This window comes from Nycticebus coucang, chromosome 17 (genome assembly GCF_027406575.1).
Source record: "Nycticebus coucang isolate mNycCou1 chromosome 17, mNycCou1.pri, whole genome shotgun sequence".
NCBI classification, from domain to species: domain Eukaryota; kingdom Metazoa; phylum Chordata; class Mammalia; order Primates; family Lorisidae; genus Nycticebus; species Nycticebus coucang.
In genome coordinates, this window is record NC_069796.1 from 53,137,144 (window position 1) to 53,209,232 (window position 72,089).

Genomic DNA, 72,089 nt, shown 5'->3' on the forward strand with positions numbered 1-72,089 from the left:
AGTAGGGGCTCTCAGCTCTCAGTGGGGAAGCTAGAGTCTTATTCAGTCTTGTGCCCCGTAATGTTGCCCGGGGAGGGTTGCTACACTCCACCGCAGGGAAGTGCCGCGAGACGTGACACCCCCTCAGCCCGGTGCCCTCTCCTCAGTCGCGCGCCTCAGAGTCAATGCTGACCAGTCGCAACTCGGGGACTGTCCACTCCCCTTAAGAAATCACCCAAGGATCTGAACTCCTGGGGGACAGGCCTCCAGACCTCAGTGGGCGGGAGGGGAGCGCCGGGAGGGTTGCCGGCGAAGGATTCCCAAAGTTTTATTCAGTTTTATGCCTGGCAGGAGAACGCCACGACACCCCAGTAGGGGTGGTAGGTCCAGTTTTTAGGTCTCTCCCATGGAGTGTAGTGGGAGGGCCTTTAATTTCTGCCCGCTTGTTTAATTGTGGGGCTCTTGAGCTGGTCTCATGGGGGAGGGGGACTCCCATCCGCTTGGTGGTGGATTTTGTACCTTTTGTTTGCGTCCTTGTGATCACAACTTGCCTCAGCGGTGTTGATGTGCGTTCTTCAACCTTCTCTCTTGGTGAGGCTCAAGTCCACCAGGATACTTACTAAATTCCTGTCCCTTAACTCTCCCTCTGGACGGGAGCCTCTGTTGAAAGCTGGCTTCAGTCCGCCATCTTCGGAAGTCTTCCTTTCGATTGAAAACTTAGTGGACATTACAGGGTTATTTATTGGCCTAATGTTAATATTATTGTGACTCAGGGAATGGGGAGACCTGAGGGGGGGGAGATGAAGGAAGACAGGGAAGCAGCTAGTGAGCAGAGCAGTTGGAACAGACGATGACATTTATATACTAGGTTTGCACCTTATATGGGTATTACATGGATGTGGTTCATTTTGCCATCAAACAATTACGATAGTTACAGCAAAGATCACTGATTACAGATCAACATAACAGATCTCATAACAATAGTAATGATGAATAAGTTTGGAAGTTTTAGAATTGCCAAAATGGACATGGAGACATGAAGTGACCACATGCTGCTGGAAAAAACGGTGTCAATACAATTGTCCCACAATTGGCACAAGCCAATCAATTCTTTAAATGTGTAATGGCTGCAAAGTACAATAAAGGGAAGCACAATAAAATGAGCCGTGTCTGCAGATTTCTGTGGAGGGACACTGATAAGGGATTCTCAAATCATATAAAGTATTATAGAACAGTATCTACATGTCTTCCCTCTATGGCTTACAGTGACCTTTAGTTGTAGGACCAATTGAGTGTAGATGACTCAGAAAAGAAACATTCCCAATAGCAAAGATTGCCCCAGTTTCCATGCTTTGCCAGTTATGTTCAAGGACCAGTGAAGGGGCATGAAAGGGGAAAGTGGAAAGATAGCTGATTATCAGATCATTCTGAGGTTTAGACCCTAAATCTCAGTTTTCATGTATATTAAAAAATAGCTAGAAATTGGTACATGAGTACTAAGAGCCATTTACCACCCTACCATCAGATGACAAGGGATAGATTATGGACTAACTCCACCTGCAGTTCTGAGGCACAGAAGAAAGTCCACTCTGAAGGAATCCAAGTGCTTTGAAGGTAGAACCTTCATAGTTGCTTCACGGTACCTGCTCAGTACAGAGGGCTGTGGAGAGGGGAGAGATATGAAGGGACAACTGACAAGGGAACTGGGGACTTGTATATTCAGTCAGCTCCACAAGGTGGCATTCTGTCAGGAAGATGTTCCTCTGGGCAGGTGGTCTCTGCGTGTGATGCTGGGATTGCCACTTGCAGCAAAGAGGGACCACACTCCGGAATGCCGCCCGGATGTGATGAGACCGTAGGTTGTAGATAATGGGGTTGACAGCTGAGCTGAAGAAGACACCTGGAATGCAACAAATTAAAACCAAGGCAGAGACATGAAGGGAGAAGTATAAATATTTTCAAATGCGCAGAATCCTGTCATTGCCTCTTTTGGAAGTGATAATGTATACAAGGCTCTAATTGAAATACAAGATGCACTGAACACATTTTCCACCTGTCTGCTTAGGAATCAAACACAGAAAGATTAAAGAATCTTGGAAAAATTTAGGCTGACCTAGACTCTCTTTAAGATGTTTAATAACTTCCTTTGATCCCTACTTGTTTAATTAAATAACATATTCCTAGAGCGTTAACAAGAGATGCTTAATATCAGAGGACAGAGAGATATTTCTAGCTCATTGGAATTTTGCTTAAATCTATAATGAAACTGCAAGTAATGGAGGAATGATAAATAAGTCAAACCTTAGTTCCACTGAGATTCCTTGTAATGCTAGACGTCTCTTCAAAGAAATATTCCCCAACTCCTTTCCCTAACTACGCTTTTCCTTCAAAGGCTCCACCATATCATTGAATAGTCATGTTTTACCATTTATTTTCTTCAGCAGACACCTTGCACATTGGCATTTTCCTGTTTAGTATACACTCTTCCTTTGTTGCCATATTCCATTTCTTCCCAAGGCCCCAAATGAGCCTGAGGTTGGGATTCAGAAGACCTAGTTTATGATCTAGGCTCTGGCTTATATTATGACCTTAGACAAACTCTGACACTTCAGTTTCTTTCTCTGTAAAATGGGAATGGAAATTCCAGCCTAATCCATCTCCCTAGATTATTGTGATGATGAAGTTAAGATATCATCATAGAAAGGCTAAGAATGGGTAAGAACATTAAACAAATGATAGGTACTATTTTCAACATGTTCCTTGTGGTCCTTATTTATATATTTCAGGACCTTCAGAGTGCTACTTGGCTGGTGTAAAGATTGGGCAGGGAAGAATATCAAAGGAGAAAATTTATATATACTGTTATTTCATTTAAAAAATGAATGCTAAAGGAACTCTTATTCTGTGCTAGGAGCATCAAGGCACATTAGAAAGTGATGAATTTAGACTTTGTTCTCCAAGGCCCTATAAAGTTATTGCAGAAGTCAGAGCTATGACTAAATTGAATGATTATCAATACAACACCATCAAAAAGTATCTGTTAAGGAGAAAATATGAAATACTAACAATTGTGTTATGCAATTCACATAATGGGATAAACATAAGGACTGTTACGTTCATGAAAGATTTAGTGCGAAGTGATTGGACTGTAGCCAGCCCTTGAAGTGGAATGGAGAGAATTAAGGGTAGGAGAGGGTGTTGCAGGTAGAAGCCGTACTGTGCACAAATCTGCAAAGGCAGGGATGGTTATGTTGTATAGAAACAATGTGCTGAACTCTCTAATATATCAGTTTGAGAAGTTTATGGTCTATGGATGCAAATACTATAAATTGGAGGGTATAAAGAGAAGTTGGAGGCATTTTTTTTGTAGGGCTTAGGCAGTTTAGAGTTCACCTAGATTGTAATGTAAGGAAAGTAGAGATGGTATTTTAGCAGAATAATGTCATTATTATAGCCATAATTCTGGAATTTTAAACTGATTGCTTTAATATATCTGGACAGGTATAGTCAAAAAGTCAAGTCTTATTTGAACTTGTAGTATTTTCTAAGTTATTTAAACAGTCCATTTTTTTATCAGATAAACCATAAGGATAAACTAAGAGGCAGAAATATTTTTAAGATTTGGCTCTGAAGGGTAAATGCATGGACTCAGAAATACTAATATTGAAGTATAAGCTATACATAAGGCTTGCTGAGTACAAAAAAAGATTATAACAAAAAATAGATAATGCACATGGTATTCAGTACACATATAAATGCTATTGTTTTTGCTCTATGAACATCTGTAACTTAATTTGCAAAACCTAAACTTATTTTTCTTTTCTGGTAATATCTTTGATAACTTAAAGAACCCATGGAATCATCTTGTGCCTAGCAGGAGTTGGGGAATGGAAGAGGTCTGAACCTGAGGCTATCAGTCACGGTGACTAACAGACAGACCTTGGAGGGCATCCTCTGCTCTAGTTTAGAGGAAAGAATACTTAATATTTAACTAGATGTTAGATGACTTGGGCATGAGCCCTGTTTTTGCTATTTACCAGCTAAGTGCCTTCGGGCAAATTCTTTCTTCTGGTGGAACTGTTTCTTCGACTATAAAATGTTGATGATACTCTCTATTTCACCTTGTTGTGATGATTACAGATAAACATACAGAATTTTATAGCTTAAAAAACTCTTTAATATCTATTCATGTATAATTGCATTTTCTTCCTGCCATTAGTCCATGGTTTGCATGGAGCAGACATTATTACCATTTTACAACTGAGGAAATTTTAGCTGGTAGGAAACCATCTACTCTAGATCACTCAGAATATCAGTGGTGGAACTGAGGTGCAAAGCTATGTCCTCTGACTGTGTGACATTTCCATCACTGTTTCCAATATGTTCAGTCTTATCTTTGACAAACAGAGTCAAAGAAGGATCACTTTTGTTAGCTTTCATGAGGACAGAGCACTTGCTAAAAGCAATAGAGTGGGGGAACATGGATACTGTCCTGGTTACTAAACAAGAACCAGTTCAATTGCGTGGCCATTGGCAAGAAAACCAAAAGAATAATTTCTTGAGCAATCTCTTGTCATAATCTTGCCAACTTAGAGTTGAGATTGTCTATAAAGTAGCTGATTAAAATAGGGACCTGATACATGTATTTTTGGACTAGTAACATACCTAAATCAAATCTTTGACTAAAATATAAACCAAGTGTCTTGCTTATTATATAGAAAGTCCCTAGATAAATCAGTATATGAAGGCATCTAAACAAGATGAAGAAGAAGCAATTACCTGGTCTCTTGGTGTACAAACAAATCAGCTAAGCTTTACCTGACGCCACATGGTTGAACACAGCAGCCAGGGATTTGGTCCACTCCTCCACAAAGCTGAAGAAGAGTCAATCAATGTGGAATGGAGCCTAACAGATAGCAAATACTAAGACCAAAACAACTGGAAAAGGATGAAAAATGGGAAAGCAAAAGGCAGTTGGTGCTAGGATAGTATTCAATGCTTACTCTGACTTATCCATTCCTTCTAGGAGTTTTCTCTTCTACCTTTGTTAAGTTTATAACTATTTCAGGTAAACTAGATCCTAAAGATCCTTATAAGGAATATTTAAAATAGTAATGAATTATATAAAATCTAAGATCAGTTTTCCATATGATCGTACAACGTTTCTTATATAATGTTAGTTTCCTTTAGATTATTTAAAACAGGGTGGTGCCTGTGGCTCAAAGGAGTAGGGTGCTGGCCCCATATACTGGAGGTGGTGGGTTCAAACCCAACCCAAGCCAAAAACTTCAAAAAAAAAAAAAAACATTTAAAACAGTATTTAACTTACTTCAAAGTTCCAAAAACATTTTTTATTAAATCATAACTGTGTACATTAATGCATTTATGAGAACCAAGAGATGAAACCAGCCACTTATCATCATTTGATCTTTGATAAGTCTATCAAAAACATAAATTAGGGGAAAGATTCTCTATTTAACAAATGGTGAATTGGCTGGTGACTTGTAGAAGACTGAAACTGATCCCTCGCCTTTCACCATTAACAAAAATTGATTCTTACTGTATAAAAGATTTAAACTTAAAATGTGAAATTATAAAGATACTTGGAGAGAGTGCAGGGAAAACACTTGCATAAATTGGCCTGGGAGAATATTTTATGAAAAGGACCCTCCCCTCACCCAGGCAATTGAAGCAACACCAAAAATATATTACTGGGATCTGATCAAACTAAAAAGCTGAGGATGATTATTAGAGTTGAAAAGACTGACTTCAAGGGCGGCGCCTATAGCTCAAGGAGTAGGGCGCCGGTCCCATATGCTGGAGGTGGCGGTTTCAAACCTAGCCCAGGCCAAAAAACCAAAAAAAAAAAAAAAAAAAAAAAAGACTAACTTCAGTGACTTCACAATTTTTTATTCAGAAATACCACATAGTGAATGTTTCATATGCATCATAGCCATGAGGATTCCTTTCTTTCAAACCTTAGGTTTTTATTTGGAAAGTATATTATAAATGTCCTTTCTCTTATCAGTTGCTTTCAGGGACGAGTGCTGGATCATATATTTTTATAACATTCTTTTAGGAGAATGTGGGGCAGTACTTGGATATATTTTTTTAGTATCTTATTTATAAGCATACTGTTTGATATAGTTATATGAGATCATAAGTAAAATGACAACTCAGAGGTACTCTTGGCCAAATGTTGTTAATCTGGACTTAAAAGAGAAACTCATGGGGTGGCACATGTGACTCAAGGAGTAGGGTGCTGGCCCCATACACTGGACGTGGCAGGTTCAAACCTGGCCCAGGCCAAAAACTGCAAAAAAAAAAAAAAAAAAAGAAAGAAAGAAAGAAAAGAACTCATGGAGTTGGTAGGTGGGCATTAGGGGGTTACAATCCTGAAATGGATTGTTATCTTATGTATGCACACTTGTATATTTTCAGGGTGGAGAGTCCACAGCTTTTATATCATATATTTAAAGAAATCTACAATATAAATAGATTTAAAAACACCTGTTCCTTTTTTCTCTTTTTTTTTTCAGTTTTGGCTGGGGCTGGGTTTGAACCCACCACTTCTGGCATGTGGGCCTGACACCCTACTCCTTTGAGCCACAGGTGCTGCCCCAACCTGTTCATTTTTTAGAAGGGGAAGAAAGTGGTGCTCAAAGGCTCAGAGAGTGCATACAATTTACCAAACACTACACAGAGTGTATTACAATGGATGAAATTTAGAGTATTGTTTTATGGGTTCAAAATAAAAAATTAAACAAAACATATAAGTCATAAGAGCTCGAATAAACCAAGAAAGATAGTCCACCTCGTACCATGTATCTACCTAGATAGACCAGTGATTTTCAACTGATGTGCTAGGAAAACTTTTTAATATCATTAATTATATTATTTTTTAAAGAAGTTCAAAGCACAGTAAGTATATTCCTTTTTTTTTTGTAGAGACAGAGTCTCACTGTACTGCCCTCAGGTAGAGTGCCATGGCGTCACACGGCTCACAGCAACCTCTAACTCTTGGGCTTACGCAATTCTCTTGCCTCAGCCTCCTGACAGCTGGGACTACAGGCGCCCGCCACAAAGCCCAGCTATTTTTTTGTTGCAGTATGGCCGGGGCTGGGTTTGAACCCGCCACCCTCGGGATATGGGGCCGGCGCCCTCCTCACTGAGCCACAGGCGCCACCCCCCTTTTTTTTTTTTACTTTTTTTCATCAACATAGTTTAAGTGTGCCATGGAAGTTTAACTATAGGTTCAAGTGTGCCATGAGAGAAAATAAGATTAAAAACATTGATTTACACCATTACCTACCTACTCTCTTGGGTTTCTCTTAATCTTAATCTACCCTCATAAATATATTTCAGTATAACTTTGGATCTGACCCCCTTACCAAATGCAACTATGTGACTTCTTTGCTCTTTTAAACAAAACCAAAGAAAATAAAGGACTCACACAGCATCTTGGTGACTGACTTTCTAGAGGGTCTTTGAATATTTGCAGTCACTTCATTGGCCTCAAGGGATTTGTTTTTCTTCAGCTGGAAAGGAAGTAGAAAGAGATGGTTAGAAAGGGAAGCAAAAATTTTTTTTCTTCCTTAATGATCTGAGAGGCATAACTAACACTCATTTTGAAGACAACTGGCACTTAGAGAAATGTAAGAAAATGTCCAATGTTTAGAGTAAGTTAGAGATAGAATTGGATTCCAGGTCACCTAGCCAATTCCATATATGATTGTGGCCAAGTTGCAGTGCAACCATTTTTCATATGCAATTCTGTAGAAACCAAGAAATATAGCATGTTAGTAGGTATTCCATGAAAAATATAAAATTCTGAAGTAAAAAAAAAAAAAAAAACCTAGTCGGATTGACTCTTTGAGTCATTTATTCATTTAGTAATGTTAGACTTCTAATATAGTGAAATAGGTAGGCAATATAAAACCAAAGCAGGTATTATTCCTGCCTCATGAAAGGTCAGTATTCATGGTGAGTCTTCTCAGAACCTTTAATATGCTAATGCATATTATGAATATTCAAGAAGGGCAGTGCATCATTAGTCCTAACCACTCCCCTACTTTTACAATCCCATCTCCTCCCCTCCTCCCAGTCAAAAGGGGAATAGTGTTTTCTAACACTTCTCAGTGGATTACCTTGTACCATCTTCACATGCTACTGTACTAATAAAAGTGTATGTCTTTCTGGATATAGATGTTAAAATATATTCATCCTAGTTTGAAGTTGTGTTGATCCTTGATGTAACATCTGAAAATCTGAAATATCAATACTTCTGTGTGTACCAGCTACCTTATTCAGCTCAAGCCCCACCTAGGCCTGAAGTATCCACTTTAGTTCATTGCCCTCTCCTTCCTCTGAACTCCCAAAGCACTGAAGATCTACCTCATTCATAGAACAAAATTTTTTCCCTTTAATTTATATATTTTTTAGTTGGAGGGCGGGGGATGGAGTGTTCATCCAGGTAAAGGAAGCTTTAAGGACTCATGATAAACTACCATCAAATATCTAGATGTTAGTAAAGTACAGTATATAGTTAGTATATATTTACACACTGGTCCTCAAGCATTTATTCTTTTCTTATCTTACCAATAGCACCCTGATTTTCTCTTAGGGAGTCTAGTCCTTCCCTATTCTTAGTCATGAATTTGGATGAGAATGACCCCCGGGTCCAGCTCTAGTCATAGTCTCTAAATAACTTAGCCAAGCAACATGTCTTAATCTCCTAGTCATAGTGATTGCATACTTGGGACCAATAGTGCTTCAGGTATTGTACTTCTGGCAATCAAAATTTTGCTTCTTTTTTTAAAAATCAGTACTGACAGAGGGAGCCCTTTTCTGTATTGAAGGTCTGGCATAACAGAAATAACAAAAGATTTTTTTTTTTTTCCTCTACCATGAGGAAGGTGATCCTCACCAAGAGCCCGCTCTACTTCTGAGCTTGTCAGGTCCACGCCCCTCTTCATGTTTTTTTTTGCCAGATGGAGCTGGGGTTCCCTCATTGGCAATGTAAAAAGTTCCGAATGATTGACTGAGGCCATCAAGTGGAAGAAAAATTTAACTTATTTTATGTAGTCTCAGGGGTAGAGTAGGAGGTAGATATTGAATTATAAGGAGATAGATTCCAACCTGAGGTAAGGAAGAAATTAATATGATTAGGTGTGTGCAACAATGGAACAAACCACCCTAAGAAACAGTAAGCTTCCTGGACTAGATGGCATTTGAAGGGAATATTTTAGAGAAGGTATTTAAAATTAAATAAGACTCAAAAGGGTGGATCATTCAGGATTGCCTTTAGAGATCAACAGGCATATCCTATTTCCCAGACAAACATATCAGGAGGCTCTCAGGACCACAGGGGCCCTGAAGTACTCACTTGGATGAACAGTAAACCAGGCCCTGTGTGTCCTGGACATAGTGGTGCCCTCTATACGCGTCTTCATAAGGTGAGGAATTAAAGGTCTTGTGAGATTTGACCCTTTAGAGCAGGCGTCCTCAAACTTTTTAAACAGTGGGCCAATTCACTGTCCCTCAGACCGTTGGAGGGCCAGACTATAGTTTAAAAAATATATATATGAACAAATTCCTATGCACACTGCACATATCTTATTTTGAAGTAAAGAACAAATACAATTCACACCGCTTCATGCAGCCGGGGGATGCAGTTTGAGGATGCCTGCTTTAGAGTCACCTAGAACTCGAAAAGAAATAGAAGAATAATTGTACAGTAATTAAAGACTAGGTGGGAGAAAACTGAAGATGGTAAGATATTATTCATATTAAAAGAAAAACAAAATAATGCAAATAGAGTGTTTTCTCAGTGTCTCACGTGCGATACTCAGCATGTTATGTATTATTATTATTACTGTGATTCTGATTATTGTCCCGTGTCTATTCAAAAGAAATAATAAAAACTGGTTTAACAATTCTTACAGTAATTTCTCCACCCTAAGGAATACTTTGTTTAAAATAAGACATCAAATAGTTCACACAATTCTTTTATGGACAAGGTTCCTGTACAAACATAGTTTGCATTGAAAAGAAAATCCATGTTGATCAACCGTCGCTTACTTTTCAACTTTCTTAGGTTACAGTGAACAGCTAATTAGAGGAAGAGTAAAAATTGAATATTTATGCATGTTGTACATTGTTCCAGCAGAATTTGGAGTAATTCAAACAATTTCTCTAGCCAATATTAAATGCTGCTTTATTTCTGAAGAATACCATTTCCCTTCAGATGTTTAACAAAGTAGATATTCAACCATAAATTACTCTTACCTATTCCCAGCTCTTCTTGTATTTTTATTTTACCTTATTTTATTTCATTATTTTTATTTTGAGATAGGTTCTCAAATGATCCTGCCTCAGACTCCTGAGTAACTGGGACTACAGATGTGTGTTATTATGCCCGACTAATTTTTTAATTTTTTTTTTTAATTTTTTCATAAGGATAGGGTCTCCCTATGTTTTTCAGGTGGGTCTCAAACTCCTGGGTTCAAGTGATCCTCCTGATTTGGCCTCCCAAAGTGCTAGGATTATAAATAAAGCTTTAATTTTTATTTTAAAACTCAGGTTACAATAATAGGAGTGAAAAATTGTGGTTACTATATAGGAAGTTCAGAGGGCTTCCTACCCTACCCTCTTTAGCTATGGTAGATCAAAGCAAGAGAAAGGTCATGGGGTTGATTACCATTCAGGAGGATATATTATTTGATTAATTATTTACACTGATTGAAATTACTCTACCAGCTGTTCATGTTCATTTAAGAAGTTTGTGGATATTTGGTTCCAGAATACTAGGATTATAATAATTGATTTTATGTAAACATCTCTACATTTTAAACATAATGTATTTACCAAAAAAAAAAAAAAAATCAGTATAACTTTGTGTTGGCATGGTTGGATTCTGCCGCAATTCATATATTCATTCCTATCAACTCAAGCTTTAAGACCACTAGCTTAGACTTTCATCAGAGCTTCCTCTCAAATTCCCTGGAATTGTTTATTTACATTTCCATAATGTTTAATCCCTGGAGAGCAGCTTGCTGGAGACTGTGTCCTGGAATAATGCATCAGGACAGAAAGTTTAGCTTTGAGCATGCATATGGCTTCCTTTCTTCCCTCATCCTATGATTACATCAGTCTGAGTTTGCTGCCTTCCCAAGACAGTGGGTGCCAGGGTCAGTCTCCCGTTTAGAACTTCCAGGAGAGTCAATAACTTAACAATCAGTAGGGTTGCTTGGATCCCTTTAAATCTCTTGGATCCAAAAGGCCCTTAGAAATAATATTTTTAGTCTTTTATTTTAAAGATAGAAAAACTCAGCAATAAGGGAAGCAATTTAGTCTCATTCATTAACTGAGTTTACTATCTAGTTAGGTAGAAAGAAATTAATTAAAGAATCTACAGGTATAGAATTATAAATTACAATTAAGGAATATCACTGGGATATTGGAACACTTACAGGAACCAGGTGTATCTAGGGAATCCAGGGGAGCTTGCCTGAGGAAATGTGATTGAAATGCAACACAAAGGCTAAAGGAAAGTAGGAAAGGCAAAAAGGATTGTGGTAGTGGGCAGTAGAAGCATTTCAGGCAAAAGCATGTACCAAGGGCATGAGGTCAATGTCACAGAATAGGACCTACTTTTCCTGACTTTCAATACAGAGATTTTAAAATTCTTCTAAGGGTTTTTTTTAAGCAGATAGTTCCTCTCCTGCTGTCCTCTGGTAACCTGGATAACCCCTCGTTCATCCTGAGAACAAGCTCTCATAAGTTGCATTAAAGCAGAGCAAATCAGGGTGGTTTCTAAGCTATTTTCTGAGCTTTTACTTAGCTTCTGATACAAGGTAGCTGTAGATTCATGCCAATAAAGCTAAGCTGAATTCAACTAAGTCTAATAGGTCAGGGGAGAAATATGTTTCCTTCTAAAATGACTCCAGATAAGTGATTGTTTGGCATTGGTAGGTTTAGGGTGGGGATTTCTCACTGGACTCTATTTGGAGTTATGTAGAAGTTTTTTTCTCTTCAGTGAGATGCACAAGGCATTCTTAAGACATGTCTGTGAGATAATCTGGGGTGACATGCATGTCTTGGAATAGAGGGGCCACTTTTTCAGGAGGAGACTGGCACAACTCTCTACCTGATTCGATTTATTTTGTCCCTAAACATCTGTAGCACAGAATTTGTTCTTCCTACTTGACCCTTAACATTCACCTTAAGGACAATAGTTATTCAAGAGGGCCACCTATGGGGCACGAATTTCTGACAATCGTCTTTCTCAGAGATGGACTGAGATGGGAATATACTAGTTGTCACATACTGTATGGGGTCAGAGCCACCTTGAAGCATATAATGTGAGTACGACGTCTGTTTTAGTCTTCTTTCATTTATAACTTATATTACCCTGGCTCACAGAGGATTCCCCTCTCCCCTTTTTATTTATTTATTTTTATTAAATCATAGCTGTGTACATTAATGTGATTATAGGGCACCATACACTAGTTTCATAGACCGTTTGACACATTTTCATCACACTGGTTAACATGGCCTTCCTGGCATTTTCTTAGTTATTGTGCTAAGACATTTACATTCCACATTTACTAAGTTTCACATATACCCTTGTAAGATGCACCGCAGGTGTAATCCAACCAATCCCCCTCCCTCTTCCTCCCCTCCCCTTTTAAAAGGAATCAGAAGAAGCTTTAGATATGCTCTGATGTGACTTTTACATTTTATAAGGAAAAACTACATGCGGGAGAACTATGTCGTTTTCCTAAGAGCATATTATGTGTGACCTGTGAACATAACTATTTACTACCCAAGCTTTCTCCTTAAATGGGTATAAAGGTGTCACAGTCAAGAACTTTCACCACCATGAATTTGAATACAGAGTATGTCAGTAGGGGAATTATAGAGACTTACTCTTACTCTTATCAAAAATAGTTTACTCAGCTAATTTAGACCCCTCCCCAGACAGAAATCAGTTTACCATGACGATCAAAGGAAAAGAACCTCTAATTTCAAAATATATTGCTAAAAATTGATACCTTTCTCTTAATTCCACATATCTCTTATTCACACTTCCTTTTACACTATTTGATGTGCTCTGTTCACCTCCCCATCCCTTAATATCCACCTGCTTAATAGGAGTCCAAGCTGATCTCACTCAGATCATAATTTGAAAAAGATTTAACCTGATATTTCAACCAAAGGGTCAAGCAACCATTAAGAAGTCTTGGACTATAACATAGGCAGGTGTTATACCTTAGACCAAGTTGGTACAAAGGAAAATTTCAATGTAGGCAGTGGGTGGGGCAGGAGACAGCAGGATGTGGCAGAGTCTCTCAAAGTGTGGCCACATAACCCCAGATCATCTGATGTGCTCTCTTATTCAGACCTACTGAACGGGATTTTCCCAGGAGTGGGGCATACCTATTTGGAGCCATAGCAAGTTTTCTAGGTGATTTTTAGGAAGACTTAGATATGAGAACTACAAGAACAAAGAGGGAAAATAATGGAATATGCACTAAAGGAAATGATAAATAGAGTTATTATTTGTCTAATTTGAGGCAAGTCCTTTAACTTCTCAGTTTCCCAACTGAGCTCATTCTATTTTTCTCTGTTTCTTTCTGATTCTAAATGTTTCCACTTCTAAGTTTTCCTCCGAACCTCAGGCCAGCCAGCTTGCATACTCACTCTGAGCCCCATGAGGTAATAGCGGACGCCGATGACCGTCATGGGAGGATATAGAAGAGGAGGGAGGAGACCTGCATGATGAAGTTGTAGATCCACAAGGGCTTGGTGACTGTGCAGGTGGCAGAGCCCGGCACCAAGGACCCACTGGGGAAGTAGTGGAGCTTGATGCCATGGATGCTGGTGTTGGGCAGAGAGAAGAGGACGGAGGAGGCCCAGATAGCGCCGAGGATTCGGAGCGCCCGCCGCCGGGTGCTCTCCAGCTTGGCCCCGAACGGGTGCAGGATGGCCACCCAGCGCTCCGCGCTGACCGTGGTGACGCTGAGGATGGAGGCGAAGCACAGGCTCTCAAAGAGGACTGTTAAGTAGCAACCCACCGGCCCGAACAGGAAGGGTAGTTGCGCCACATTTCGTAGACTTCCAGGGGCATTCCGAGGAGCAGGACCAGAAGGTCAGAGACGGCCAAGCTGAAGAGGTAGTAGTCAGTGGGTGTCTTCATAGCCTGGTGCCGCAGAATGACCAGGCACACCAGGAGATTGCCAACGATGCCCACCGCAAAAATCAGCGCGTACACGACAGACACGGGGAGGAAGAGGTGGCAGCGCTGAGGTCCGCAGAGAAAGGTCAGATAGTCCTCAGTGCTGTTCAGGTATTTCTGGAGTGGATCTTCCAGCTCCTGCTGGTAGGTCCAGGAAACATTCTCAAGTTTTTCCATTACTGACGTTAAAAGCCTGAAAGACCTGAGGCTCCTCTGGTCTGAGGCTCTGTCTCAAGCTGAGCCAGAGAGGAAAAAGACAGCAGTCAGGAAAGCACAGGCTGGGGGAAGAAGGCTGCAGGGAGTTTCAGCTGCAAGCTGCAAGGTTGGGCTGCTCAGACCCTGATCTCTTTTGAAGAGCCCCTGAGACACAAGCCCCTCCCTCGAAGGTCTGTGGGCCAATGAGTGCGTGTCAGGCTGCACAGGGAGAGAGGACAGCAGGAAATGCTGGCCCTGTTTCAGGGAGCAGGGGAGGAGGGAGAGAACTTTCTTTGAATTGGAAGGAGCTGGGAAGGCAGAGCTCACTAACTAAAATAAGGGGTGTATGCTAAGAGGAACGCATGCTATAAAGTTGTGGGAACCTGGATGGAAATACAAATTAAAGTTGCTGAGTCCTGGGTAGAAAAGTGCAAATTTCCATTGATCCTTGTCACCTCCACGGCATTACAAAAATGGGAGATCAATAGAATTCTCAAGTTACCTCGTTCCATTGGAAATTCAGGGCTGTCTGGAAAAAGCATGATCAATGTGACTTTCTAGTTTTGATTGCATCAACAATAAAATCTAAAGCCTGAAAAGGCACTTGCCCACCGTCTAGTCTGTCAGCAATCCTGACTCCTTAGTCTCATTCCATAGTGCCTTGCTGTAGCAAAAGCAGGTGAGTTTCAGAATCAGACACACCCATAGAAATTAAGGAAAATTAGGAAAATTACTCAGACTCTTGGAGGCTTATTTCCTTATCTGTCTCATTAATTCTATTGTGTTCAACAAATACTTCTTCAGGATTAACTAGGAGCTGGACAACATTCTAGGGTTTGTAGAAACATCAGTGAACAAGCAAGACAAGGTATCTGCCCTCATGGAGCTTTTCCCATAGCAGGGAATTCTGAAAACATACAAGGAGACAAGTGAATGAAGATGATTTCAGAAAATAATTGGCAGGTATTTACAAGAGTAGTCAAAGAAGGCTTATCTCAGGAAGTGCCACTTGAGCCGACATCTCAATGATGACTTTAGTTATGAAAGAGCTAAAGGAAGTGGGTATGTTCCTAGCAAAAGTGATTGTAAGTGCAAAGGTCCTGAGGCAGAAACAAACTTGATATGTTTTAAAAAGACCAGGAACATCAATATCACTGGAACTTAACAAGTGGTCAGGAGAGTATGAAGGATTAGATTGAAGGGGCTAGTGGGTACCAGTTCATGTAAACTCTTATAGGATATGATAAATAGTTTGGATCTGACTCCAACTGCAGGGAAAAATTGTTGGAGGGTTTTGAGCAGGAGAATTAAGGAGGGTGAAGTTTTAAGGAGAGGTAGGTAAAAGGCTAGTGAGAGTTAGCTTGGATTTCTGCGATAGTAGTAGAGACAAGAGATTTCTTTGAATTTAGGAATATTTTTACAAAGATGATACTTTTAATGTTACTAAATTAGATTAAATATAATGAAACAACTTACACTTAAGAGATGTTCACTCAATATTAATTTTTCTTGCCCTTTTATTAAATCAGATGATGAAATTAAAGGTAAAAGAAATAGAGTGACTTATCTAAGATTTGCAAATATGTGGATATGGCATATTTTGTTCTGCTATACCAAATGATCACCGTATGTTGGTGGTTTAAAACAATAAAGGTTTAGTTTCCCTACACTACAAATGTGTCATATGTCAGCTAGAGAGCCTATCCCATGTTCTGCTCATTCAAACTCAGATAAAGCAGGTACTATCTGGAACTTTGCCAATAATTGTGGCAGAGGGAAAGAGAGTTCTAGAATGTCTGAAGTATGTGATTAAAAGCTCTACCCAAAAGTAACACATGTCACTTTTGCTCACAGTTCATTTACCGAGGATAGTCATATGTATCCACTCACCCACAGGAGGGGCAGAAAGTGCTATCCTAACATGTGCACAGAAGATGGTGAACTGGGAAAAACTGGTGAATAGTATTAGCAAGGTCCACAGACATACAAAAGTTATTCCAGACCCAGAATTGGAGCCCTCTCATTAGTAGTAAGCTTTGATGTTAAAATCACTACTCATAAACTCTGACATATAGGCTGGGCATGGTGGCTCATGCCTGTAATCCTAGCACTCTGGGAGGCCGAAGTGAGAGGATCACTTGAGCTTAGGAGTTTAAGGCCAGCCTGAGCAAGAGTCAGACCCTGTCTCTACCTAACAATTAGCCAGCTGTTATAAGGGCACCTGTGGTTCCAGCTACTCAGGAGGCTAAGGCCAAGATTTTGAGGTTGCTGTGAGCTAGGTTGACACCATGGGACGTTAGCCTGAGTAGCAGAGTGAGACTCTCTCAAACACGCAAAAAAACCAATACCCAAACTTTGATATAATTTCTCATTAAATAGGAAAATAGTTCAAATATTAAAAGAAGATATTTCACTGAAGATATAAGGGTCTTTAAAATGATAAAGGTGAATAATAGTATATTCTAAACTTGGGGTGGAGGAAAGTACTTTTTAATGCTTAAAAAGTAAGAAGAATTACTTACTTCAAGAAGAATTACTTACTCAAGAAATTAATGAGTAACAAGTCAAAGACATCATGTGACAGAGTAGGTCTCATCAAATAGAATGATGTCTGATACAGGATGGAGTAATGGGCTCAACACAGTGAGATGCTATGGATGTGATGAAGACATGGCTGCTTCTGTAGGTTTGGGGTTCAGATCCTCACCTGGCTTCCTGCTAGCTGTGTGATCATAAGGAACATGTTTAGTCTCTGTCAGTCTGTTACCCTATCAGCAAAATGAGTAAAATAACAGCATTGCCTTATAAGATTAGTAGGAGGATTAATTCAGTCCTCGTAAAATAGTCAATATAAATTATTTAACATAATATAATATCTTAAATAAGATATGCAACAGAATAGTTGTAATAAGAATCTAATAATGAGAAAGTCTTTATTTTGGGGGGGGGTCAGAAGATTTAATGTGAAAAGTACTTCTCAGTTTTCATTAGTATTTAGTACGGTAGAATAAGTCAGAATAGATGTTGAGAAAGTATGTGGATATCTTGGCCCCAGGTCACCACTTTTTAGCGGCCTGGAGACAGTGACAATGGTGAGAGGCTCATTATCCCGCAAGCAGTGTTGGATGCCAGTGGAGATCTTTTGCCTAAAGAAGCCTCAGAGGAGTGAAAGAGGGTATGAAAGTCACTTTCAAATATTGGACAATATATTTAAGTGATACCCAACGACGTAGGGAAAACGAATGTGCAGAAACCTAAGAGAGCAACAATGGGGACTCAATTCCACTGGGTTTCCTGGTGAGTGACCAGAGAAGAAATGAATATTTATTCACCAATTTCTGTCCCCTATTGTCTGAGGGTTGCTCTCAGGGGAAATAACTACCTGTATTTCTGCTCTTGTTCCTGGGTTATACCAGCTTCCTTGTGTCAGAAAGATTATGGATTAGAAAAATAGAAATGCAGCATGAACTTAAGGTGCAAACTTATCAGCATAGGTAAGTCTGAGCTTGTACAGGGCCACCCTTTGTAGCTGTGGCTAAAATCTAGTGGGCTACTGAGATGTGATATGAGGGTACCAGTAGCATCTACTAAAATCTATTTAAAAAAAATAATCATACTAATATCTACTGAGCACTTAATCCTTCCAGCCACTATCATAGCATTGTTACCTGTATCAGCATGTGCAATCATTACCATAATACGTATGATCCCGGCCATGATAGGGACACAGGAATACGGCAAGTGTTGACACTCACACAGTGTGTTACTCATGTGGTCAGATTGTATTCCAGTAACAAAAATTTCCAAATTTGAGTTCATTAAAGTAAATAAAGTTTTCTTTCTTTCTTTTTTTAAATTTCAGATTAATATGAGAGTACAGATGTTTAGGTTACATTGTTTTCATTTCTAAGGTAAAGTTCAAGTTGTAGTTGAGCCCTTCACCCAGGGTGAAGTTTTGCCTCTTGCTGATTTTACATGTCCAACCAGGGTTTTCTGGCTGAATTCTTCTTACATTGGAATACTGGTTCCAAACGGTGTTTTCATAGTTCCCAAAGGAAGATTCCTGGTTTTTAAATATTCAGCCTGGAAATGACTGACACCACTTTCATTCACATTTCAGGGCTGAATCAAGTTCCATGGCCACTGCTAACCCCAAAGAAGGAAAGAGGAAACACCTCATCAAGTGCTTCTAAAGAGAAAGCCAAAAACATTTAGTAAACAGAATTAATGACTATGCATTGTTCTCCTCTGGATACCAGGATTTAGTTTTTTTTGTTTTTTTTTTTCTTGCAGACAACATATTATTTTCCCACTTCCATTGGAGATAACCAAACATTCCTACCTACTTAAAGCTTCAAGTTAAAAGTGCAGGATCTCTGGGTGGTGCAAAGTATCCTCTATATTAGAGAACAGAGGTATATTCTCTCCATCAGATGTGGCTCCTTTTGCCTCAGAAATCTATACACTAAAACAACAAGTTATGAGCTCCTCACATGGATATTTTCAGTTTCTAATAAGATTTTTCTCATTGCTCTCCAACTGGTCCCTAGAAAAATGTCAAATATTTTAGAGTTCTTGTTATAGAAATACTCTACATTCATACCCAGTTCTCAATTAGAAAATTGGGCTAGTTTATACTGAGGTAACAACCAAAAACTCTCAGTAAACTCAAAAGCTTTTTTCTTTTCTTTACTTTTCTTATTTTCTGTGTCACTTGTGACTGGAAGACAAAAGTTTTATAATATACTATCACTATCTAGGATAAGATGAAAAATTCTACCACCTGAATCATGGTCATAAAACTGCTGGAAATATATGACTATGCGGGGTATCAGTTTCTCAGTCTCATTTTTCTGGGGGACTTCTTCTTATTCCTAGTACTATTCCAGGCAATGAGGATTCATTTAGTGAAATGGCCAAAAATACAGAGGCATTGTGACAACTAAGACTAGCTAGAAAGCAACCACATTTGTCAAAGGAATAATCAGGGAAATTCTTACCATCTCGTAAGAAAGTACTTATAGATACTAACAATTGGAACAGTTTTCCAACAGTATTTGGTATCACTTCACCACATTCTCCGAACTCTTGTTGTGTCTTATTTAGGATGGCATTACCTTTCTAACGTTAAGGGAGAAATGACATCTTTACAATATTTGCCTTTCTATTTCATTAGGTCTCCTTTCAGGCTCAAAAGTAGAATTTAAAATATAAATTACACACCATTAAAGGATGGTGACAATGATACACTGGTAATCAGAGTTCAGATATCTCCTCGTGCATTCATATATTGTATAGTCTATGTATTTCATTTTACCAAAATGGAATCACATGGGACATGCTGTTTTGAAAACCACCTTTCTGCCCCAACATTTCTACAATCTTACATAGAGATCTGCAACAAGGATTGGCAGGGCTTTTTTGTTAAAGAGCCACATACTAAGTATTTTAGTCTTTGTGGAACAGGAGATATTACAAAGATGTTTGATAAGCATTCAAAATGCAAAAACACCTTCTTAGTTTTTCAGTCTGCAAAATAACAAGTGACTAACCAGAGTTGGCCAAGCAGCTGCAATTTGCAAACATCTAATTTAAAATCATCTTTTAAAAAACCATGTACTCAGGTCGTCTTCTATTAACATACATACATGTAGCTTCCATTAATTTGCTACTATAAATAGTGTGGGAATGAACATCCTTATCAGCAAATCTTTCTACACTTAGCTATTTATCCCTAAGAGTAAAGTCCTAGAAATAGTATTATTGGAGTCCAAGCATTTGATAGTTTACTCGTTGATTCATATTGTCAAATATATATATTTATATGCTCATCAATTTTGCACAACAGAGCCTGCTTCACCATATCTTTATCAACACTGGACATTATAAATTTTTGTCATTTGCAGTTCAATAAATGAGAAAAAAAGATGTTCATATGCTTATTTATTTATTTACTCTAGCTTTGATGTTCATATGCTTATTTATTTATTTACTCTGTTACTGTCTTTGGCATGTTAGAGTAAATTAATTGCATATGGATGCCCATTTTTTTGGTAATTTTTTTCAGTTATTGTTCCGGGGCCTCTTGTTTGGGTTTGAGAGCGTGCAGGTGAGTATTCTGAGTTCCCTCTTGGAAATGTTGATCATGAGAAGCCTATGGACAGCCAGATAGAAGTGCCCAGAAGATAGTTTAGTAAATCAGTGTGGAATCAGAAGGGAGAAGTAAGATGTGAACATTCAGAAGTCATAGGCATAGCAGAGAAATCTGAATCATGGAAGTTGTTGGGCTTGCCCTGAGAATGCAGGGAAAAGATCCCGCAGTGAAAAGATAGCTGAAGACAATACCTAAGAGAATATTGGCATTTATGAAGTGGTCAAGGCAGGGCACAGTGGCTCATGCCTATAATTGTAACACTCTGGGATGCCATGATGGGAGGATCCTTTGAGCCCAAGGAGTTCAAGACTAGCCTGGGCAAGAGTGAGACTGTGTCTCTACTAAAAATAGAAAAATTAACAACACGTTGTGTCAGGTGCCTGCAGTCCCAGCTATGAGGGAGGCTGAAGCAGGAGGATTGCTTGAGCCCAGGAGTCTGAGGTTGGTGTGAGCTAGGCAGATGCCATGGCACTCTAGCCTGGGCAACAGAGAGAGAGAGAGAAAGAGACGGTGAAAGAGAGGGAGGGAGGGGAGAAGGAAGGGGGAAGGAGAGGATGAAGGGAAGGGAGAAGGGAAGGAGGAAAGGAAGGAAGGGAAGACATGGTCAAAGAAGAATTCACAAAGAGACTAGCCAAGAGGTTCTGACCTTAGGAAGGGGCCCTGGCAAGAATGAGATCACAAGACAAAGAAAGTAGAGAAAATATAACAATGATGAGGAGGTGAACATTTATCAGAAAGTGCTGGTTCTGGCCTCCAGAATGGCCTCCATTCTTGGCCTCCTTTGCATCCATTCCTCACACTGCTGTGAGGTTGAACATCTGATCATCTGTTAAACTTACTTCCCTGCTGTAAGGTATGTTAGGAGTTCCCATTTCTTGGAGTCCAAACTTTAACCGGACATTCAAGACCTTGCCTGCTCAGCCTTCCTTTCTGCTAGTTACATACACATACACAATTTCAATGAGCAAAGGACTTAAAAGTGTGCATTGAGTTCAGCAATTTGAAAATTCAAGGGACATTAATGAGACGAGGTTTGTGGAGCTTTCAAAAAGAAGTCAGTGAAAAATGAGATGGTGATGAGGAGTAAGAATTCTTGCAGAAGCTGAACTGTGAACGGTGGAGAAATGGGTGGTTGCTGGAGGAGCAGAAAAGATTGTCCCCTATGCCAGCAGGAATGCAGGCCTGCTCACATGCCTAGGGTTAGAGAAGGGTGGAAGATAAAGCAGTGTGGAAAACTAACAGAATGAAAAGTTTGAAGAAATCTGAAGGGAATAGTTTTGAGCCTTGAACGAAAAAGCTTGATCCTTTTTACTCTGTAATAAAAGGCAAGGATGGTGGTGTGGATGTAAGAATGGGTATAGGAAATTAGGAGTTCTTACTTAATGGTCTATAATGGCTTCAGGACTACGTAAGGCCTGATCATGCCTGAGGAAAGTGATAAAGATTTCGGGTAGCCCTTGAGAAAACGGGCAAGGGAGTTGACCACAGACATTTGTTAGAATTTTGAGAAAAAAATCTTCAATGCTAATCAATAGGAACTAGTTGCAGTGATTTCTTGTTTTTATTCAGAAAATAATCAGAGAATATAAACTCCCAAATGCACAAATAGAAATATATTTCTAAGGAATCTCAAAGAAAAGAGATTAAAAATAACAGTGGTTTCTTAAGCCATCCTTAGACAAAGGAGTTGAGACTTAGTCATAAAGGAAAACTTTCATTTAAAAAAAAATTTAGCATCCTGTACTTCTGTGCTTCTCACTTCTTTTCTTATAGAAGCTTATTAATTTTGTGTATCTCATAATTTTTGAACATTAATATGAGTTAATCTTTTACCAGTCAAAAAAAAAAAAAAATCAGAGCCCTGCAAACACTCCTTGAAGCATCCTTTGACCACACCTCCAGTCTTACCAGCACCCATCCTCACAAGGTGTCACCACTATTTTAAGTTTGGTGAGTACTTTTACAGCCCTTAACAGATACTATCAAAATTGTTCTGAACATTTTTATTACATTTAACAAAAACAAAACTGAAAACAAATAAATGACTTTCTTGATAGGCCATTTTGTGATAAAGTCCATGCACACGGTGGCTTGGTTTTCTGAAACGTCTCTGGTTCTAACATCCTCTATTGCTTTGAAAGGCCTTTCAGCATCACACTCCTGTGCTCTTGCCAGGAGGCATTGGCAAAGGTGTATTTGTGGGCAACACCTCTGCAACAGCATTTAACAGAAGGTTCTGAGCCCCAGGAGTTTTAAGTCCATCTGCATTAATTAGAGACGCGACTGTGGAGCAAGCATTGCCAAATGTTCTTGGGAATATGGATGCTGGGGTGAGTTTTAAACCTTGTGCTGCATTTTTAGGTAGTTTGTTCTTTCCTGGTGAATCTAGCGCCTTCTTACCGTGAGAAGAAAGCCTTGCTAGCCGAGTTGGTGAATGAGATTCTGCTTCCGAAAAAGAAGTATTCAGCACAGATTGCTGATTAGGCCTCACAGGTGTGGTGGGAACACTGTTTGATCTTCCTGCAAGCCACCCAGTTATCCAACTGGTGACAGCACCTTGATCATTCTTCTTCCACAACTGCTCCATTTCCTCCCGTTCAATACCCGGGGTGCTTCCAATTAGTCGTAGTACCTCGTGTTGTTCCCGCCATGGTGTTTGAAAATATGCAACGAAGATGTTTCTCAGGAGGACTTTTCCTTCCATCCTGCTTTGTAAGTCTGTCCATTTCTGTCGCACCACCTGCAGCTCCTCCTGTTACACCTTAGTTTGAGATTTCAGTTTTTCCATTTGTTCTTCCTTCTGCTCCAAGACCGCCTCGGCTTTAGCAAATTGTTCCTGCCACCACACAAGTTTCCCTTGTAGATGTGCGGCCGTTTGTCTCCATTCAGCCAATGCTAGAGCCCTCTGCTTTTCCTGTCCCTTATACACAGAAAGCTGCAATGCCATTTCCTCTTTCTGCCTGGAGAGCGTATTTAATTTCTCATGCACTTTCTCCACCTGCAGGCTAGCTTCCTGGCCTACCTTGTCCATTTCCTCTGCAGAGGAAAGTAAGTTTTCCTCCAAGATTGTGACTTTTTCGGTGAGTTTACCCATTCTATCTTTTGCAGCCCCAATTTCATGACTATAAGAATCTTCTGATTGTAATAGTCGCGTGTGCAATCTCTGTAGCTCCTGGTTTAAGTGGAGCTGTCTGTCATGGAAACATTGAACCTCATCCTGTAGGGATTGGTTTTCTATCTGTCTCTGCTGCAGGGCCAACATGGCTTGATCTCTCTCCTGCTGAAGCAGGACTGCTTTCTCCTGCAGTGACTTAAGCGTATGTAAAAGCTGCTGTAATTCTCCACTTTTGCCTTCTTTTTTCTTCAATGTTGCTCAAGTTCCTTGGCCTCCTTCTTCATCGTGTGACACTCGGACTCTTTTTGACGTAGTAGCAGGGCGTACTTCATGTTGGTCTCCTGCAATGCCAGATACTCTGTTTCTTTTTCCCTGGATGTTTCTGCCATTTTTTCGTTTTGGTGTTTCAGTTGACACATGTCCATTTCTAAAACTGAGATTCTCTCCTTCAAGTTTCTGACTGCCTGCCTCAAAATCTCATTTTCCTCCTTTTTGTTAGCGAGATTTTCCCTGACAGAACATAACTGACCATTTTGGGCTTTGATACAAAGAGTTTTCCCCTTAAGTAACTTGCATAGAATATTTTCTTTCTCCTTTAGCTGTGTAATTTCTGACTCCATTTGTTCGTGTGCTTTTCTTTCTAGCGCCGAGGCAGCATCAATGGAATCAGACAATCTCTGATTATCCTCCTGGAGGGTTTGAATGCTTGCCTCTTTTTCTAGCACTGAGTTTTGTAGTTGGTCGATTTCTTCTTGGAGCAACTTAGAAGGCTCAGGAGATTCGGCTGCCTGTGGCCAGATTGATGGTTCCATACAGAGCTGGGATAGAATCTCAAGTTGCCCTAAAAGACTGAGCTTCCTATTGCAAAGCTGCCCAGTGCTGTGCTGAATGCATGTTTCTGGAAGCTGGGCTGCCTCCTGCTGAATGTTTTGTACCGCGCTCACTACCTGCTGTTGCCACACTTGCATTTTCTGAACCTGGTGCTTGAATGTCTCACGTTCCTCTAGAAGTTCCTCAATCTGATTACTATCGATGCCTTTTATCTCATTACTAGTGCCGGATGATCGCAGAATGGTGACTAGAGATTGACACTTCTGAGTTAACGTGTCTAGCTCCAGGTCTTTATCTCTAATTAGCAGTGCTAAATGCTGAATGGTGTCTCTAAATATCTCATCGTGAATGCTACTTTCCAGGCTATTGGACAGTTTTTTATTTTCCTCTTGGAGCTTGCTGATGGCTGCTTCTTTGACAACAATGATATCCATCATCTGGTGGTTCTCTCTTTTGAGATAGCTGTTTTCCTCAGTTTTTGCGTTCCAGACAGCTAACATTTGCGCTTTCTCCCATGCGGATGCTTGTAGTTGCTGCTGAAGGTAAGCAACTTCGTGGGTGTAAGAAGGTGAAAATATTCTAGGGTAAGGACCATTGGTCTCCAAACCTTCCTGCTGGAAAATCTCAGTTGGTTTAGCGACCTCATCACGGGACGGCTCGCCGGTCTTTTGAGTTAAAGACATATTCTTTTCATGCCCAAGTTTCATGTCCAATTCTTGTTCTTTCGTCTCTTTCATTGATCTTTGTTCTCTTGTGTTTTCCAAAATCTTAGTTTCTCCAGCACAGGCTGAAAAAGGCTGAGTGTGTGTGTGTCCTCCACCTTCATGAGCAGAAATCAACTTTTCATTTTCCATTTTCAGATCAAAAGTAACTCCATTGAAATTTTCATTGCGCTGTTTCATTTCTGGAAGCTTTGCTTCAAGTTTTTCACTTCAGCTTCCCTTTCTTTAAGTAAGTTATCCTGAAAATTACTGTTAGGGTCTTGGCTGAGAGCGGGTCATTGCTGACTCTAGAAAGTGTCCCCTGCTCACTTTCTCTCACAGGACCCTTAAGTTCCAAGTCCACGAAAGTGGCCACATGGCTGCCCACTTGCCCCAGGAAGTGGCCTAAGCCCGAGCCAAGGCCACCCAACCAGGATGACATCCCTCTGGGTCATAAAACCGACCTGCTCTGCTATGAGGAAAGCCTCCAGCTCAGTCCACGGGATCCAACTCCAGTGTGAGAACCCGGGGAGGCTCAGTTGCTACAATAAAGTACAACCTGGCGCACGCGATGCACCGTTTCTAGGCAACGCTGAGACCTGCCCTGGGCCCTTCTAAGGCGCGTGTCCGAGACTGGCCTCCTGCGCTGTGCTCACCCTGGGGGAGGCCGCTTCTCCCTCCACTTCCCCAGCGCCACGCGCCCCTCCTGCCACCCCGATGCTGACTGGGGACCCCGCTCCCGGAGGGCAGCCCCCAACTGCCTTTCCCCTAGTGAGCAAACGCACAGCTGCTTTCTGCCTTCGCAGCCCTCAGGGACAGTCAGTATCCCTTTGTTGTGCAGCTGCTGATGTTCACGTCCAGTTCTTTTTTAAATGGAGGTACAATTTCCGTAGGGAAATGCATCTATTTTTGCGTCTAAAGAGCACAAAGCAGGGGGCTATGATAAATATCTACACCCAGACATAGCTTCTACCCTCAGGGAGCTATGATTCCCATCCTCCAGAAGAGGTCTTCCAGCCCTGTGCGGTTCACCCTCCTCTCCCGCCCCAGCAAGCCAGGTTCTGGTATCTGTTCCCAGGGACGAGTTGTGTCTGGTCCTGCCCGTCACATAACTGGGGCACCACGTTTACCCTCTCAGCGTCCGGCTTCTTCCCTCCAGTGTGTAAATTCCCATCAGGATAGTGGGTTGTAATTCCCAACCCATGGTTCTATCGATCTATCGATCAGTTTCTGGCAGATTGCCAGGCACAGAACAGGTGCCCAAGAGGCGGAGTTTTAAGCGTTGAAACTAACTAGGGGTGGTCAGGCAGTGTTGGGCAAGAACTTGTCAGGAATGGCTGTTCTCTCTGGGCTCTCCTAGGCCCTGTGCACAGGTGGCACCCATTAAAATTACAGAAAAATTGCTATGCAGACATGGCACTTATGTATTTTCGCAGTCAACTATTTTTATAGACGAATCTTTGGGCTTTCTGAGAAAGAAACCTAAGAGCTATATAAGATCTTCTAGATGAATTTTATGTCTTTCTTATATTTTCTTCCCAATTATCCATTGTTTGTCTTTTTGTTTTTGAGTTTGAGAAATGTTTTCCATTTCATCTTTCAATCTTCTGTTATTTCTCTTATCAAATCTTTAACTTCAAAGCATCTTTTCATGCTTTGTAATTATATCATTAGTAGCATCATATTTTTACTTCATGGATATAATATCTATTCTCCTCTCACTGTGGATATAAATGAGTTTTTGTGGGTTTTGTGAGATTTTTGTCTTTCTGCATCATATTAATTTCACCAACTTGCTTTTTGTCCTATGTGCTGTCTTGGTGTCTGTTGTCTATTTTATAGCTTTTTCTCAGCCTTCTAGTCATCTTTGGCCATCTTTCCATATTTATGGTGGAAACAAAAAAGAAAATGGAAGCTGTCTGTGTGTGTATGTTGGGATTTTAAGGTTATTATGTTAAGCTATTTTATGAGAGAAGTCCCAATGTTGGCTTCTTTAAGTCTTTTATCCTTGGGCTGGTTAGGTTCTTCAGATAATATTTTTCTATTTTCTTGTCAGTATTATATGGCTAGCATGGTTTTAGTAGTCCAATTAGAGAGAAAAAAGCTATAAATCTTGGGTGGCACCTGTGGCTCAAAGGAGTAGGGCGTTGGCCCCATATACCAGAGGTAGTGGGTTCAAACCCTGCCCCAGCCAAAATCTGCAAAAGAAAAAAAAAAAAAAAACGCTGTATATCTCAGCATTCAGGTTGCAGCTATTTACTTAGGATCTTTGTTTTGTGTATAATACTTACCCCTACATTCTTTCTGATACCTACATATTTAGAGAAACTGGTTTATTCATTCTTCAGAATAAACTTCTAGTTTTCTGTCAAGCTTGGTTAGATTGCTCAGCTATATGATTGGGGAGGACAACATGGGCCTTTGTTAAAGAAAAGTGTTCCTTATAAAAAGTTTCACACGTACACCAAAATAGGAAGAAGAATGTAATGAATTTTCATCTTCCTAATGCCCAACTAAAGTACTTAACAGTATTTTGCCAATTGTTACTGTTTCTTAAATTTACTTGCAACTTGCTTTCCTGTGCTCAGCCTTGCCTTTGCCTGCTTCTGAGGTCCTGGTAGTGTCAGTCTCTGAGCCTTTTGATGTTTCTTCAGTATAAACTGGGCTGCTCATTCCTTCCTTCCTTCATTCCCCTACAGTCACTTTAGGATTCTTCTTTTTTAGTCCCCAAAAATGGACTTGCCACTTTTCTTTTAGCTTTGCAGCTTCCAGGTTTTTATTATTATTATTTTCTTTATCAGTTTCTTTGCCTCATTAATTTTGTTTTCCCACAGATTATATCCTTTCTAACATACCTGAGATTTTAAATATCCTCTATCAGGAGCTTTATTTTCCCTGATCTTTGTTTGTTTATTTATTTATTTATTTTCCCTTATCTTCGATGGGCTGATCCTTCATGTCCCTTTTTACGCCTCACATTCTCCTAGAAACCCTTCCTGACCACCAAATTATGAGTTCTGAGCCCCTCCTTGACCTCTCCTTTTATGCCTTACTTTACTCCACCACAGCACCTATCTCACGGTAGTGTAATTGCTGTCTCTCTCATTAGAGAGGGAGATCTGGGAGAACAGGTATACATTCCAGCACAAATTGGACATACAGAAAAGTGATATTAGTTATATATCATGTGCCAGAAATAATAGATTTTCATATACCGAATTATTTAAGCCTCAGAGTAATTCTGGGACATAGGCTCTATTATTATTCCTAATTTATATGAGAGAAAACTGAGGCACTGTTATTTAGTAAGTTGTCCAAGTTCACATCACTGGTAAGCAGAGGAGGAACTGGGAATGGAGCCCAAATTGCCTGCTTCCAGAGAGTGGGTAAGTGTTCCAGATCCAGTTGTAGGATAAATGAACACACAGGCATGAAGAAATGGACCGAGCAGGCCCAGTGCACCGAGGTTAGGAAACCCCCTCGGACCACTTCACAGAGAGCATGTCAATCTTCGGTCCATTTCAAGTTTGTGATAAAAGGCAGAAGGTCCTTGCAGTTCATTACTGCAGATGTGCATCTGTTGCCTGCCCTCAGGGCACCTAGAGAAGATACCTTCAGAATTAAAAGACAGTGGTCTCAGAGAATCTGCTTAAATGCAGGGTCCAAGTTTAATTCTTGTCTGAACTCTATCCTTTCAGAATCTAGCAAGTACCTGAAATTTCAGTAATGTCAGGGGGTTGCAATAAATTAGTCAACAAGTCAGACCAATGTCTTTTATCACTAAGTGATAAAGTTAGAAGGCATTTTAGTTCCCCTTATACCTGGGGTCTCAGCATTCAAAAATTATAAGATCAGACTTTGTCTTTACCTTCCCCTTCTCTTTTAGTATCTATTCCTCCGTATTCTGGCACCAGTCTCAAATGTCTACTGTCCGATTGCCATTGGTCTGTGTGCCATGCCCATTTCCCTGAGACCTCCCACCTGAGGGTCTGCTCTGCATCCCAGCCACTCAGTATTTATATTTCCAAAATGTCTACTCAATGCAGGGAGTTTTGTGATAGGAACAAAGAGCTGTGGTCAGGTCCTTGCATTCCTGTTGTATACTTTGTCCTGGACTTTGCTTTGCAAGAGATAGAAAAAGGTGGGATAATAGTTCTTCTGGGAACTAGCATTCTGGTTGGGCAAGTAGAATAAATGCACAAAAATATTAGAACATGGAAACTATACAGTGAGAGACTTTGCATAATGCAGCGGGTTTTCTGAGAAGGGAAATAGCAGTGAGAATTAGGGTTAGGCACATACTGTAGGAATATGTCCACAGACTAAGAACAAGGAATCAAACACTAGAAGTTCCTTTACAACTGCCCTACTTTTCCACTAAAATTTCAAGACCTCGCTTACCTTGGCCACCTTGTATCCTCAGTGTTAAGAACAATGCTGGATGGAACACAATTATAAGAGGAACTTTACCTAACAAATGCAATCAATGTCACCTGGTTTTTTGTACCCTCAATGAATCCCCAATAATAAAAAAAAAAAAAAGAGAACAATGCTCAATAAATAGCTGTTGAATGGATGAATAAGCACATTGGGGGAGGTGAAGCTGAAGGTAGATGAGTACCAGGGGTCCTCAAACTTTTTAAACAGGGGGCCAGTTCACTGTCCCTCAGACTATTGGAGGGCCGGATTATAGTTAAAAAAAAACAAAACTATAAACAAATCTCTATGCACACTGCACATATCTTATTTTGAAGTAAAATACAAATCAGGAACAAATACTATGACACCACCTCATGTGACCCGCGGGCCATAGTTTGAGGACCCCTGAGCTTGGCATGGACTGTACTTTTCTCCCCTGAGGATACGTGTTCTTTTTTGTTTGTTTGTTTTGTTTTGTGTTTGAGGTAGAGTCTCACTCTGTCACTCTGGGAAGAGTGCCTTGGTGTCATAGCTCAAACTCCTGGGTTCGAGCTATCCTCTTGCCTCAGCCTCCCAAGTAGCTGGGACTATAGACACCTGCCACAAGGCTCAGCTAGTTTTCTATTTCTTCAGTAGAGATGGGATATCACTCTTGCTCAGGCTGTTCTCGAACTCCTGAGCTCAAGCAATCCACCTGCTTCCACTTCCCAGAGTGTGAGGATTACAGGTATGAGCTGCCTGGCCCTGGCAGGATATGTGTTCTGATGCCCCAGGTATTAATAAATTATCTCAAAAACTAATCTAAAAAAAAAAAATCTCTTCCTGTCCTGACAAGCCTCTGGTTCTGTGATTCTAATCACTCTAAAAGTGCTAACAGTTGATAATGGATTAATGTTGGATTCTTCCTAGAGCAATCTGCATTTTAACGCTGGAATCTCAAAGATGCTGGCAACCCTAACCAGTGGGATTAGAGAAACTGTGGCAGAACCAAAGAGGGAGAGATCTGTGGGCTGCAAGGAGGGCCCCCTGTGTGTGAGCTCCCATGGCTTTCTGTACTTGGTCTGCTCAAAGGGTGACCAGGAAGAGTGATTTTGGCAGTCCTGCTTTTACCCAAGGAAAGTAAGAATTTTGGAGTTTCTCTGTTTCCTTCCCTCTCCAGTCCCCTCTCATTCCTTTATCTATAAGTCAGTGGTTCTCAACCTTCCTAATGCTGCAATGTATTTTCATTGTCGAAAAGGGGTCGCAATCCATAGGTTGAGAACCACTGCTGTAAGTCAACCAATGTCCATCTCATACAGTTGACCTGTGTGGCCCCTAAGTTATGTTCTTGCAAATTGTCTGCCAGGGCTTATTTCCAGAAGTGATGGGCTTCTAAGACTGTATCATAACTCCTGGCTGCCAAGCAAGTGCCCAGGTTTGTAAGAGAACAATTGGGTAGGTCATCCTTTGTGAGTGAGTGCAGGAAAGAGCGAGCCCACGCAAGTAGGTGGAATGGGGCGGAGAGAGAAACAAGGAAGGAGGGGTGGGTTGTGAGAAATAGTGGCTATCAAAGAAGATTCAAAATGTTTGCAACACAAAGAAATGATAAATGTTTAAGCTGATGGATATCCTAAATGTTCTGACTTGATTATTATATATTCTATGTATGTGCAAAATATCAAATGTGCAAATATTATGTGTTGATAAATAAATGGATAAGTAGATTTATTAGTTAATTGAGTTATGGATAGGGCAGGGCCTTGGACTCTGTTGTCTTAGTAATCATTAATGTTTAGGGTGACTTTCCAGGCCTCACTGGAGGCACTGTTTCCTTCCCATTGGATCTTCCCATGTTTCTTTTTATCATAGTCTATGAATCATGCACCATGTTTCTGAAATATGATGCACTGTTTCCTTCACATTGGATCTTCCCATGTATCCTTTTATCATAGACCATGAATGGTGCACCACTTTTCCTGCCTTTAAAATTTTTCTTTTTCTTTTTCTTATTTTTATTGTTGGGGATTCATTGAGGGTACAATAAGCCAGGTTACACTGATTGCAATTGTTAGGGAAAGTCCCTCTTGCAATCATGTCTTGCCCCCAGAAAGTGTGACACACACCAAGGCCCCACCCCCCTCCCTCTGTCCCTCTTTCTGCTTCCCCCCCATAACCTTAACTGTCATTAAGTGTCCTCATATCAAAATTGAGTACATAGGATTCATGCTTCTCCATTCTTGTGATGCTTTACTAAGAATAATGTCTTCCACTTCCATCCAGGTTAATACGAAGAATGTAAAGTCTCCATTTTTTTTAATAGCTGAATAGTATTCCATGGTATACATATACCACAGCTTGTTAATCTATTCCTGGGTTGGTGGGCATTTAGGCTGTTTCCACATTTTGGCGATTGTAAATTGAGCTGCAATAAACAATCAAGTACGAGTGTCCTTATGATAAAAGGATTTTTTTCCTTCTGGGTAGATGCCCAGTAATGGGATTGCAGGATCAAATGGGAGGTCTAGCTTGAGTGCTTTGAGGTTTCTCCATACTTCCTTCCAGAAAGGTTGTACTAGTTTGCAGTCCCACCAGCAGTGTAAAAGTGTTCCCTTCTCTCCACATCCACGCCAGCATCTGCAGTTTTGAGATTTTGTAATGTGGGCCATTTTCACTGGGGTTAAATGATATCTCAGGGTTTTGATTTGCATTTCTCTAATATATAGAGATGATGAACATTTTTTCATATGTTTGTTAGCCATTCATCTGTCATCTTTAGAGAAGGTTCTATTCATGTCTCTTGCCCATTGATATATGGGATTGTTGGCTTTTTTCATGTGGATTAATTTGAGTTCTCTATAGATCCTAGTTATCAAGCTTTTGTCTGATTGAAAATATGCAAATATCCTTTCCCATTGTGTAGGTTGTCTCTTTGCTTTGGTTATTGTCTCCTTAGCTGTACAGAAGCTTTTCAGTTTTATGAAGTCCCACTTGTTTATTTTTGTTGTTGTTGCAATTGCCATGGCAGTCTTCTTCATGAAGTATTTCCCCAGGCCAATATCTTCCAGTGTTTTTCCTATGATTTCTTGGAGGATTTTTATTGTTTTATGCCTTAAATTTAAGTCCTTTATCAATTTTGAATCAATTTTTGTGAGTGGGGAAAGGTGTGGGTCCATTTTCAGTCTTTTACATGTAGACATCCAGTTCTCCCAACACCATTTATTGCATAGGGAGTCTTTCCCCCAAAGTATGTTCTTGTTTGGTTTATCAAAGATTAGGTGGTTGTAAGATGTTAGTTTCATTTCTTGGTTTTCAATTCTATTCCAAGTGTCTATGTCTCTGTTTTTGTGCCAGTACCATGCTGTCTTGAGCACTATGGCTTTGTAGTACAGACTAAAATCTGGTATGCTGATGCCCACAGCTTTATTTTTATTACTAAGAACGGCCTTAGCTATACGGGGTTTTTTCCAGTTCCATACAAAATGCAGAATCATTTTCCTCAAATCTTGAAAGTACGATGTTGGTATTTCAATAGCAATGGCATTGAATAGGTAGATTGCTTTGGGAAGCATAGACATTTTAACAATGTTGATTTTTCCCATCCATGAGAATAGTGCGTTCTTCCATTTGTTAATATCCTCTGCTATTTCCTTTCTGAGGACTTCATAATTTTCTTTATAGAGGTCCTTCACCTCCTTCGTTAGGTATATTCCTAGGTATTTCATTTTCTTTGAAACTATGGTGAAGGGAGTTGTGTCCTTAATTAGCTTCTCATCTTGACTGTTATTGGTGTATACAAAGGCTACTGACTTGTGGGCATTGATTTTATATCCTGAAACATTACTGTATTTTCGATGACTTCTAGGAGTCTTGTGGTTGAGTCTTTGGGGTTCTCTAAGTATAAAATCATCGTCAGCAAAGAGGGAGAGTTTGACCTCCTCTCCTCCCATTTGGATTCCCTTTATTTCCTTGTCTTGCCTAATTGTATTGGCTAGAAATTCCAGCACTACGTTCAATAGTAAAGGTGACAGAGGACAACCTTGTCTGGTTCCAGTTCTAAGAGGAAAAGCTTTCAGTTTTACTCCTTTCAGTAAAATATTAGCTGTGGGTTTGTCATAGATAGCTTCAATCAGTTTTAGAAATGTGCCACCTATGCCTATACTCTTCAGTGTTCTAATTAGAAAAGGATGCTGGATTTCATCAAATGCTTTTTCTGCATCTATTGAGAGGATCATGTGATCTTTCTTTTTACCTGTGTTAATATGGTGGATAACGTTTATGGACTTGCATATGTTAAACCAGCCTTGCATCCCTGGGATGAAGCCTACTTGATCATGATGAATGACTTTTTTGATGATAAGCTGTAATCTATTGGCTAGGATTTTGTTGAGAATTTTTGCATCTATATTCATGACTGAGATTGGTCTGAAATTCTCCTTTTTGGTTGAGTCTTTTCCTGGTTTTGGCATCAGGTTGATGTTTGCTTCATAGAATGTGTTGGGGAAGATTCCTTCTTCTTAAATTTTTTGGAATAATTTCTGCAGTACAGGAATAAGCTCTTCCTTGAAGGTTTGATAGAATTCTGGTGTGAAGCCATCTGGACCAGGGCATTTTTTGGTTGGAAGATTTTTTATTGTTTCTTTGATCTCAGTACTTGAAATTGGTCTGTTCAGGAGCTGTATTTCTTCCTGGCTAAGTCTAGGGAGAGGGTGTGATTCCAAATATTGATCCATTTCCTTCACATTGTCAAATTTCTGGGCATAGAGTTTCTGGTATTATTCAGAAATGATCACTTGTATCTCTGTGGGATCAGTTGTTATTTCCCCTTTATCATTTCTGATTGAGGTTACTAGAGATTTTACTTTTCTATTCCTCGTTAGTCTGGCCAATGGTTTATCTATTTTATTTATTTTTTCAAAAAACCAACTCCTTGTTTCATTAATTTTCTGAATGATTCTTTTGTTTTCAATTTCATTGATCTCTGATTTGATTTTCGATATTTCTTTTCTTCTACTGAGTTTAGGCTTAGATTGTTCTTCTTTTTCCAATTCCATAAGATGGCTTGTGAGATTGTTGATGTGCTCTCTTTCTGTTTTTTGAATGTAGGCATCTAAAGTGATGAATTTTCCTTTCAAAACTGCCTTTGCAGTATCCCACAGGTTTTGGTAGCTTGTGTCCTCATTGTTGGTATGCTCAAAAAGTTAATGATTTCCTGTTTTATTTTTTGCTGCACCCATCTGTTACTCAATAGAAGATTGTTTAATTTCCATGCCTTTGTGTGGGGTCGAGCGTTTTTGTTAGAGTTGAGTTCCACCTTTAGTGCCTTATGGTCTGAGAAGATACAAGGTAAAATTTCAATTCTTTTGGTTCTGTTGATATTTGTTTTGTGTCCCAGGATATGATCAATTTTGGAGAATGTTTCATTGGGTGATGAGAAGAATGTATATTCTTTATCTTTGGGATGGAGTGTTCTATATGCGTCTATCAAGCACAGTTGTTCTAGCGTCTCATTTAAATTTCTTATATCTTTGTTTAATTTCTGTTTAGAGGATCTGTCCAGCTCTGTAAGAGGAGTGTTAAAGTCCCCTGTTATTATGGTATTATCAGATATTATATTGCTCAGACTGAGTAAGGTCTGTTTCAAGAATCTGGGAGCATTTAAATTGGGTGCATAAATATTTATAATTGAAACATCTTCTTGTTGTATTTTTCCCTTGACCAATATAAAGTGACCATCTTTGTCTTTTTTGACTTTAGTTGCTTTAAATCCACATGAATCTGAAAATAAGATTGCAACTCCTCTTTTCTTCTGAATTCCATTTGCCTGAAAAATTGTCTTCCAACCCTTGACTCGGAGCTTTAATTTGTCTTTTGAAGCCAGGTCTGTACCTTGCAGACAGCAAGTGGATGGCTTGTGTTTTTTAATCCAGTCAGCCAATCTATGCCTCCTCAGTGGGGAATTCAAGCCATTAACATTTATCGAGATAATTGATAAGTGTGGTAGTATTCTATTCATCTTATTTTGTGAGAGTCCATTGCTTAGTTTTATCTTTTGCATCAGTGTGGGGGTTAGGTTCTGTCCTTTAATTTCTGAGTTCTTACTTTGCTGCTGATCCATTGTGGTGGTCAGTGTGCAGAACAGGTTGAAGTATTTCCTGTAGAGCTGGTCTTGTTGTGGTGAATTTCCTCAATGTTTGTATGTCTGTAAATGATTTGATTTCTCCATCAATTTTGAAGCTTAGCTTAATAGGGTACAGAATTCTGGGCTGGAAATTGTTCTGTTTAAGTAGATTAAAGGTAGATGACCACTGTCTTCTTGTTTGGAAAGTTTCATTAGAGAAGCCTGCGGTCACTCTGATGGATTTGCCCCTGTAGGTTAACTGGTGCTTACTCCTGGCCGCTTGCAGAATCTTTTCTTTTGTCTTGACTTTGGACAGGTTCATCACAATGTGTCTTGAAGAAGCTCGTTGGAGTTGAGGCGACCTGGGTTCCGATATCCCTCTGAAAGCAGTGTGTCAGAATCTTTGGTGATATTTGGGAAATTTTCTTTTATAATATTCTCAAGTATGGCTTCCATTCCTCTGGGCCATTCTTCCTCCCCTTCTGAGATTCCTATAACTCGTATTTTGGAACGCTTCATAAAGTCCCATAATTCTGGCAGTGAACGTTCTGCTTTCTCTCTCTTCTTTTCTGCCTCTTTTACTATCTGAGTTATCTCAAGAACTTTGTCTTCTACCTCTGAAATTCTTTCTTCTCCATAGTCTAAACTGTTGCTGATACTTTCCATTGCATCTTTAAGTTCCCTGATTTACTGCTTCAGTTCCTTCAGCTCTGTTATATCCTTTCCATATTTTTCATATTGTTCATCTCTTATTTGATTCTGTTTTTGGATTTCCTTTTGGTTATTTTCCACTTTATTTGGAGTTTCCTTCATTGTTTTCATCATTTCTTTCATTGTTTTCATCATGTGTATTCTAAATTCCCTTTCTGTCATTCCTAACATTTCTTTATAGGTGGAATCCTCTGCAGTAGCTACCTCATGGTCCCTTGGTGGGGTTGTTCTGGACTAGTTCTTCATGTTGCCTGGAGTTTTCTGCTGATTCTTCATCATGAGTGGTTTCTTTATTTGTTTCCTTGCCCTAATTTTTCTATCACTTCCTCTTGCTCTTTAAGTTCTCCTGCCTGTGGACTAAGGGTTCAATGAGTCCTTTTGGTACAGGACCAGAAGAGTGAGAAGGTTGAAAGCAAGAAAGGGATGATAGAAAGGAGGACCAAGTGAAAAGAAAAAAAAATAGAGAAAGGAGAGTAGGTGGGTAAAAGGAATATTGACAAAAATAAGAGAGGCAGAGAAAGACGGAGACAGAGCAATATAGGTGTACAGCGAGGTACTTTGACACAACCTAAAAAAAATACCCACCTTCTGGTGGTGCCTAGTTGGGTGGGTCCTTTGAGGTCAGCAGCTCTTTGCTAACCTGATCAGATACAGTACCCCAGCTCCACCAAGTAGAGAGGAAAGACAAAAATGCTATAAATCAAACCAAAACAAGCAAACAGAAAACTTTGCAGGACATAATTGGTTGAAAAACCAAATAATAGCCATAGAAACACTAGCAAAAATGAAGTTCTAGTTATTGAAAAAGGCAGCAATGGGAAATTATAATTAAACTAGAAAAATTGAGAAAGAAAAAAAGATCTATACGGAGAAGGTTGAAATTAAAAAACAAAACAACATCAACAGCATCAAAAAAACAGCCAAACCAAAAAAAAAAAAAAAAAGCACAACCAAAAACAAAGCAGTATGTATATGTTGTTGAATATTGTCTGGGCAACACGTGGTCTTCTGTGGTATGAGATGTTAATCACATTTCTGATACTACTGGAGGCTGCTGATTTCTCAATCCCCAGCAGGTAGACACCCTAAATCTCTCTTCAGCCCACTTAAAGGCACTTTGAACTTGTAAACTTGATGAGCAAAACCTTTCCCAGGAAAGTGCTTGTCACTGGGATCACTACTGAAGTGGCTATCCACTTACCCAGGGTGGCAAAACGGGTCTCACTCTGCCCCTGAGGGTTAGGGCTGCAAGGCGGCTCAGACCCCACCCTTAGGCTACTCAGTCACTGGGTTACAGCTCCCACCCGATTCTAGCTCTGCGACCCTGAGGGTGGAGCTTGCTGGGGCAGATCACTCACAATGGCTCCCTGTGGCCCACAGCCAAACACTATTAGCTCTGTCTCTCTCAGCGGTTCAGATTGGGGCCATAGACAATGGCCAAAGTTCTCCGCACTCCCACTCAGGCTCTCCCCAAGGCAGTTCAACTGAGTGCCAAGTCCAAAGACACCGAAACAGTTCACAGGTAAGGCCTTTCTGGTTTGCAGTCTTGCTGCTACTGAACTTACAGTTGCGGGCGGGTTTAGACCGATTCAACACATGTGACCACTTGCTGGTTTTCCACTGTTTTAGTCCTCCTCTTGGGGTCCAGAAGTCTCTCGCTGACTCCCTGTATCCTCACAGGGGTGATGATAGGCAGATTCCACCAGCCAGAGATACCTGGAGTCCTATCTCCCCATTCTCACGGTGCCGAGATGCAAGGAAGCTGCTACTCTGCCGCCATTTTGCTCTCCTCCTCCTGCCTTTAAACTTTAATTCATGCTATTCTTTTCACTTGAGGTACCCTCTTCCTAATCTCTATATTACCAGTCCTATATGTTATAAGACCTGCTTAGCTCATGAAGCCTTTCCTCCTCCACCCCACCCCCCCCACCCATTTGAGTGAGATCTAAGTGAAGTAAAGAGCAATCTGTGCAAAGATCTGAGGGTAGATTTTCTGAGCAGAGGAAGCAGACATGGAAAGATTTTGAGTCTGGAACCTAATAGGTGGACTTATATAGACAAGCACAGAGACCACTCGATGTTTGATTCACCTTTGTATTGTCCTCAGTGGTGATGACTGAATGAATTAGTGTTGTTTCAGTGCTTTAAGGGTTAAACCCCTCAACAGGAAGGGAAACATTTATTTGGTGCTGTTAAAACTCCCAAGTTCCAAACACCTTTCTCTCCTATTCGCACAGTAATGCAGTGAAGTAGGTTTTACTCTCATTTCAGAGATGTGATAACTCAGCTCAAGGAAGTTTAGTGACTTGCTTGGGGCTACAGAGCCAGTGGGTGTTGAACTGGGGTTCTCTCTGTTGGCAAGAGCCAATGCACTTGCTCTGTGACACATTACTTCTGGATTGTTTACATGTGGACAAGATTCCCTGATCCTTCAGCTTGCATTGAGATGGGTGATGCAGTTCTTAAAATCCACAGCAGCTTCTAGCAAATGTCATCAGGAAATATAGAAGGTGTCATCTTGTGTATGCACGGCCCAGTTGTTAAGCCCTCTCCCACCCCCACCAGCCTTCACCTCAGTCTCCATGCCTGCCTCTAACACCTTCCAATTGGAGGGAGGAAGAAAGAGAAGTTGAAGAGGGGTTAGATATTTGGATTTCAATCCTTGCTCCACTACTCGACTGCTTGTTTGTTGTTTTTTTTTTTTACTATTCTGAGCCACTTAAACTCTCCGAGCTGTAGTTTTTTATCTGCAAAATGGATGTCCTATCTAGTTATATAATAAAATGGATGTACTATCTAGTTATGTAATAAAAATATGATAGTCATAACCACCACAACAATAACCACAACTGCCATTTATTAAGCCTTACTGTGAAGATTTTACCTCACTAAACCCTGTAACAGATTTATAAGATAGGTAAACAAGAGTGACACTCAGGCGAAGTGACTTATCAAGGTCTCACAGGTATTAAATGCTGACTTTAGGATACAGAGTCAAATCTTTCCCCTGGCCTACAAGCCCAGTGTGAATTCCCTTCACATTAGTGCCTCTCCCCCCCATGCCCCACACCTCATTGCCTGTACTTTGGTCATATTAGCCTCCTCTTCTTTTCTCTAATATGATGTGCTCTCTTCTATCACTGGACTTTTCTGGGAACCAGACGTTCTCTAGAAATATCTTGTCCCCTTTCCTCTTCTGCTTGGTTAATACCTCGTACTCATTTTCCAGATACCTTTTCAACTGTCTTCTCCTAAGGGAAGCCTATGGAGATTTTAAAATAGGGCCATCATTTTTTTCATACCCTCTTACTGAGAAGAGGGGGTCTATAAACCTGATCTTGAATCTGGACAGGGTGCAAGAGCATGGTAGAAGTGGTGCTGTGTAACTTTTGAGGACAGGTTTACAAGCTGCCATGCAGTTTCTATTTTGTTCATTGGAACATTTGGGGCTGGGGCCCTAAGTTGCCACTCAAGAACACCACTTCCCTCAGACCCCATGCTCAGGAGGCCATGCACGGGTGTTGTAACTGGCAGCCAGCATTAACTGCTAGGCATGTAAGCCTGTCATCTTAAATACCCAGCTCAGCCCCAAACTTCAGAGGGCTGCAGTCTCTCTTGCTACCTAACTGGAACTCTTACTAGAGAACCCAAGACAGAATTTCCAGCTGAGCCCTTCCAGAATTCCTAACTCACAAAATCATGACCAAAATAAAATGGTTGCTTTAAGCTATTAAGTTTTGGAGCAATTTATTATATGAAAATAACTTAACAAAATTCTTCTTTGTTAATCAGTCTAGCTCAGTCTCTTTTTTTATGTTCTTATGGAACAAAATTCTTTTTTGTCAAAGCACTTGTCTCAGCTTGCAATTTATACTCAGTGTAATTATTTGATCATCTGTCTCCCCACTAGATTGGAGGCTTCATGGGAAAAAAAAAGCCATGGCTAATTTTGCTTGATTGTTATATCTTTTAGGAGTGAATTAAGCTGCAAGGAATAGGATTTTGCTAGTGCTAGCTTGAAATCTAGGGGGGTCTTTTCCCCTCACAATAGGTAAAATGTGGAGATGGGCAGCTGGTGGCATTCGCTCAGCTGCTCAGGCCCCTTCTGCTTCCTTCTCGGCCGTGTTCAGCATGTTATCCATGTATTCATTCTCGTGCTTGTCCACTCACTGTTGCAAGATTGATGCCTCAGTTCCAGGTATTATACTTTTATTCATCATCTGAACAAGCAGGAAATAAAAGGACAGAGAAAAGGAATTTTTTTCCTCATTCACATCTATTTTTTTTTCAGAAAGAAAATCTCCAACAGACTTTTCTTCATCCTCATTGATCAGAACAGCATCACATGCCATGCAGAGAAGAGTTCACATAGCAGGCTGGAGGCTCCTACCTTTATAAACCTGCATGCATGTTCGGCCCCTGGCTGGCATCTGAAAGCCTAGTATTCGATCCAATCCTTAACAAATAAGTGTGGTTTATGGCTCCTAAATTGTACAAATAATGTGATTCATGCTGAACACTGATTTCCTTCTGAGAACCTGACATTTTGGTATGTGATAGGCTTAGGGTGCTGATATGACCACTCCCCAGTAAAAGCTTTAGATTTTGAGCCTCCAATGAGCTTCCCTAGGCAGAAATGTTGTACACGTGTTACTGCATATTTAAATACTCCTGCAAAGAGATCAGCCTCCCGAGTAGCTGAATCTACAGGTGCCTGCCACCACTCTCAAGTAAATGTTTTTTTGTTTTTTTTTTGAGACAATCTCACTATGTCACTCTTGGTAGAGTGCTGTGGCATCACAACTCACAGCAACCTTCCTCTCTTGGCTTAAGAAATTCTCTTGCCTCAGCCTTCCAAGTAGCTGGGACTAAGGGGGCCCACCACAATGCCCGGCTATTTTCTTGTTGCAGTTGTCATTGTTATTTAGATCCAACCTTCCAACCTCAGTGCATGTGGCTGGCACAGTAACCACTGTGCTACAGGTACTAAGCCTCTCAGCTAATTTTAAAGAAATATTTTGGAGGGAGGCGGAGCAAGATGGCAGCCGAGTAACAGCTTCCTTGCATCTGGGCAACGTGAGTCTGGGGAGATAGGACTCCAGGCATCTCTGGCTGGTGGGATCTGCCTATCATCATCCCTGAGAGGATACAGGGAGTCAGCGAGAGACTTCTGGACCCCAAGAGGAGGACTAAAACAGTGGAAAACCAGCAAGTGGTCGCGTGTGTTCAATTCGTCTAAACCCGCCCGCAACTGTAAGTTCAGTAGCAGCGAGACTGCAAACCAGAAAGGCCTTACCTGTGAACTGTTTTGGTGTCTTTGGACTTGGCACTCAGTTGAACTTCCTTGGGAAGAGCCTAAGTGGGAGTGTGGAGAACTTTGGCCTTTGTCTAGGACCCCAGTCTGAGCCGCTGAGCCAGACGGAGCTAATAGTGTTTGGCTCTGTGTCACAGGCAGCCATTCTGAGCGATCTGTCCCGTCAACCTCCGCCCTCAGGGTCGCAGAGCTAGAATTGGGTGGGAGCTGGTAACCCAGTGACCAAGTAGCCTAAGGGCGGGGTCTGAGCCGCCTTGCAGCCCTAACCCTCGGGGGCAGAGGGAGACCAGTTTTGGCACACTGGGTAAGTGGATAGACACTTCAGCAGTGATTCCAGCGACAAGCACTTTCCTGGGAAAGCTTCTGCTCAGCAAGTGAACAAGTTCAAAGTGCCTTTTAAGTGGGCTGAAGAGAGATTTAGGGTGTCTACCTGCTGGGGTTTGAGAAATTAGCAGCCTCCAGTCATATCAGAACTGTGAATAACATCTCATACCCCAGAAGACCACGTGTTGCCCAGACAATATTCAATAACATATACATACTGCTTTGTTTTTGGTTGTGTTTTTTTTTTTTTTCGTCGAGGGGGGGGTTTGTTTTTTTTTTTTTTTGTTTATTTTGATGTTGATAATGTTGTTTTGTTTTTTAAGTTCAACCTTTTCCATACAGATCCTTTTTCTTTCTCAATTTTTCCAGTTTAATTATAATTTCCCATTGCTGCCTATTTCAATAATTAGAACTTCATTTTTGCTAGTGTTTCTACCACTATTATTTGGTTCTCCACCCAATTTTATCCTGTTTGCTTATTTTGGTTTGATTTATAGCATTTTTGTCTTTCCTCTCTACTTGGTGGAGGTGGGGTACTGTGTCTGATCAGGTAAGCAAAGAGCTGCTGACCTCAAAGGAACCACCCAACTGGGCACCCCCAGAAGGTGGGTTTTTTTTAAGGTTGTATCATAGTACCCTACTGTACACCTATATTGCTCTGTCTCTCTCTTTCTGTGCCTCTCTTCTTTTTGTCAATATTCCTTTTACCCACCCCATCTCCTTTCTCTATTTTACTTTGTTTTTCTTATCACTCAGTCCTCCTTTCTTTCATCCCTGTTTTGCTCTTCAACCTTCTCACCCTTCTGGTCCTGTAACCCTTAGTCCACAGGCATGAGAACTTAAAGAACAAGAGGAAGTGAAAGTAAAATTAGGGTAAGGAAACAGATAAAAGTAGTCATTCATGAGGAAGAATCAGCAGAAAACTCCAGGCAACATGAAGAACCAGTCCAGAACAACACCGCCAAGGGACCATGAGGTAGCTACTGCAGAGGATTCCACCTATAAAGAAATGTTAGGAATGACAGAAAGGGAATTTAGAATACACATGTTGAAAACAATGAAAGAAATGATGGAAACAATGAAGGAAACTGATAATAAAGTGGAAAATAACCAAAAGGAAATCCAAAAACAGAATCAAATAAGAGATGGAAGATATGAAGAATATAAAAAGGATATAACAGAGCTGAAGGAACTGAAACAGTCAATTAGGGAACTTAAAGATGCAAAGGAAAGTATCAGAAACAGGTTAGACCATGCAGAAGAAAGAATTTCAGAGGAAGAAGACAAAGTTTTTGAGATAACTCAGATAGTGAAAGAGGCAGAAAAGAAGAGAGAGAAAGCAGAACATTCACTGTCAGAATTATGGGACTTTATGAAGCGTTCCAACATACGAGTTATAGGAATTCCAGAAGGGGAAGAAAAATGCCCCAGAGGAATGGAAGCCATACTAGAGAATATTATAAATGAAAATTTCCCAAACATCACCAAAGATTCTGACACACTGCTTTCAGAGGGCTAACGGAACCCAGGTCGCCTCAACTCTCACTGAGTTTCTCCAAGACACATTGTGATGAACCTGTCCAAAGTCAAGACAAAAGAAAAGATTCTGCAAGCTGCCAGGAGTAAGCACCAGTTGACCTACAGGGGCAAATCCATCAGAGTGACCGCAGGCTTCTGTAATGAAACTTTCCAAGCAAGAAGACAATGGTCATCTACCTTTAATCTACTTAAACAGAACAATTTCCAGCCCAGAATTCTGAAACCTTCTAAGCTAAGCTTAAAAATTGACGGAGAAATCAAATCATTTACGGACATACAAACATTGAGGAAATTCGCCACAACAAGACCAGCTCTACAGGAAATACTTCAACCTGTTCTGCACACTGACCACCACAATGGATCAGCAGCAAAGTAAGAACTCAGAAATTAAAGGACAGAACCTAACCTCCACACTGATGCAAAAGATAAAACTAAGCAATGGACTCTCACCAAATAAGATGAATAGAATACTACCACACTTATCAATTATCTCGATAAATGTCAATGGCTTGAATTCCCCACTAAAGAGACATAGATTGGTTGACTGGATTAAAAAACACAAGCCATCCATTTGCTGTCTGCAAGAAACACACCTGGCTTCAAAAGACAAATTAAAGCTCCGAGTCAAGGGTTGGAAGACAATTTTTCAGGCAAGTGGAATTCAGAAGAAAAGAGGAGTTGCAATCTTATTTTCAGATACATGTGGATTTAAAGCAACTAAAGTCAAAAAAGACAAAGATGGTCACTTTATATTGGTCAAGGGAAAACTACAACAAGCAGACATTTCAATTCTAAATATTTATGCACCCAATTTAAATGCTCCCAGATTCTTGAAACAGACCTTACTCAGTCTGAGCAATATGATATCTGATAATACCATCATAACAGGGGACCATAACACTCCTCTTACAGAGCTGGACAGATCCTCTAAACAGAAATTAAACAAAGATATAAGAGATTTAAATGAGACCCTAGAACAACTGTGCTTGATAGACGCATATAGAACACTCCATCCCAAAGATAAAGAATATACATTCTTCTCATCACCCCATGGAACATTCTCCAAAATTGATTATATCCTGGGACACAAAACAAATATCAACAGAACCAAAAGAATTGAAATTTTACCTTGTATCTTCTCAGACCATAAGGCACTAAAGGTGGAACTCAACTCTAACAAAAATGCTCGACCCCACCAAAAGGCATGGAAATTAAACAATCTTCTGTTGAATAACAGATGGGTGCAGGAAGAAATAAAACAGGAAATCATTAACTTCCTTGATCATAAAAACAATGAAGACACAAGCTACCAAAACCTGTGGGATACTGCAAAAGCTGTTTTGAGAGGAAAATTCATTGCTTTAGATGCCTACATTCGAAAGACAGAAAGAGAGTGCATCAACAATCTCACAAGAGATCTTATGGAATTGGAAAAAGAAGATCAATCTAAGCCTAAACTCAGTAGAAGAAAAGAAATATCAAAAATCAAATCAGAGATCAATGAAATTGAAAACAAAAGAATCATTCAGAAAATTAATGAAACAAGGAGTTGGTTTTTTGAAAAAATAAATAAAATAGATAAACCATTGGCCAGACTAACGAGGAATAGAAAAGTAAAATCTCTAGTAACCTCAATCAGAAATGATAAAGGGGAAATAACAACTGATCCCACAGAGATACAAGAGATCATCTCTGAATACTACCAGAAACTCTATGCCCAGAAATTTGACAATGTGAAAGAACTGGATCAATATTTGGAATCACACCCTCTCCCTAGACTCAGCCAGGAAGAAATAGAGCTCCTGAACAGACCAATTTCAAGCACTGAGATCAAAGAAACAATAAAAAATCTTCCAACCAAAAAATGCCCTGGTCCAGATGGCTTCACTCCAGAATTCTATCAAACCTTCAAGGAAGAGTTTATTCCTATACTGCAGAAATTATTCCAAAAATTTGAGGAAGAAGGAATCTTCCCCAACACATTCTATGAAGCAAACATCACCCTGATACCAAAACCAGGAAAAGACCCAACCAAAAAGGAGAATTTCAGACCAATCTCACTCATGAATATAGATGCAAAAATTCTCAACAAAATCCTAGCCAATAGATTACAGCTTATCATCAAAAAAGTCATTCATCATGATCAAGTAGGCTTCATCCCAGGGATGCAAGGCTGGTTTAACATATGCAAGTCCATAAACGTTATCCACCATATTAACAGAGGCAAAAAGAAAGATCACATGATCCTCTCAATAGATGCAGAAAAAGCATTTGATAAAATCCAGCATCCTTTTCTAATTAGAACACTGAAGAGTATAGGAATAGGTGGCACATTTCTAAAACTAATTGAAGCTATCTATGACAAACCCACAGCTAATATTTTAGTGAAAGGAGTAAAACTGAAAGCTTTTCCTCTTAGAACTGGAACCAGAGAAGGTTGTCCTCTGTCACCTTTGCTATTGAACGTAGTGCTGGAATTTCTAGCCAATACAATTAGGCAAGACAAGGAAATAAAAGGAATCCAAATTGGAGCAGAGGAGGTCAAACTCTCCCTCTTTGCTGACGACATGATCTTATACTTAGAGAACCCCAAAGACTCAACCACAAGACTCCTAGAAGTCATCAAAAAATACAGTAATATTTCAGGATATAAAATCAATGTCCACAAGTCAGTAGCCTTTGTATACACCAATAACAGTCAAGATGAGAAGCTAATTAAGGACACAACTCCCTTCACCATAGTTTCAAAGAAAATGAAATACCTAGGAATATACCTAACGAAGGAGGTGAAGGACCTCTATAAAGAAAACTATGAAATCCTCAGAAAGAAATAGCAGGGGATATTAACAAATGGAAGAACATACCATGCTCATGGATGGGAAGAATCAACATTGTTAAAATGTCTATACTTCCCAAAGCAATCTACCTATTCAATGCCATTCCTATCAAAATACCAACATCGTACTTTCACGATTTGGAAAAAATGGTTCTGCGTTTTGTATGGAACTGGAAAAAACCCCGTATAGCTAAGGCAGTTCTTTGTAACAAAAATAAAGCTGGGGGCATCAGCATAACAGATTTTAGTCTGTACTACAAAGCCATAGTGCTCAAGACAGCATGGTACTGGCACAAAAACAGAGACATAGACACTTGGAATAGAATTGAAAACCAAGAAATGAAACTAACATCTTACAACCACCTAATCTTTGATAAACCAAACAGGAATATACCTTGGGGGAAAGACTCCCTATGCAATAAATGGTGTTGGGAGAACTGGATGCCTACATGAAAAAGACTGAAACTGGACCCACACCTTTCCCCACTCATAAAAATTGATTCAAGATTGATAAAGGACTTAAATTTAAGGCATGAAACAATAAAAATCCTCCAAGAAAGCATAGGAAAAACACTGGAAGATATTGGCCTGGGGAAAGACTTCATGAAGAAGACTGCCATGGCAATTGCAACAACAACAAAAATAAACAAATGGGACTTCATTAAACTGAAAAGCTTCTGTACAGCTAAGGAGACAATAACCAAAGCAAAGAGACAACCCACACAATGGGAAAGGATATTTGCATATTTTCAATCAGACAAAAGCTTGATAACTAGGATCTATAGAGAACTCAACTTAATGCACATGAAAAAAGCCAACAATCCCATATATCAATGGGGAAGAGACATGAATAGAACCTTCTCTAAAGATGACAGACGAATGGCTAACAAACACATGAAAAAATGTTCATCATCTCTATATATTAGAGAAATGCAAATCAAAACAACCCTGAGATATCATCTAACCCCAGTGAGAGTGGCCCACATCACAAAATCTCAAAACTGTAGATGCTGGCATGGATGTGGAGAGAAGGGAACACTTTTACACTGCTGGTGGGACTGCAAACTAGTACAACCTTTCTGGAAGGAAGTATGGAGAAACCTCAAAGCACTCAAGCTAGACCTCCCATTTGATCCTGCAATCCCATTACTGGGCATCTACCCAGAAGGGAAAAAATCCTTTTATCTTAAGGACACTTGTACTAGACTGTTTATTGCAGCTCAATTTACAATCGCCAAAATGTGGAAACAGCCTAAATGCCCACCAACCCAGGAATGGATTAACAAGCTGTGGCATATGTACCCCATGGAATACTATTCAGCCATTAAAAAAAAATGGAGACTTTACATTCTTCGTATTAACCTGGATGGACGTGGAAGACATTATTCTTAGTAAAGTATCACAAGAATGGAGAAGCATGAATCCTATGTACTCAATTTTGATATGAGGACAAGTAATGACAATTAAGGTTATGGGGGGGAGCAGAAAGAGGGAAGGAGGGAGGGGTGGGGCCTTGGTGTGTGTCACACTTTATGGGGGGCAAGACATGATTGCAAGAGGGACTTTACCTAACAATTGCAATCAGTGTAACCTGGCTTATTGTACCCTCAATTAATCCCCAACAATAAAAAATAAAAAATACTCCTGCAAAAAGAAACATGCTGGTGTCCCCTCACCAGGTGGAGATAGCGTAAAGAAGCCTGGGACTGGATTTCTCTAGATTCCACCTTCCATCCTTTTCTCTTGCTGATCCGACTATGTATCCTTTTGTTGTAATATACTTTAGCTATGAACGCTTCTACTGAATAATCAAATGTTTGTGTGATCTTTGTAATCTTCTGAGACTGACTGTGAGTGGGTGATGTGTGTGTATTGGAAAGTGATGTTAAAGCCTAGAACAGTTTCTGTCGCATCGAAGATGTGTAGTCCATGTATCAGGAGAGGGGGGAAAAGAAGGAACTGGCAGAGTTTCAAGTGTCATTCATTCCAAAGTCTCGATCTCACACCTGTGTCTTATACCAGCTTCTTCACCATCACACAAAGGAGCTGTTTAAAGGACCACACATTGTGCTTGGGGAGAGGCCCTCTGGCATTCTGCATGCAATGACACAAGGCAGTGTACTTTGTCTGCTTGGAAAGTGGGTAAAACAGCATCTGCTTCTCTCCCATATGGTGTTATGTCTAGAGTGGGTGTTTTAGAAACACTAGCGGGTTGGTTTGGATAGGAATTTTAGTCTGTTTTCTTAAACAATTCCTGCCTGAAGCCAAAATAATTTCATTTAGAGAATTCTTGTTTTTAGTATCCTTGTGCTCTAAAATAAGCATTCTTCAAGAGGAAAATTTGGATCTTGCAGGCAGTGTTTCCTTGGTTGGTTGAGATGCTGAGGAAATTCCCAGGATAGCCAGATGTGAGGTTAGAGTACAGTTGGACAGCTGAATGCTGTGAGGAGAGTGAAGTGGGATCTTGCACAAGGCTGTGGCTGTCTGGGTGACAGCACCAAACACAACACACAGCACTCAGTGGAGGTTTGAGGTGACTTTTCACTAAATGTGTTGTGACCTCTGACAACAATTTCTTTTTTGCTGTGTATGAAAGAAAAAGATTAGATCTTTTTTTGATCCGTAGAATATCAATTCCAAGTGTAAATTTAGATTTGAACTAGTCAAGACCATAATTTTCCAGATCAAGAAACTAAGGTCCAGAGAGGGGAAGGGGCTTGTTTATTGTCATTTAGTGTCACAGTTGGGATGAGAAACTGGTTTTGCTGACTCTCAGGTACAGTGCTTTTCCCTTACATACAATAGACTACCAATGTTAGAGTGAAAGGTGGTAATATTTCTCTAAGGTTGTGTAGATACTTAGGACTTTTCAGAACATTTTCAGAGGTAGATCTGTATTTAAACTATAAGGAAATTGAGGTTCAGTGATTCAGGATATTAAGGGGAGTTACTAGGATTTGAGCTTAGTTCTTCTAACTAAAAGATGTTGCTTTTTATTCTTCTCTGAACAGTGGGATTTGGGCAATAATAATTATTACGACTTTCATTCTCAGTTAGAAGGCTTTTGGCTATAATGAACAGAAAACCTGCTAAAAGTAGTTTAAGTAATAGGGATTTACTTTTTTCATGTAGCAAGAACAAGCCGTCTGGGAATAGGGCAGCTCCAGGGATGAAGAGTTTGGCAGCTAAATACTGTCATCACAGATGCCAGCTCCTTTGCTCTGCCATGCTGTCGGCAGGGTCTTCCTTGATGGTCACAGGGTGACTTAAGTTAGCATGATGACCTTAATGACCAAGAGGTTATGGTTGCTTTACTTATTTGTTTATATTTATCAATCGTAGAAAACTTTCTAAGATATTACCCAGAAAAATTTTTCTCTGATTTCAATGGCCAGGATTGGGTCCCGGGTCCATTAAGTAATCACTGGTAACCAGAAAGACTAACGTGCCATTCACACTCACCATCATTCACGACTTGGGATAGTGTGTGGTGGGGTCAGCTGCTGTTCAAAAACACATTCAGAGATGTGAAGTAACATGTCCAAGTTCACCCAGCCGGAAAATGACAGAGAAAAGAATAAAACCCAGATATTCATGACGCCACCACTAATGTTCTTATCTACCGCATACAACCACCTCTCATTCTTGTTTCCCCATGTTCTTTCTTCTCCCCAATAATTTCCCCATACAGTAATGCCACTTGCTAAATTCCCAGCCTGCCTGCCTAAGTTGCTTTGGCTGGTGATTGCAGGATCGTCTCCTTGCCAGGTCAATGTCAGCAATCAATCCCCATCTCCAGGCATGAAAACCAGCCGATTAGAGCTGTAAGTAGGTGTTTAACAACATAGAGGCAGCCAGAGTGTCTATCAGCATTTCTTTTCCCCTAGCGCTGGGCATTAGCAAATATGCTGAGAGAGGCACCCCTGTTCCACTGCTGCTGGAAGGAGGGAGTCTCACCAGAACAGATGATCTGAGAAAATAGAAATGACAGGACATTAGAGCGGAAAAGACCCTTAGACGTGTGATAGCTCCATCATTTACTGATGGGGAAAGTGGGGCTCAGAGTAGGGAAGGGATTGCTCGGGCCACACAGAAAATCATACTTGGGTGTAGGACAAGAGACTAGAGCCTGAACAAACTCAGTGCCATTTCCAAGGCATTTAAAAGCCTATCCCTCCATTCCATTGCCTGTACTTCCCACCCATGAATCAGTTTATTACTGAAATGACATTTGAAAAATCAAAGGCATTTAGGATTCTGTTGTCCAGTCTCCAGGGCCTCCTGGAAATCTCCTGAGAGAAGTGGCTGCTTGTACATATTTACATGGGTTAATTGCTCCAGGGAAAAGCCCTGCCAGACCTCCAGCTGCAAACAGGGCAGTCACCCATATAAAATCCCCACTCCTGGGCAGCACCTGTGCCACCTGTGGCTCAATGAGTGGGGCGCCGTCCCCATATGGCAGGTTTGAACCCAGCCCTGGTAAAACTGCAACAAAAAATAGCCAGCATTGTGGTGGGTGCCTGTAGTCCCAGCTACTCGGGAGGCTGAGGAAGGAGAATCCCTTAAGCTCAGGAGCTGGAGTTTGCTGTGAGCTGTGATGCCACAGCACTCTACCGAGGGTGACAAAATGAGACTCTGTCTCTAAAAAAATAAAATCCCCACTCCTCTCCAACTTCCTTCTTCTTTCCAGCCCCTAATGGCCTTTGTGATCATTCAGAACAAGCCCTGATGGACTGGAAAAATCTATAGGCATGTGAAGCTCAGAGCCTCATGGTCTAAAAAAGAAATGTTCTCACTTTGAGGAGAAAAAGTTAATTAGCAGGTCAACATGCAAGGATTCCTTATGACATTGTGGGATGGCTTGAGAATCCCTATATCTTTAAGAAATTATATATACACACACACAAATGTGTGAAAATTCAGGAGAAATTGTAAGAATGTACACAGCGTATGTTGAACATCAAACGGAGTGAGAATAGTAGCAGCTGCTACTTCCTGAGCTTCCCTGTGTGCTCAGTGCTGTGTTAGGTCTGTCACATGCAGTTCATTTTTTCAGTCTTCGTGATACATGACACCATTTCTATTTATTTATTATTTGCCTCCCAAGATTAGAAAGTCTGTTCCATAGTCCAAGGAACCTTTTGTTTACTGCTGTATCCCCAACTCCCAGAATAGTGTCTACCAGGTAGTAGGTGCTCAGCTAACATACACTGAATACATGCAGTGTAGGCTGATGGGGGAGATGCACTGGTTCTTCATTTTATAGATCTGTGGTGGGGTCAGCTGCTGTTCAAAAACACATTCAGAGATGTGAAGTAACATGTCCAAGTTCACACAGCCGGAAAATAACAGAGAAAAGAATAAAACCCAGATCTTCATGATGCTACCACTAATGTTCTTATCTACCGCATACAACCACCTCTCATTCTTGTTTCCCCATGTTCTTTCTTCTCCCCAATAATTTCCCCATACAGTAATGCCACTTGCTAAATTCCCAGCCTGCCTGCCTAAGTTGCTTTGGCTGGTGATTGCAGGATCGTCTCCTTGCCAGGTCTCTTAAGGAGACTAATACTTTATTACTATATTAGTTATATTTGGCTGCAATTAATTGATAACAAACTAATGTTGATTTAAACAAATGGGAAGAAGTATTTTTTCCTCAAACAAGAATTCTGCTTGTACTATTGATACTGATTCCACTCTGGCGATGCCGTTTGGGTCCATGTTTTATCATTCCACTCTGCCTCCACCATCTGTGTGCTGGCTTTTTTCTTTATGCCTCCATACTCAGGCCTATAGGCTGGGGATGACCTGTAAAGCAGCAAGTCTGTGTTCAGGAAGAGGTGGCACTAACTGCCTGTGTCTATCTCGTCAGGAAAAGTAAAAGTCTTTCCAGGATCTCTGGCTGGTTTCCAGTCATGTCTTATTGGCCATAGTTGTCCTGCATGACTCCCCCTAGCTGCAAGGGAGGCTGGAAAACATGAATATAGTTGACCCCTGAACAATGCAGGGGTTGGGTGTCAACCCATTGTGAAGTCAAAAATCCATATATAATGTTTGACTCCTCCCAAATTTAATTGCTAATGGCCTTGAACAGAAGCCTTAAACATAAACAGTTGCTTAACACATATTCTGTATATTATATGTATTATATACTGTATTCTTACCATTAAGTAACTAGAGAAAAGAAAATGTTAAATTATAAGGAAGAGAAAATATATTTACTATTTATAAAATGGAAGTAAATCATCATCAAGGTCTTTATCCTTGTGATCTTCATGCAGAGTAGGCAGAGGGGGAGTGGGGGCAGGAGTTGGCCTTCTGTCTCAGGAGTGGCAGAGGCAGAAGTGGAAGAGGAGGCAGGAGAGGCAGGCTCGATTGAAAAAAGATCTTTGTATAAGTGTCCAAGTGCAGTTTAAACCAGTGTTGTTCAAGGGTCAACTGTATTTAACTTTCTCTGGCTCTATAAAGAAAGCAAGTAAGGGATTTAATGATTAACAATAGGTAGACGTTAGCCAACAAATGTGTCTGCTATAATCACTTAGATAGGAGAGGTGAAGCCAGGATTAGAATCCAATGCTTTGGTTTGTCTCCAAAGTTTATGATTTTATCAACCAAGAATTAGATGACCTGACTTTTACTCCTTATCTCAATAGAAAGTGATCAACTTGGAAAGGCTTGTTTTGTTCTGAGTCTTAGTTTATTTCTAAAGTGAAGGAATAGGTTAAATAAAGTCTGAACACAGACTTTAGCTATTAGACTGTAAAAGTTTGTTTGGCTGAGGACCATTTTATTTATTTATTTATTATTGTTGGGGATTAATTGAGGGTACAATAAGCCGGGTTACACTGATTGCATTTGTTAGGCAAAGTCCCTCTAGCAATCGTGTCTTGCCCCCCAAAGCTGTGGCACACACCAAGGCCCCACCCCCTCCCTCCTTCCCTCTTTCTGCTCTTCCTTTCTCCACCCCACCCTCCTCCTTTCTCTCTCTGCTCTCCCCTTCCCCCACCCCCACCGTGACCTTAATTGTCATAAATTGTCCTCATATCAAAATTGAGTACATAGGATTCATGCTTCTCCATTCTTGTGATGCTTTACTAAGAATAATGTCTTCCACTTCCATCCAGGTTAATATGAAGAATGTAAAGTCTCCATGTTTTTTAATGGCTAAATAGAATTCCATGGTATACATATATCACAGCTTGTTAATCCATTCCTCTCTTGGTGGGCATTTAGGCTGTTTCCACATTTTGGCGATTGTAAATTGAGCTGCAATAAACAGTCTAGTACAAGTGTCCTTATGATAAAAGGATTTTTTTCCTTCTGGATAGATACCCAGTAATGGGATTGCAGGATCAAATGGGAGGTCTAGCTTGAGTGCTTTGAGGTTTCTCCATACTTCCTTCCAGAAAGGTTGTACTAGTTTGCAGTCCCACCAGCAGTGTGAAAGTGTTCCCTTCTCTCCACATTCACGCCAGCATCTGCAGTTTTGAGATTTTGTGATGTGGGCCATTCTCGCTGGGGTTAGATGGTATCTTAGGGTGGTTTTGATTTGTATTTCTCTAATAGATAGGGATGATGAACATTTTTTTTCACATGTTTGTTAGCAATTCGTCTGTCTTCTTTAAGGAAAGTTCTATTCATGTCTGTTGCCAATGATATATGGGATTGTTGGCCTTTTTCATGTGGATTAATTTGAGTTCTCTATAGATCCTAGTTATCAAGCTTTTGTCTGATTCAAAATATGCAAATATCCTTTCCCATTGTGTAAGTTGTCTATTTGCTTTGGTTGTTGTCTCCTTAGCTGTACAGAAGCTTTTCAGTTTAGTTAAGTACCATTTGTTTATTTTTGTTGTTGTTGCAATTGCCATGGCAATTTCTTCATAAAGTCTTTCCTCTGGCCAACATCTACCAGTGTTTTTCCTATGATTTCTTGGAGGATTTTTATTGTTTTATGCCTTAAATTTAAGTTCTTTATCCATCTTGAATCAATTTTTGTGAGTGGGGAAAAGTGGGGATCCAGTTTCAGTCTTTTACATGTGGATATCCAGTTCTCCCAACACCATTTATTAAATAGGGAGTCTTTCCCCCAAGGTATGTTCTTGTTTGGTTTATCAAAGATTAGGTGGTTGTAAGATGTTAGTTTCATTTTCTGGTTTTCTATTTGATTCCAGTGTCTATGTCTCTATTTTTGTGCCAGTACCAGGCTGTCTTGAACTATGGCTTTGTAGTATAGCCTAAAATCTGGTGTGGTGATGCCCCCAGCTTTATTTTTATTACTAAGAACTGCCTTAGTTATACGGGTTTTTTTTAGTTCCATACACAACGCAGAATCATTTTTTCAAATCTTAAAAGTACGATGTTAGTATTTAAATAGGAATGACATCGAATGGGTAGATTGCTTTGGGAAGTATAGACATTTTAACAATGTTGATTCTTCCCAACCATAAGCATGGTATGTTCTTCCATTTGTTAATATCTTCTGCTATTCTCTTTCTGAGGATTTCATAATTTTCTTTATAGAGGTCCTTCACCTCCTTCGTTAGGTATATTCCTAGGTATTTCATTTTCTTTGAAACTATGGTAAAGGGAGTTGTGTCCTTAATTAGCTTCTCATCTTGACTGTTAATGGTGTATACAAAGGCTACTGACTTGTGGACATTGAATTTATATCCTGAAACATTACTGTATTTTTTGATGACTTCTAGGAGTCTTGTGGTTGAGTCTTTGGGGTTCTCTAAGTATAAGATCATGTCATCAGCAAAGAGGGAGAGTTTGACCTCCTCTGCTCCCATTTGGATTCCCTTTATTTCCTTGTCCTGCCTAATTGTATTGGCTAGAACTTCCAGCACTATGTTGAATAGTAAAGGTGACAGAGGACAACCTTGTATGGTTCCAGTTCTAAGAGGAAAAACTTTCAGTTTTACTCCATTCAGTAAAATAATAGCTGTGGTTTTGTCATAGATAGCGTCAATCAGTTTTAGAAATGTGCCACCTATGCCTATACTCTTCAGTGTTCTAATTAGAAAAGGATGTTGACTTTTATCAAATACTTTTTCTGCATCTATTGAGAGGATCATATGATCTTTATTTTTGCCTCTGTTAATACAGTGGATAATGTTTATGGACTTGCGTATGTTAAACCAGCCTTGCATCCTGGGATGAAACCTACTTGATCATAATGTATGACTTTTTTGATGATAAGCTGTAATCTATTGGCTAGGATTTTGTTGAGAATTTTTGCATCTATATTCATGAGTGAGATTGGTCTGAAATTCTCCTTTTTGTTTGCGTCTTTTCCTGGTTTTGGTATCAGGGTGATGTTTGCTTCATAGAATGTGTTGGGGAAGATTCCTTCCTCCTCAATTTTTTGGAATAATTTCTGCAGTACAGGAATAAGCTCTTCCTTGAAGGTTTAATAGAGTTCTGGTGTGAAGGCTTCCTGACCAGGGCATTTTTTTTTTTTTTTTTGTTAGAAGCTTTTTTATTGTTTCTTTAATCTCAGTTCTAGAAATTGGTCTGTTCAGGAGCTCTATTTCTTCCTGGCTAAGTCTAGGGATAGGGTGTGATTCCAAATATTGATCCATTTCCTTCACATTGTCAAATTTCTGGGCATAGAGTTTCTGGTAATATTCAGAGATGATCTCTTACATCTCTGTGGGATCAGTTGTTATTTCCCCTTTATCATTTCTGATTGAGGTTATTAGAAATTTTACTTTTCTATTTCTCGTTAGTCTGGCCAATGGTTTATCTATTTTATTTATTTTTTCAAAAAAAAATCTCCTTATTTCATTAATTTTCTGAATGATTCTTTTGCTTTCAATTTCATTGATCTCTGATATGATTTTGGATATTTCTTTTCTTCTACTGGGTTTAGGCTTAGATTGTTCTTCGTTTTCCAATTCCATAAGGTGGCTTGTAAGTTTGTTGATGTGTCATGGAAAAAGCCCAAGTGCTCGTCAATCCACAAATGGATTAATAAATTGTGGTATACGTACACAATGGAATATTATGCATCCTTAAAGAAAGATGGAGACTTTACGTGGATGGAGCTGGAACATACTCTTCTTAGTAAAGTATCTCAAGAATGGAAGAAAACTGGGGAGGTGGTGGGAGGTATAGTAGTGGGACCACAAGTATGGAGCACATTGCAAGTACAAATTGGTTCTATCATGTGTAGAATACAAATGTCCTAATGCTATAAATGGGTAAATGAGATGAAAGCTATTCTGATTAGTATGATTTAAGCACTCCAATCTGTACAAATAATTAACACACGGAAATGGGCATAAATGTATTTATGATTTATGTACAAAAGACTTAATTAAGAAAATAAAATTATGAAAAAATAAATTAAATTAAAATAAACTGACATAATCAAAAAATGTTTATCAAAAAGTATTAAAAAAAAGAAACCTGAAAAAATAAAGAATGGAAGAAAATGTATCCAATGTACTCAGCTCTACTATGAAACTAATGTATGGCTTTCATATGAAAACTATAACCCAGTTATAACCTAAGAATATGGGGAAGGGGGAGAGGGAGGGGAGAGGATAGGTGCAGGGAAGGTTATTTGTGGGATTACACCTGCAATGCATCTTACAAGGGTACATGTGAAACTTAGTGAATGTAGAATATAAATGTCTTAACACAATAACTAAGAAAATGCCAGGAAGGCTATGTTAACCAGTGTGATGAAAATGTGTCAAATGGTCTGTAAAACCAGTGTATGGTGCCCCATGATCGCATTAATGTACACAGCTATGATTTAATTTTAAAAAATGTTTGTTGATGTGCTCTCTTTCTGTTCTTTGAATGTAGGCATCTAAAGCGATAAATTTTCCTCTCAAAACTGCTTTTGCAGTATCCCACAGGTTTTGGTAGCTTGTGTCTTCATTGTTGTCATGCTTAAGAAAGTTAATGATTTCCTGTTTTATTTCTTCCTGCACCCATCTGTTATTCAACAGAAGGGTGTTTAATTTCCATGCCTTTGTGTAGGTTCAAACATTTTTGTTAGAGTTGAGTTCCACCTTTAGTGCCTTATGATCCGAGAAGATACAAGGTAAAATTTCAGTTTTTGTATTCTGTTGATATTTGTTTTGTGTCCCAGGATATGATAAATTTTGGAGAATGTTTCATGTGGTGATAAGAATAATGTATATTCTTTACCTTTGGGATGGAGTATTCCATATGTGTCTATCAAGCACAGTTGTTCCAGGGAGTCTCATTTAAATCTCATATCTTTATTTAATTTCTGTTTAGAAAATCTGTCTAGCTCTGTAAGAGGAGTGTTAAAGTCCCCTGTTATTATGGTATTATCAGATATCATATTGCTCAGGCTGAGTAAGGTCTGTTTCAAGACTCTGGGAGCATTTAAATTGGGTGCATAAATATTTAGAATTGAAACATCTTGTTGTTGTATTTTTCCCTTGACCAATATAAAGTGACCACCTTTGTCTTTTTTGACTTTAGTTGCTTTAAATCCACATGTAGCTGAAAATATGACTGCAACTCCTCTTTTCTTCTGAATTCCATTTGCCTGAAAAATTGTCTTCCAACCCTTGACTTTAAGTTTTAATTTGTCCTTTGAAGCCAGGTGCGTTTCTTGCAGACAGCAAATGGATGGCTTGTGTTTTTTAATCCAGCCAGCCAATCTATGTTTCTTCAGTGGGGAATTCAAGCCATTAACATTTATTGAGGTAATTGATAAGTGTGGTAGTATTCTATTCGTCTTATTTTGTGAGAGTCCATTGCTTAGTTTTATCTTTTGCATAAGTTTGGATATTGGGTTCTGTCCTTTAATTTCTGAGTTCTTACTTTGCTGCTGATCCATTGTGATGGTCAATATGTAGAACAGGTTGAAGTATTTCCTGTAGAGCTGGTGTTGTGGTGAATTTCCTCAATGTTTGTATATCTGTAAATGATTTGATTTCTCCATCAATTTTGAAGCTTACCTTAACAGGGTACAGAATTCTGGGCTGGAAATTGTTCTGTTTAAGTAGATTAAAGGTAGATGACCATTGTCTTCTTGTTTGGAAAGTTTCATTAGAGAAGTCTGCAGTCACTCTGATGGATTTGCCCCTATAGGTCAACTGGTGCTTACTCCTGGCAGCTTGCAGAATCTTTTCTTTTGTCTTGACTTTGGACAGGTTTATTACAATGTGTCTTTGAGAAGCTCAGTTAGAAATGAGGCAACCTGGGGTCCAATATCCCTCTGAAAGCAGTATGTCAGAATCTTTGATGATATTTGGGAAATTTTCTTTTATAATATTCTCTAGTATATCTTCCATTCGTCTGGGGTATTCTTCTTCCCCTTCTGGAATTCCTATAACTTGTATGTTGGAACACTTCATGAAGTCCCATAATTCTGACAGTGAACATTCTGCTTTCTCTCTCTTCTTTTCTGCCTTTTTAAGGACCTGAGTTATCTCAAGAACTTTGTCCTCTACCTCCAAAATTCTTTCTTCTGCATAGTCTAACCTATTGCTGATACTTTCCATTGCATCTTTAAGTTCCCTAATTGACTGCTTCAGTTCCTTCAGCTCTGCTATATCCTTTCTATATTGTTCATATCATTCATCTCTTATTTGATTCTGTTTTTATATTTCCTTTTGGTTATTTTTCACTTTATTAGCAGTTTCCTTCATTGTTTCCATCATTTCCTTCATTGTTTTGTCATGTGTATTCTAAATTCCTTTTCTGTCATTCCTAACATTTCTTTATAGGTGGAATCCTTTGCAGCTACTTTATGGTCCTTTGGAGAGGTTGCTCTGGACTGGTTCTTCATGTTGCCAGGATTTTTCTGCTGATTCTTCCTCATGAGTGATTTCTTTTATCTATTTTGTTGACCTACTTTTCCTTTAAGTTCCTCTTGCTCTTTAAGTTCCCGTGTCTGTGGACTAAGGTTTTGCTGAGTCCTTTTGGTAAAGAACCAGAAGGATGAGAAGATTAAAGAGCAAGAAGGGATAAAAGAAAGAAAAAGAAAGAAAGAAAAGAAAATAGAGCAAGGAGAGGGGCTGGGTAAAAGGGAATATTAACAAAAAGAAGAGAGGTACAGAAAGAGGGAGAAAGAGCAATGTAGTTGTACAATAGGGCACTTTGACACAACCTTAAAAAAAACCCCAACCTCTGGGGGTGCCTTGTGGGTGGTTACCTTGAAGTCAGCAGCTCTTTGCTAACCTGATTGGACACAGTACCCCACCTCCACCAAGTAGACAGGAAAGACAAAAATGCTATAAATCAAACCAAAACAAGCAAACAGAAAACTTTTCAGAATAAAATTGGGTGAAAAACCACATAACAGGGGTAGAAACACTAGCAAAAATGAAGTTGTAATTATTGAAAAAGGCAGCAATGGGAAATTGTGTTTAAACTAGAAAAATGGATATAGAAAAGAAAGAAAAAGAAAAAAATCTGTATGGAAAAAGTTGAAATTAAAAAATGAAACAACAACAAAATAAACAAAAAACAAACAACAACAACAACCAAAACCAAAACAGTATATATATCTTGTTGAATATTGTATGGGCAACAGGTGGTCTTCTGGGGTATGAGACGATAATCACAATGCTGATATACTGGAGGCCTCCGCTGATTTCTCAAACCCCACAATGTGGATACCCTAAATCTCTCTTCAGCCCTCTTAAAAGGCACTTTAAACTTCTAAACTTGGCTAAGCAGAAGCTTTCCCAGGAAAGTGCTTATCGCTGGGATCACTGGTGAAGTGGCTATCCACTTACCCTGTGTGCCAAACCCGGTCTCACTCTGCCCCTTAGCGTTAAGGCTGTAAGGTAGCTCAGTCCCCACCCTTAGGCTGCTCAGTCACTAGGTTACTAGCTCCTGCTCAACCCTTGCTCTGCAATCCTGAGGGCAGAGCTTGCCGGGGCAGTTCTCTCACAATGACTCCCATCTGGGAGCCAAACACTATTAGCTCCGTCCGCCTCAGCGATTCAGTCTGGGGCCCTAGACAGCACCCAAAGTTCTCCGCACTCCTGCTCAAGCTCTCCCCAAGGCAGTTCAACTGAGTGCCAAGTCCAAAAACACCAAAACAGTTCACAGGTAAGGCCTTTCTGGTTTGCAGTATCACTGCTGCTGTACTTACAGCTGCCAGTGGGATTAGATGGAGTGAACACACGCAACCACTTGTCAGTTTTCCACTGTTTTTGTCCTGCTCTTGGGGTCCAGAAGTCTCTAGCTGACTTCCTGTATCCTCAAATGGATGATTATAGGCAGATCCCACCAGCCAGAGATGCCTGGAGTCTTATCTCCTAGGATTCACATTGCCCAGTTGCAGGGAAGCTGTTACTCGGCCGCCATCTTGCTCTCACCCTGGCTGATGACCATTTTAAAAAGTCTTATTTAAAACCAAATCAAAGTCAAAATCATCATCTCAGTAGAGTAATATATTTCCTAAGATCCAAATGTATAAAATGGAATTGATTTTTTTGAACTTGTTTTCATAGATGGTAGTGTTTGTGTTTATTTGTGTCCCTCTGAGATGTCTGATTCAGTTTTAGGTGGGGAATGAAGATTGATTTTTGTCTTTTGTGATCTGTAAAGCCCAATTGTTGTTGAGGCTTCTACTTAAATGCTTCTTCCTCCTTTTTCTCCTTTTATTTTGACTTCTTTTACAACTCTGTCTGGTGGAGTCCTTGTTTCAGCATTTGATTTTATTTTCTGTTGCATCTTGCTTACAGCAATTCCTCTTGGAATCTTGAGAACCAGGAAACTTTAGTGCTGTTCCCATGTTTTTTACTAATCAGATGTGGGACCCTGGCAAAGTCTTTCTCCTTATCTAGGTCTCTGTTTCTTCATTTATAGAATAACTGGGTTGGATGAGATGGTTTATATGTTAGGCTCCTCTGTGAGTGTGTGAAGACAAAGCAAAGGGTGATTGATGAGCAGAAGAACATATGAGTTCTATGTCCTTCACCTACAAAATAGTCGCAACAATCAAATTAGAGACTACAAAATAATATGCATGTGTGAAACGATAAGTACTTTTAAAATAAATATTCTTGAAATTCCAGGCCAGACATTTGTTTATTTTGAAAACATCCATTGGATTTAGAAAATTTAGGGCAATATATTGGTATCCTTAGTAGAACATGACACCCAGTGATGTGGAAATAGCACTGGATGCTGGCTCAGATCAGTCTGGGTTTATATCCTAGCTAGGTCATCCAATAGCTTTGTGAACTAGGTCATGTTATTCGTCTCTGTGATTCCCAGGTTTCTTTCCTGAAAAATCAGGATTCGATATTTTGGCATCCCAAGTTTACAGTAAGGATAAAATGAGCATGTTTATGAAAAGTACTCCACCTAAAGGCTGGCACATGATAAAGATTCAAGAGAGATTGGTTTTAATTGTCATTACTGATGTGTCTAGAATCATACAAAAGATTCGACAATTTGGGGTGAAAATTTTCCTCTTTGACTGGCCTTTAACTGGAATGCCTTTGACTGGCCTGCATACTAATCCTGTTGTATGCTTTCTGTATTGGCTGTCTGAAATGTTTCAGATGGAGCAGAGTGAGTAAATCTTCAGCAGTCAGGACCCCTAGGTTCTGTTCTGTTCTCTTTTGCTTATGATACCTGGGACATTGGGAACCTCATTTCATTACTCTAGTTTTAATTGTTAATGCATATTTCAGGGGACTTTTATTAGCCCTCTAATAATTTGTACATGTTCAGTGTCTCTAGCGCATTGTGAAAGTATATAATTTCTGTTATCAGTTCACCTGGATATCTTTAAACTAGCTCCCCTCTTTACCAGTTCAAATTAAATTCTTTCTGAACCTCAAGGTCAAAGTCATTCTTACTGTTGTAGGAAATCTTCCCTCTGTCCCTACTCTATTCAAAATATCGCCCATCTCCAACTTTTCATAGCCCTCTCTACTCAGACTGCTCAGTTAGCAATTGGAATAGCTTCCAAATAGTGTTAGTTATTGCTCCATGTTTGTAAATTCTGTCTCCCTGATTTGGTATCAGTAATGCCTCTTACACATTATTCTGAGACTTTCATGGCCTTTGTCCACGCAGCTCTTACAGGGGATAGTGAAAAGAATATATGTATTGGTTGTTTGATTTTCTTTATGTGTACATGCGTGTGGAGGGGGAGGCTTTTTTTTTTTATTCATGCTTACTAATTTTAACTCAGGAGCAATATATTTTTTATTTAAAATGTATTAATTTCTTTGGGTAATGTAGGCTTATGACTCAACATTGAAAAGATTCAAAGAGTATAATTCTGGGAAATGTGTCTCCTCTCCATAAAGGAAACAGTGGAGTGTTACCAGTACTTTGACGGCTCTAGACAAAGCTTGTCTATATAATTCCTTTTACTTATAATGGTAGACTGCTCTTATACAAGGTGGCCATAAAGTTCATGTGCAATTTAAAATAGTGTGCAATTTAAAGTTGCACATAAAATTTATGGCCAGCCTGTATATCCTTGTGTTTTTACTTAATATCTAGTAGATAACTATCTGATCTTCTTATTTGGGTCTTTTATAATTTATTTAAGTAACCACATTTTAATTGAAAATGTTGATAAGATAATTGTAGATTCACATTCATTTGTCAGAAATAATCTAGAAAGATGTCGGCTGGGCTCAATCACTCATGCCTGTAATCCTAACACTCTGGGAGGCGGAGGCGGGTGGATTGCCTGAGCACATGGGTTTGAGACCATCCTGAGCCAGAGTGAGACCCCTGTCTCTAAAAATAGCCGGGCATTGTGGCAAGTGCCTTTAGTCCTGGCTACGGGAGGCTGAGGCAAGAGAATCGCTTGAGCCCAAGAGTTTGAGGTTTCTGTGAGTAAGATACCATCCACTCTATGGGGGGTGACAAAGTGAGATTGTCTCAAAAAAAAAAAAAAAGAAAGAAAGAAAAGAAAAGAAATAATATACAGAGATCTCATTTAACTGGTTTCCCTCAATGGAAGAAGTTTATGAAACTATAGTATGCTGTCACAACGAGTATGCTGACGTTGGCACAACCTATTTTATTCAGATGTCCCCCAGTTTACTTGTGTTCATTTGTGTATTAGGTTCTGTGCAATTTCATCACGTGCGAAGGTTCATGTCTTCACCAGTACATTCAAGACATCTGACCATGCCGATCTCTCCTACTGCCCTTTCATGGTTGTTCCTACTTCCTCTCACCTCTTCTTTCTCCCTAACCTTTGTCAACCACTAATCTGATTTTCATTTTAAAATTTTTATCTTTTAAAAAGATGTTATGTGAATGGAATCCTACAATGTGTTATCTTTGGGGATTGGTTTTTCTCACTGAACATAATTCCCTGGAGATTCATCCAAGTTCTACACATCAATAGTTTGTTTCTTTTCTGTTACTGAATGTGTACAGTCCTGTGCTGTATGATGACATTTGGGTCAATGATGGACTGAGCGTAAGACAGTGGTTCCCTAACATTATATTTTTACCTTACCTTTTCCATGTTGAGATATGCAAGTATTTGCCTTGGTGTTACAGTACAGCTGCCTGCAGTATTGAGGACTGTAATAAGCTGTACAGGTGTGTAGCCCAGGAACAATAGGCTGTGCTATACAGCCTCATATAGGTGCAGTAGGCTGTACCCTCTATGTTTGTGTAAGTATGATCTGTGAAGTTTGCACAGCGGTGAACTCACAGGATGCATTTCTCAGAATGTACACCCGTCATCAGGTGACACATGAGACCCTATGTGTATGTACCACAGTTCTTCTCACCATTCATCTGTTGAAAGTCATCTAGGCTGTTTTCAGTTGTCTTAATTATTATAAATAAAGCTACTATGAGTATTTCTACATAAAGTATTTGTGAACGTAAGAGTTCAATTTTCTGTCATAAATGCCTCTGTGTGTGTGTGCGTGTGTTTGCTGGTTTGTGTAATTGCATTTTCAGTTTTATAAGAAACTGTCAAACTCTTTTCCATCGTAGCAGTGCCATGTTACACACCCACCAGCAATGTACACGTGACCTAATTCCTCTGCATTCATGCTGGCATTTGATGTGGTCACTATGTTTTATCCCAGCCCTTCTGATTGGTGTTTGATGATAGCCCGTCGTGATCTAAGGTACATTTCCCCCATGGCTGGGGACTATCAAACCTCATCTCCTGTGCCTTTGTCATGTGTGCATCTTCTTCATGACAATGTCTATTCATGTTTCTTACCCATTTTTAACTGGATTCTTTTATTTTTCACTGCTGGATTTTGTGAAATTTTGAAAAGCAGTTTGTTTTTTTTTATTGGATATATGGCTTGCAAATGTTTTCTTTCAGTTTGTAGCTTTTTTTTTCATCCTTTTACCATAGGTTTTCAGAGAGAAGAAGCTTTTAATTCTGATAAGATCCAATTTACCAATTTTTTAAATGAATTATGCTTTTGGAGTGAGGTCTAAGAATTCCTTGCCTCGCCCTAGATCCTGAATATTTTCTTTTGTGTTTTTCCCTAAAAGTTTCATAGTTTTCCATGTTATATTAAAGTTTATGCCCAAAAATCAAGTCAATTTTTGTATACGGTGTGAAGTTTCAATTGAGGTTATTTATTTAATTTTTCTGCCTATTGATGTCCCATTACTCTAGGACCACTTGTTGAGGAAGTTATCTTTCTTCAGCTGGATTGCTTTTGCAGCTTTATCAAAAAATCAATTGTGTGTAATTGTGCAGGTCTATTTCTGGATTTTCTATTCTGTTTCATTGACCTATGGGTCTATCCATCCCCCAGTATCCACTGTCTTGATCACTATAATAAGTCTTGAAACATGATAGACTTATTCCTTCCATATTATTTTTCCTTGTCAGAATTGTTTTCACTGTTCTAGGTACTGCGCCTTCCCACATACATTTCAGAATGAGCTTGTCTAGGTCTATGAAATCCTTGTTGGGAGTTTTGATAGTAATTTAATTAAACTTATAGATCAATTTAGGAAGAAGTAACTTCTTTACTACATTGAATATTTACTATGAACTAGGTATGTTTTCCATTTATTTAGATTTTTTTATTAGCACTGTGCAATTTTTAGTACACAGATATTCTGTACATGTTTTGTCAAGTTTGTATCTAAGTGTTTGTGTGTGTGTGTGTGTGTGTGTGTGTTTAAGTAGTTGTAATTGGTACTGTTTTTAACTTTAGTCTCCAAAGGCTAATTGTTAGTAGATAGAAATGAGGTTCATTTTTGTTCTTTGATCTCATTTCCTCTGAGCTTACTGAGTTCAATGCTGAAAAGTTCCAGGAATTATTTTTAATAGATACTCTGGAATTTTATGCATAGATAATCTATAAATAGGCATCATATTGTTTTTTATTTTCCGACAGGTATGCATTCTGTTTCCTTTTCTTGCCATTATAGTACTTAGAACTTCTAGAATGCCCAGCTCTATACTGAATAAGAGTGTTGAGAGCAGATACTCATCCTTTTACCTGGGCTTAGGGAGAAAATGTTCAGTGTGTCATCTTTTAAGTATGGTGCTATTAAGAGGTGGCCTCAATTTTTTTTTTAAAGACTACTGGAGGACACTCCATTGTAAAGTTGTGCTGTAATTGACTTCCCCATCCTTTATCAATGGTTTTTGTTGCTTACAGTCTTTTACATAATGTCACTCTTATGAGTGTTCTCATACACATGCCAGTTTTCATATGTTCATGAATATATGGTTGGATAAGTTGCTAGAATGTGGCCCTCTTTGCTATTCCATCTAGATCTATTTCCTGGCTGATCTTTCTTGCCTTTGTGATTTTAAATATCATACAGTGACAACTCCCTAATACGTGTCCTCAGCCTGACTTCTCTCCTGAATCCAGATTTGTGTATTCATTTGTCCACTTAATGTCTCCATTTGGATGTCTAACATGCTTTCAAAGTCAGCACATCTAAACCTGAACTCCTAATTTGCCTGCATCCATCCCTAAAAGTCTGTTCCCTTGAAGCTACCCTTGTTTCAGTAAATGGCATCCCACCCTGCTAGTGGCTGAGCCAGCATCTCTGAGCCAGCATCTCCAGCTTCTTTCACACACAGCCAGACTCTCGGTGAATCCTGTCCTGATTACACCACTCTCTCCATTCCATAGCTCCTACTCTGGTCAAGATTGCCTTCTTGCCTCCCCGGGATTATTGTCATTGCCTTTTAGTCTCTCTCCTGTATTGCTCTCCTGCAATCTGTTTCATACACAAGGTCACAGTGGTTCTCTAACACATTACGTTACTCACTCTTTTGCTCAGAGCTTCCCAGTGGCTTCCCATCTCCCTCAGAGTAGACATCAAGGTTCTTACTCTGGCCCGAAAGACCCACCATAATCTGATTTGTGGTTTCTACTTGCTCTGGATCCTGCCGCTCTCTGAGCTCAGCATCAGCTGCACTCACTGTGCTCAGGCTTTCTCGGCCTCATTTGTGTTCTTTAGAATGTAAGTGTACCCCAACCTCAAGGCATAAACCGTCTCCTTGACCAGTACACTGATACACACATACTGACACACCCTTCACACTACACACAGCTCACTTTTTTACTCCCTTTAGTATCTGCTCAGTGGGGCCTTCCTTGACCCTACTCATTCTACCATGGAATTCTCCCTTAGCTTTAACCTCATTTATTTTTCTACAGGCCACTTAGAAAATCACCTGAAATATTATATATATATTTATTTATTTAATTATTGCATGTCTTTCCCATAATAGAAGGTAGGCACTATGAGGGAAGAAACTTTTTTTTTTTTTTTGGCTATTATATCTTGAGTGCCTCCAATGGTCCAATAGTGCTCAGTGAATATTTGCTGAATGAGTTAATGAATGAACTGCTGGGTCAAAAGAGATGGGCATTGAATACTTGATAGATCTTGGCAGAATACTCTATGAAATGTTGTGCTCATACTACACCAGCGTTGCCGTTCCACTGGCAGTATACAAATATATGAAAGCTATTCATTTTTGTACTCTGGCCTCCAAGAGTTTGTCTTAATGCTCAGTTTTCTACAGTAACTCCCAGGGGAAGCCACAATGCATTCAACCTCCACACATTTCCCGGGCCTCCAGGACAAATTTCAGAAACATTCCATCTAGTTCTGGTTGCTTTAACAATAACAAACAACTTAAATAACTGTGCTCTCACAGTTTGTGTGTTCATATAATTTCATAGATAAGAAGAATCTGACAAAGTGCTGGTGGCTTCTATGTCTTGTTTACACTGAGATGTCAACATAGCGAACCTCATCTTTCTATTAGCCTTTCTCTTGAATCCCAGCTCATCACAGGAGAATGCTCTTTGTGGTGACTTTCGTTCTTGGGAATAATAGCAGTTCTAGTCTTTACTCAGAGAGCCTCCTCTGTGTTCCCTGTACCACTGAGTGTGTTGATGGGAGCAGGAGTGGATGAGCAGGTGTGAAGTTTAGACCACTCTGGGACTGGACCAGCTCACAGGAGCCTTGTGATTACTATCACACTCCTCCTGCTGGACCCCTAGTTGGCGCTGTGTAAATAGTTCATGGGTTTTCATTTAATATCTGAATTATTAACACTCTTGCTGTAAGAATAGTCCTGAATATAAGTATCATGCTTTATGATATATAAAGTGTCTTTCCATGATTCTCAAACAGCTCTCAGCTCTTAAGCAGAGACCTGAGTGTGGACAGCAAGAAAAACAGAGGCAAGATTTGGCCCTGGTTATGCTTTCCAAAGTGAGTAACTTGGAATATTAATATATTAAACAGGTTTCTTAGCAGCGGGTTTCTTATTGCCTCTTCAGAGATTCTAGGTTGAAAATACCTCAAGAGGAAATAAAGTGTGTGGTGTTTGCCACCATGTTCAAACCAAGCTCTTATTGTCTAAATGTGCAACCTGTGTGCTGCAGCCAGCATGCAGATTATTTGAGGCCTGGGTGTCATGAAAAGTGTGCATGGAACTTTTCTGTTTTTTTTGTTTCGTTTTTTTTTTTTGTTTTTTTTTTTTGTGGTTTTTGGCCAGGGCTAGGTTTGAACCTGCCACCTCCGGCATATGGGACCGGCACCCTACTCCTTGAGCCACAGGCACCGCCCACTTTTCTGTTTTTTTGCTCATCAGCTTTTGTTAGTGTTTTGTGTGTTTACTGTGTGCCCCCCCAAAACTCTTATTCTTCCAATATGCATCAGAAAAGAAAAATGTCTGGACACCTCTGAAGCATGTCATGGGCTTGGGGCCTTTCTGTCCAGGATAAGCACGCAAAGATGGATGATCTTATTCCAGTGCTGATTCTTTACTGTGGTTTCAGTTCAGAGCTTTCATCTTAAGAGAGAAAACTGACACTCTGCTTTGATTTTCAAGATAAAGTGCCTAGGACCATACCTAGAAGCCCATGATTTATTTAGGGCATTTGGAGCAGTGAAATGGCTTCAGAAGGTCTGAGTTACTCTGTTCTGTGAGTTGTTTGATCTTCTAATTAGCTGTCTTTCTTAATTCATTTATTACTTGTGGGCACAGCCAGCAAAGATGTATGTTTGGCAGAACCCATTCAGGTGAGATCAGCAGAAAAAGGAAGGAGCTGAAAGTGGCTGATGAAACTCTGAGGTCTCTTCTTCACTCTCACGGAACTTTCCTGTTCTGGTGCTGACACCAGCAGAGGACTAGAAATGAACACTCCTGTGGGACTGCCCTTGAGCAGAGAGAAGACTGGGAGAAACATGAAAAAAAAAAGGTAGAAATGGTCTGAGGGCGAGGGGTAATGTCAGGTGGAGAATTCAGGGAATACTTCCAGGAGAAGGTGGCTACTAATTTAAAATATCCATTTTGGGAAGAGTTAAAATTGATCATTGTTATTCGGGGCAATTTGATAATCAACATTTCAATGTATATGTCCTACTGTATGAGCCATAGCAATTCCGCTTCTAGGAATTATTACATGGAAATATACAAGAATGAAAATGTATAATTATTGAACATAAATTATGATATATCCAAATAAAAGAATACTGTGTAGACAGGGAAAAGAATAAGGTATCTCTGTGTGTACAGAGAGTGTTTATTTATGAGTGTCGATTTTGTAACCTGCTGTATTCCTTGATCACTTCTAAGAGTTTTGTAGTAGAATCCCTGGGGTTTTCCAGATGTACATATACTTTCCCTTTTGAAAGCCCTACCTTTTGTTACACAAGCATTGGTGAATTTATCTTTCCCCAAGGTGGTTGATTGTATTACTCTTCTCAACATATGTAACAGTATGTCCATTCAAAGTAAAGATTCAAAATACCACACATTTTATGTAAATATAATTTTTGCAAAAAAAACTGAACACTTAATAGTTTATAATATATATTATAGACTTAATATAAGTTAAGTTGCTAATAGTGGCTATGTCAGGGAGGTGGGAAACTGGGGTAAATTCCACGGTCTATATTATATTTTTCTGTGTTACTTATTTTTTAAATAATAAGCACAGACTATCTTTATGGTTAGAAAATAATGGTAGTTTTTTTTTAATGTACACTTTTTTTACTTTGTAAGACAGATTCTCTTTCTTCAATCCTCAACAGGCACATGGGAACTCCAAAACACAAAGGAAATGTGCAGTTTCTTTATTTTTTATCTTTTATTTTTCTTGCTTCTTTTAGTCTTCACCTAACCTACTTTCTCTTCTGAGCCCTCTGTGTTCCTTCCCACCCTCTTATGCCCCAAGCAACCACTCCACCTGCTTTTCTCCAATGACTGAGTTTGCTTCTCTACAACGCCTTCTTTTTCTTGTACAGATGCTCCCATATAGACCACTCAAAGATTTCTCTAAGATTTTTGGATCCTTCACTCTACTTCCTGGGGTCTTACTTTTCTCAGCTTAATAGTGTGGGTGTCTGTTCTGACCTTTTAAAGAGAACTTAAGGAAAGAATGTAGATACTGACTTGGCTTTTACCCCAAGGGTGTGGTAAGCATCATAGGGCAAGCAGATGTGAAATCATTTTCATCAGTGCAGAGTGGGGGTTTCTCAATCTTAACATTTTTGCCATTTGGGGCCAGATAATTCTTTGTTGGGAGCTTGTCCTTTGTATTTTGGGATGTTTAGCAGCATCCCTAGCTTCTACTTATAAGACGCTAGCAATATCACCACTCCCAGACCCCAACTGTGACTACTAAAAATGTCTTCCGATATTGCCAAACGTCCTCTAGGGGAGAAACCAACCCTGCTTGAGAGTCACTGTTGTACAGTCATATTTTTAGACTCGAAACATCATTAATTATGTAACTACTTTGAGATGTAACAAATACAAAGAAAACTAGTCACATAAATGTAATTTCAGAGGATGTCAGAGGTGATGACTCCAGCGCGGAGCTGAAGATAAGATATGAGTGAAGATAGTGCCAAATACAGCATCATTTCTGGGCAGTCATATTTCCTGTGGGAACAATCCATATTCTGAAGAAAGATGGAAAGATCCATCTGGTTGTGGAATCCTCCCCCCATGAGACAGGACAGTACCAGGGTATAGTTCTTGCCAACTTCTGGTGATAGATGGCCACAAGAGGGAGATCTTAAAGAAATGTAGGAGACTCAGCTTATAGATGAAGTCAGAGATGTACAGAATTTCATGGATAATAAAAAGCAGTTAGTTATATCTCCCATTCAAGTCCTAGACTGATCTATTTCATTTCTTAAATCTATCAGCTGTTTGACCTTGAGCAACTTATTTATTTTGTCTGACAATTTGTTTCTTCCTTTCTTTTTTTATTCCAAAAGAATATCCAATTCATTAATAATAACAGTTGTGGGAAAGACTAATCATTATATTATTCAGCCTTCTACATACTTTAAGTGCAGTGCCTTGTTTAGTCTTAGGGCCATCCCATATATCTTGTTACTCTCTTCTTTAATAAATGAAGAGGCTGGGCGGCGCCTGTGGCTCAGCGGGTAGGGTGCCGGTCCCATATGCCGGAGGTGGCGGGTTCAAACCCAGCCCCGGCCAAATTAAAAAAAAAAAAATAAAAAAAAAATAAATGAAGAGGCTGTGGATGAGATAGGCTTTAAACCGAGCTCTTCCTGTCTCCAGAGCCCACAATATGGTCTACCACTTTAAATATCTCTGCTTTACAGCAAAGAACTTAACATGCAACATAGCACTCAGTTACTGTTGGTTGTTTATCTCTCTTTCTCATCAGCTAGACTGTGAACAACTTGAACCCAAAGGCTATGTTGTATGCATTGTGTTATACTCAAGCCACGATGCCTTAGGAATAAAAATCTAATGGTGGAATTTTACGCATAAGGACCCAACAGGGCAGCAGGAGGGCACCCAAATAAGTCAGAAATATTGATCTTTCCAAGCAGCAACTAACTAAAAGCTATTCATAGATTTATAAACTAGGTCTAAGTGGAAACTGAGGAGTCATCTTTTTTCAGCACCTTGGATTTTAATAGAAGCACAAGAAAGCACAAAGAGGTTAAGCCCTTGTTTGTGCTCACACAGTGTGTTGGTTGCAGACTAGAGTTGAGACTGGACTCTGGCTTCCAGTCCAGTTTCCTACCATTATGTCACTGGGATGCCATGCAAGGTAACAGATCAGAGTGTGGCATCTGGAGTCCTGTGACCTAAGGTGCAAACTGAGATCAGAGAAAAGATACTTAAAGTCTGTCACCTTCTTTTTCCTTACCTGCAAAAGACAGTAACAATGGTTTCTA

General features: G+C 39.7%; 1 pseudogene; it reads right to left on the reverse strand.

Annotated features, from left to right (window-relative positions):
- Positions 1-1,089: 1,089 nt before the first annotated feature.
- Positions 1,090-14,534, reverse strand: LOC128568946 (neuromedin-U receptor 2-like; annotated as a pseudogene).
- Between the last annotated feature and the right edge of the window lie 57,555 nt (positions 14,535-72,089).